This window comes from Typopeltis vanoorti, chromosome 9 (assembly GCF_054136105.1).
Source record: "Typopeltis vanoorti isolate ZY-2024b chromosome 9, IOZ_Tvanoo_1.0, whole genome shotgun sequence".
Lineage (NCBI taxonomy): Eukaryota > Metazoa > Arthropoda > Arachnida > Uropygi > Thelyphonidae > Typopeltis > Typopeltis vanoorti.
Genome location: NC_143557.1, coordinates 131,062,448 through 131,134,536, shown reverse-complemented (window position 1 = coordinate 131,134,536; position 72,089 = coordinate 131,062,448). Strand labels below are relative to the sequence as shown.

Below are 72,089 nucleotides of genomic sequence, written 5' to 3'. Positions count from 1 at the left end.
TCGGTAAAACGAAACACGCAATGAATGAATTCATGAAATGTGCACATAGAAAAGATGTGGATAATATCTACAGTTAGAAAAGATCTGTAAGGTCTTTTCTAACTGTAGATATTATCTATCAAACGTTATAAAATCTAAAGTACACATACATTAATAACGTATATGCTAAGAACGTATTGTATTTGTTTATTTCAAATAACCAGTTTTTATTTTCGTCGGTAGATGGCAGGGCAAACTGCCAACTTGAATACAATTCCAGCTTTAGACTTATCGCTGCATGAAATCAACCTTTATCACTTTTTAATATGTAATGCACTTAATTTATTATTAAATCTTTCAAAAGTAACAAAGATTTATATATAATTATTGTGAGAATTTTACCTTCATTATTATTAAAATAATATTAAAAGCATACACTGCTATATGCTGTTAAATAACTACTCAAGCAGTAGGTTTCTAAAACTTTTTTCATATACGTTAAATAGTAATATGATCATTATTCCTCAATTCTGATGTAAGTTGAATGCGTTTCAGTTAGTATTTTCAAAAGGCGAGTGGTGTGGAAATCTTAATTTGAACAGAAGGGCAATTGCCATACAATTGCCCTTCTTTCCTGTGAGAATGGAATTGTCAAGATCAGGGAAAAGGTTTTAGGTTTTGCAGATATATCAGATTCCACGGGACGTGGTTTATGTGCAACAATAATGGAAAAACTGGAAAAATGGAATATTCCCATTGAAGACATACGAATCAAGGGTATGGCAATGGGACAAATATGAAAGGGAAAATATATGGGCTCCAAAATTTGCTTTTGAACAAAAATCCTCGAGCTTTTTACGTGCCATGTGCTGCTTATACTCTAAATTTAATCATTAACGATGCAGCCAAAGTGAATGCAGATACAATTAGTTTCTCAGCAATTATTCAAGAAATATGCAATTTCTTTTCATTCTCTTACAAATTTTGGGCAATCCTTTTAAAGTTCCTAAAAAATTTAACATTGAAACAGCCATCAGAAACGCGATGGGAAAGTAAAGTTAATGCAATCCGCCCTCTACGATATCAGTTAGGAGAAATTTATGATGCACTTTTTGAAATTTTAATAAAGAAACTCAGCATGAAGCACAAACATTATTTGCTAAAATGAACGACTAAAAATTTATTTGTTCTGTTATAATTTGGCATGATTTATTTAACAGAATAAAGCCTGTGAGTAAAATGCTTCAAGAAAAAATATGAACATTACACTTGCATAATAATCTATCGAAAACTTAAAATTATTCTTACAAGAGTATCGATCAGATATAAATTTTAAAGAAGTTCTAAACACCGCAAAAGAACTGAGAGAAGAGGTGGATGGAGAACAAGAATTTAAAACTGATATTGCAGTGTGTTCGTTAATAGAACGTTTTGAACAACTAAAAACATTATGATAATTTCAATTTCTTGTATAGATTACTACAAATTAATAACGAAGATTTACGAAAAAATTGTGACGATTTAGCGATTCTCTTGATGGGCGGCGACGATAAAGACGTAAATGCAATAGAACTATATTACGAGTTATGTGTTTTCCGGGATATTTTTCGGAAATATAATTTAAATATTCAAAACCCTTTCGATATTCTTAATTTTATTTTGTCCAATAATTTATCTTTCCCTAACTTTTCAATTGCTTTAAGAATACTATTAACCTTATCTGTTAGTGTAGCAAGCGGTGAATGTTCCTGTTTCAAGTTGAAATTGATTAAATTCTACTTAAGTCACAAAAAACGCTTTTCAGTTTGGCGTTAATAGCTACTGAAAATGATGTATGTGCGGAATTAGACGTTAAGACCATTATTTCTAATTTGGTGAATATGAAATCAAGAACCCTAAAATTTTAATAAAAAAATTTCAAATATATTTATGTAATTTAATTTATTTTCTGCTATTCTGTAAAGATGTTACTTTTTTGAATACTTATATTAAATGTTGTAATTATTATTTCTGAATTCTTTTCTTATTTTCTCATCTAACTTAAGTTTCTTTTATTTTCCTAAAAGATAGTTCCACTTATAAAAATTATTAAAAAATATTTACAATTTACTAACAATTTAGTTAAAAGGCAAGAATTTTTTAAACTTTAGTTCAAATAAATGTTAACTTTAATTAAAATTCATTTTAAATTTGTTAGCGGTTCGGGTCGGTGAGCAGTCTATAATCCCTGTATCATTATACTCAATGATTAAAGTGAAGTGGCTTTATCAAAATTTGCTTTAACTTTTGAGAATAACTTTTGAGAAATTTTTGAATATTCGGATTTTTAATGATTATCCTGCCTAGTCAAAACCCCCGGTTCGTTACATTTAGCAAACCAATGTATGGCTGTTCCGTCAAAATTTATTTAAGAAATTTCAAATAATTAAAATTTTTATTATCGTAAAAGAACCACACGCCTGGATCGTTACCGGGGCGTTTAGATAGACATTGCATGCTGGCGGCGAAGACCCTTGCGCGCTCTGGTTGTAAATAAGTGATGTCATTGTTTTGAATGGAAAAGGTAGATATTAGTAGATAAGTATTCGAGTCGTGATTAGTCGGATACTATGAACCAAATAGGAGTAGGGTGAATGTGGGGAAGCAAGGTCAGTGTCTAAGATGTGTATTGTTATGAGCTGTCGCTGAGTAAATGGTTTGCATATGGCTTTATGGGTGATGGATAGTGATAAGATAAATTTTGGAATGTTGGGAATTTCGCAGGGGGCCACCCTTCTGTTAGGCACATCACATGGTGTGTTGGGGTCAGATATATTGCATTGTGGGTGATATTTAGAGATGATAATCGTGACGTTATGTGTTTGGAAATTTCTGGGGAACATATGTCTCTATGTGATATCACAGGGTGTTTTGGTTTGTCTATGGAATTGTGGGCGATATTTTGAGGAGAGATATCTTGAAATTTTACTAAGGTGACACACATCCGTCATTATCGTGAAGTTTTGTCTTTGGATGTCTATAGATGGCAGTTAAACCTCATACCGGCATTATATCCAACAGCATGTAGAAACATGTCTGCGAATCATCTGTGCGAAAGTTTCATTTGGAAGGAATGGTCAGCGTTAAGTCAGGTAAGCAGTACTATAAGGAAAAACAAACGATTCAAGTGTCTTTGCAGTTATGGCAATTCATTCATCCAATGCAGCTATCATATTGTGTTGTGGTGTTTTGTGTCCAGGAAAGTAAAGTGAAAATGGGTGAGCCACAAAAGTCATTGAAATTTTCTTTCTTCAGGAAAATAGCAGAAGACAAAACTCTTCACATAGCTCTAAAAGAATGGAAACCGATTATTATTTTAGAAGACATGTACATTGTGATGTATTTATCCAGGACCACTTGGGAAACGTTACACAGGAAGTGGTGTGGTATCCTCGGCTACTTACAAAGAAGAGTTCACTATGAAATGGACCTTGGTCGGTGTTATATTCTGAAATGCCAAGATGGGGAATTAATGCTCGATGATACAAGAGCTGGTGGATGTAAAGTTTTTTCTATCAGTTGTGAAGAAACTGAGAGATTTTCACCAAATATTTATGATATTGATAATCATTTACTATTTTTGGAAATTGAATTACCAGCTATTCGTATAACGGGGATTATTGTTGCTAATCATTTCAATTCATCAATGGTAAAATTCGACTTTCAAGATTTTATCCAATTTGATAAATATTCTATATTGTGGGACATTTAGAAACATTTTACAAAAACTGTGTGACCAGCTATTTTGATGTAATTTAACCAAGAAACAGTGAGTATCAAAAATTTTATTCATTGAACTCTTTGGAAAATGTTAAGAGTGTAAACTAAATATTGTGAAATATTTTTAGGTAATTACATGTTTTTCGAATTTTTCTCAGTGAACATACTTGTAAATAGTATTTCAGAAAAAAAAATATGCATTTGAAAAAAGATGTGTGTGCTTTTGTTGTGTTTTTCCACAGTGAATTTTTTACTCAGTCATTCTGATTAGAACTTGATATTTAAATCCACAAGTTATACCTTAATGCAATTCTGTTTAATTATTGTAAAAAATCACTTTCACAAGCATGGGAAATATATTAGAATAACAATGCAAATTTAACAATAAGAAGATTAAGGAACAAAAAAAATAGATTGTATTTTTTCACTTTATTTATTTTCTGTATGTTAGATTCAGTAAATCCAATTTGTAAATAATATTTCATTCAAATTAAATGTGTAAATTTAAATGAACAAATTGGGTGTCGTTGATGTGTTATACAAATTTAAGTAAGACCATAAATTCATTTCTTCCTTGTGAAATTTCATGCCAGAAACTAACCAGAGACTTCTTTTTGACTCAGTGAATTAAAAGTCTTATTTGTTCATGCAAGCCCTCAAATATTTCAAGAAACTGTCAACTCTTGCAATTCAAAAGGAATAATCGGGTATTAAATTAATATCCCGAATTTTAGTGGAGAATATTTCACCTGAAAAGTCACAATACTGTTAGAATTTGGTTATTTTACAGAGAGACATTAGATATTTTAAACCAACACATTACTAAATCTCTTAAAAAGATTGCTCTAGAAAAGAGGTATCATAGCATGCAGATAACAAGTGAATCAACATACATATATCAAATAATACTTGTCATCGGAAGAGAAAAAAAAAACATTAACGAACTTAGTAGCCAGAGCCATTCTTAATTTAAGTGATACCAAATGATGAAAACAATATTTTGATTTCAAAACTTTGAAAAAGGTGATGAATTTCTTGTGTGCTGGAATCATTAACATTAATTTGAGAGTAAACAATTTTTTCTTTCTTTCTTTTTTCTGAGCTAATTTTTATTTGAAATAAGAATAACTAATTATTGTTTGTATTTTAAAGAATATCTGATATAATAATTGTGTTAAAAAATATATATACAAATATTCTTACTGTGAAATAAATGTCTGGTTGAGAGGACAATGGTTAATTGGGATTAACGGAAATGAGTTTTACATAATTGAACTAGGTAAAATCCATAGTTCTCCACAGTTACATGGAGAAAAATCACGTGAATTATACGTACGGAGCAGTGGGAAATCATACACTATGAATAGCAGCGCAAATGGTAAATGAGAAGAATAAGAAAAAAATACTGTCTTTTTCACTTTAATTTCTGTATGTTAGATTCAGTAAATACAATTTGTTAATAATATTACAGTCAAATAAAATGTAACATAGAAATTAACAAAGTATATATATATTACAGAGCTAATATTCATTTCAAATAAATTCCTGTTTCCTAGCTACACAAAATGTAAACAAACAAACAAGCCATCTACTTGAAAACAATAAGTGTATAAAATCCTTAATCAGGAATGAATAATTTTAGGATACGTGTCATCACAATCATGTGAATGCTAATCACTTAGTCACATTATTTGAGAAACATCCAACCATTGGAAAATGATACCTTTGGAACAACAATGCAACTCATATATTACAGGATGTTATTAATACAAACAGTTCTATAGTGTGATAGAGGTTGAAAACTAAGACCTGAAATTAATGATTTATCTCCAAGAAAAAGAATGGAATCAAATGGGTGGAAAACTGAACGATGTAGTCAACTACAATTTCTGGTTATTTACAGAAATATTGTTCTGTGTGAGAATTTGCGTTGTGCTGTGGAAATAAAATTCAACTATTTTGGAATATCTTTTTTGGAATATTCGCATTTAGAAGAGCCATTCTGGAAACAATGTAAATAATTTAAATTATCATTAGAATTGCAAGAAAGAATTCCCATGATCTTTAGAATATGAATATAGAATAAAATATGTATCAGCTATGTCAAAAAAAGTGTGTGTTTCAGTCACACCAGCATATTATTAAATTATTCAGAAAAGTCTAAACGCTCCCACCACTATACACTACTATACCCTAAGAATTCTAATAGTCTTTAGAATATGAATATAGAATAAAATGTGTATCAGCTATGTATAAAAAAAACTGTGTTTGAGGGACACCAACATATAATTAAATTATTCAGAAAAGCCTAATCACTACTGCACATCACGACTATACTCTAAGAATTCCCACCCTTTAACAGGAAAGAAATATCCCGAAATGTATTGGGAAATTAGTACTATCATCAGTAGACATCCGTAGACAAAAGTTGATGATAATGACAGATGTGTGTCACCCTAGGAAAATTCCAAGATATCTTATCTCAAAAACATCGCCCACAATTCCTTAGCCAAACCAAAACACCATGTGATATCACAGAGAGACATATGTTCCCCAGAAATTTCCAAACACATAACATCACTATTGCTTATCTCTAAATAATACCCACAATGCAATACACAAAGCAACACATCACATGATGTCCCTGAAATTTCCAACATTCCAAAGTTTAACTTTTCACTATCCATCACCCATCAAGCCATACACAAACCATTTACTTATCTACAACTCATAACAATACACATCCAAGACACTGACATCGCTTCCCCCCATTCACCCTACTCCTATTTGGTTCATAGTATCCCACTAATCACGACACGAATGCTTATCCACTAATATCTTCCTTTTCCATTCAACACAATAACGTCACTTATTTACAAATAAAATTACATCCCTTATTTACAACTAACAAATGATGTCTATTATATTCATCTTATAATAACAAACATTCACGTCACGATTCGTTATCTTATCTTGATCTTGATCTGATCAGAAGTGTCCCCCTAACCACGACATGATTTCTTATCCACTAGTATATCTCCCTTTTCCATTCAAAACAATAACGTCACTAATTTACCACTAACAAATTATGTCACTTATTGACAACAACAAATGACATCACTTATCTACATCTGAAAACAACACATACCCAGGACATGATTCCATATCTTATCTTGATCTTGATCTGGTCAGAAGTGTACCACCAATCCCGACATGAATCCTTATCTCTACCATCACCCTAATTCCATAAAAGAACCAAAACACAAAAACTGAAGCAACTGACACATATGCCCACAGTGAAATTCCAAACATTCAAACTCATGAAGTCACACACAATGACGTCATCAAATGAACAACCTATGACTTCACGATTCCTTATCTTATCTTAATCTCGATTTCATCATTAGTGCCTACCCTACTACTGGTAACCTTCAAATCGTAGTAGGCCGATAACCTGAAGTCTGTTTCCGAACAGTGGGAACAGGAAATAAGATTAAGTAGGATTAACAGTAAAATATATGTTATGCAGATTATAGTAAAGTTAGGAATAAAGTAGCATAGAAATAGCCAAGACATAAGTTGCTGGGAACATAGTGCACTTGAAGTTAACAAAGACAAAGTTGATATTTAGACAATAAGAATTAGGAAGAATAATAGAATTTAACAATGCGACAATAGCAACAGATGACCACCATAAAAATTAAAAAGATCAATTACATAGAGGGGTGTGGCTACAGACCTGGTGGATGGGTTGCTAGTGATGAAGAAAGCATCACCAGATAGAGACGATGGGCGCAAAGAAGTAATCATAATGGGAGACTTTAATTATCCAAATATTGATTGGGTAGTAGTAGAATCTCATGAGAAGAATGAAAATGCATTTATTGAGCTGATGCAGGACAACTTCCTCAAGTAGCATGTGACAGAAGGAACTCGAGGTCAAAGAGTATTAGATTTGATTACAGTGTCAGAGGGCGTTTCAGTTAAAGACGTAACTATTCTAACTCCAGTTGGTGAGAGTGATCATGCGGTACCCACTTGGGAAGTGACTAAGTTTATGAAGGTTCCATTCAGAAAAGGTTACATGCTGAACTACAAAGCAGGAAATTATGACCATCCAATGAGCTTTGCCGGGTTCTGTGCAATGGTACGAGTTCTTGAATGCGATGGATATCGAGAGTGCTTGGGAAGTGTTTCAAAATACTTCAGTGATACGAAATCAGATTCTGCAAGAGAATCGTAAGAAACGGATGATGTTGAAGGAATACCGTTATCATAAATATAATATCAGTTATCATAATTATAAGCAGCAGACTAGAAGTCGTTAGTGTTGAAGGGAAAGCTAAGTCCGAATATGAAAAGAAACTGGCACTGCAAGCTAAAGATAACCCACACGAATTTTATATTTATACTGCAAGTAAACGATAGAATTAAAGGAAAATTCTTTTGAAGGAAGATGGTGTAAGAGTGACAGATGTAGAAGATGTTGTTCAAAAAATGAGTGCTCAATTTGTTAAAAGTTAACCTCGTGTATCCAAAACTATTTCTTCACTGAATGAAGAAACTCATGTTTATGAGGAGGAGGTAGAAGAGTTGCCAACAAACTAAATAGAATTCAGCAATAGGGACTAATGTCATATCAGGACGTTTTCCTAAAAGGGAGTTCAGCTGAACTGCTATTCCTTTGACCAGGCTATATACTATGAGTCTCAGAACAGGGAAGTCTCTGCAGGAGAGGAAAGAACGTAGAGCAATCCTATTGCACAAGGGTGGTTCAAAGACCAATATATCTAACTATGTACAAATCATAGTTGGATACATTAGCATTGGAAATCTGAAGTCAGACATTATCAGTAAATGTAAAGTTATGCACTTCGGCGTGATTAGATATCCAATATCGTATTATATTGGTGAGATTAAGCTAGGGGAAACTGATTTGATTAGGGATCTTGGAGTGCTCGTAAATAGCAAGTTGAAGTTCAGAGCCCATGTAGCAAAAGTTGCTAATTGAACTCAAAATATAATTTCAATTCTGTAAGGAAATTTCATAATTATATTTATCTTTGCAATGCCGAAAGTTTCCATATAAATATAACGATGTCATTTTGCCTGCCTCTTTACAAGACGTTGGTAAAGCCTCACTTGGACTATTGTGCGGAGGTCTGGTTTCCGTTGTGATTCTGATATATTGGAGAGAGCGAGAGAGAGAGAGAGAGAGAGAGAGAGAAAAGAAGAGTGGAAAATAATATCAGGATTGTGAAATACTGATTATGAAGACACGTTGAGAATTTGCAGGCTGCAGACAGTAGGAAACAGGAAAAAGAGGGGATGATGTGATTGATTCTTACAAACATCCGAAAAGGTAGTAGAGAATTTCAGCTGGTAAGATTGTTTAATTTTGTGGAGGGTGGGGAAAGGACAAGAGATATAGGCCTAACATCGCTATGAAAGTGGTGTAGTGGGGGCGTAGAATTTTCTCTCGGAGGATGGTGCGTGAAATGGAACGGATTGCCATTGGATGTTGTGAGTGCAAGCAGTGTGAATGAATTCAAGAACAAGTATATCTTGTGCGTATAGTATGTGTCCTCCCTCGATGAGTCTCTAATTCTTTGGAGGTCTATCTTAATAATAATAATAATAATAATAGAATAGAATATATCCCTGGTATATGAACTATTCTAACTTTACTAAACATCATGAATATATAATTTTTATTTGTGTAAACAGATGCCGTCAACTTATATCTGTCAAATGCCTGGACGATATCACACAATTCACGATATTTTCTGGGGGATGGGAAGGGTTTTGTACTCTATCTATAATCACCCGATATGATTATTGTGTAAATAAATTCGGGCTCAGACAGGAAAATGTCACCGAATCAGCATTCCTCAAAGGAATGCTGATTCGGTGACATTTTGATTCGGTGACATTCGGTGACAATTCTGATAAATTCAACTGTCTTCTGCCTGATGTCCTTTCGAGATTAGTTAGTCCACTCGGTTCAGGAAAGTTAAACGCAAATTATTATTAGTTTCTGTGGTGCACTGCCTAGGAGGATCCAGAAGAAATTTCTTATTCGCTTTCTAGGAGTATCCAATTTGTTTAAAGATAAGAGAGAGGTGATGTATTTCTTTTTGAAATTCATTTGGTTCATTCAAAAGAGAGCGTGCTCAGTGTCCTAAGCTAGATATAGTTTCAAGCTTCTGTGGTGGGATGTGATGTCTATTGGTATGAGTAGGTTTCCTGTATATAGAGATTTTTAATCTTTCAGAGCATCGTGTAATCATTACATCCAGGAAAGGTAAGGAGTTATTTTGTTCTAGATCAGCAGTAAATTTCATATTAGGATGTTGGTTGCTAAGATGATGAAGAAAATTTTGACGCACATCTCTCATAGATTTTCTTCTAAAAATTTAATTTCTTAATTAATTTTATGAAAAATAAAGATTTATGTTATTCTATGAATTCAAAATTCCTCTCTTCCTCCCTGTACGTTAGCCTTTTCGCCCTTTATATATTTAGTAAATACCTTTAGGCACATGCCGAGAGTTCCCTTACCAAAAATACATTTCTCTAATATTTCATGTTCCTTAGTAGTGAACGAGAGTATTTGCTCTCTTACGGTTTCTGTCTGGTGTATGAAGAGAAACATCTGTCAGGCTAGTGAAACCTTATCAAAATGGACTAATAAAAGGCGAATATATAGACGTCTATTAAGTAGTCTTTTAAGTAGTCCATACTAAGACAACTCGTGAATGCCGAGAAACGTATTCTCGCAAGCACTCTGGAGAACTCACGAAACTTTCATAGTTTCTACATTCGGCTTTGAAATAATGCGGTCTAATATCCGCTTTGCGTATGTAACTTTGTTCTAATTTAAAATGAGCTATAATGGATATGCCATGAGAATGGTGGAACCCAGAAGTGCCTTTGTTCTAAGGCACTTCTGGGTTCCACAGTGAAAAGCTGTTGTGTAAACTGGAGAATATGGGATTAGAATATAATCTCTTGAATTGGGTCAGGGTTGATCAAGTTGACAGACAGATATAAAAAAGAGGTATACAGTGGGTATGAATCTGCCAGATTTAAGGTAACTAGCGGTGTAGCTCAGGGTTCAGTCCTTCGTTAGGCCAATATTGTTCCACATATATATTAACGACATCAAGCAGGGTCTATCATCAGATGTGCAAATGTTTGCCGATAATGCAAAGATCAATCTTCGGGAATGCTACTGACATTCAGCAATTACAAAACGATTTTAATAGATTTGAAATCTGGGCAAACGAAAATGGCTGTCAGTTTACAGTTAGTAAGTGTAAAGTTATGCACTTTGTCATGATTAGAGAGCCAGCGACATACTATATTAGTGGGGTCATGGTACAAGAAACCGAAGAGTCAAAGGATGCTGGCGTATTGCTGGATAGGAATTTAAAGTTCAAAGGTCATATAGCAATAGTTGCAAATACAACTCAGAAGATAATTGCGATGCTGAAGCGAACCTTGACATGTAGGATAAAGAAGTAATTTTTCCTCTTTATAAAAATTTGATAAGACCACACCTGGATTACTGTGGCATATTTGGTCTCCCGGATTCCAATTTCATAAAGAAGCTGGGGAAAGGATGCAAAGAAGAGTTATAAAGATTATATCCGGATTATGGGATTTAGACTATGAGGACATATTGTGAGATGTGGATTGCAGACTCTCGTTAACAGGAGAAATAGGGGTGATATGATAGAGGGCTATAACTTTTTGATGGGTGTTTTATCATTTCAAATGATGAAACTTTTTGTTATATGGAAGGCGAGGAGAGAACACTGGGGCATCCATGGAAGTTAACGACCTTATCTTCCATGGATGTTGTTGTAAGGTTAAGTAAGAGCTAAGATTTTCTCTCAGAGAGCAGTGGGTGAGTGGAATAATTTGCCCTTCAGGGTAGTGAGTGTATCTAGTGTGAATGAATTCAAGAGGAGATAAGTTGGCTATTTTGGGTGATTCATAGCCTCCCTCGATGAGTCATTGACTTCCTGGAGGTCTCAGATAATAATAATAATAATAATAATAATAATAATAATAATAATAATAATAATAATAATAATAATAATATATACAGGGTGTTCGGGATAAATTTGACATATTTATAATTAATTATATTTTTCCGTAAGTTACATGTATTAACACACACTTCTCTTCATTTAAAAGTTTGGACCCTTCTTCATTCATATACAAGATGTCAGAAAGGATGGATAGCTGGAACCCACCTGAATCATGGAAGAGAATAACTTGTATCATGATGATTCGTGCCCGCCATCAAAATAAGGATATTACGACTGCTGCCCAATGCTCCCTGAATACAGTAAAAACAATCAGGCATGAACTAGAGACTTGCAATGGTGACTACGAGGATGTAGCAAGAAGAAAGATCCCTAGCAGACGATCTGATTGCGTTCGTACAGCAGAATTCCTCGCAAATCTGCAGGAACAGGTGTTGAAGAACCCTGGCATTGGAATTCGGGCTTTGTTCGTGGAGTTGCTAACTGTAGTCAAGCCCTGGATAACAAGGGTAGCCAATGGTAGGCCGTATGTATGGCAGCAGGATTCTGCCCCTTGCCACACCTCTGGGAAAAGTCAAAAATGCTTGTCTGAAAATTTCTACGACTTCACCAGTCCAAATGTTTGGCCTCCAAACTCCCCAGACCTTAACCCCATGGATTATTTTGTATGGGGCGCAGTTGAAAAAGACACCAATCGCACTTCCAGTAATACAAAAGCCCAGTTAATGGATAAAATTAAAACAGTTTTTGCGGCCCTTCCCAGGGAGACTGTAGCATCAGCTTGTTCGAGGTTCCGAAGCAGAATTGAAGCTGTGATCGATGCTAATGGTGGTTATTTTGAGTAAATCTTGTTGATAGTATTGTAATTAAATCTGCCTGTAATGTTTTTTTGTCAATTCATTAAATTTAATAGATACAAAGAAGATTTTCTTTTTCCTTACGAAACTGACAAATTTATCCCGAACACCCTGTATATTTTTTAAATTGTTCTTTCAGATATTTACATATGTACAATGATCATCTATTCAGTATATTATTTTACAAGGTTCAGCACTTTGTGCTACATATAATGAGATTTAAATAGTAATGATGATAACAGCTTTATTTTTTTTATATAACAATCATAATAATAATTTACAATTATATTGTTCAGAGTTACATAAGTTGTATAATATTACATGTTGTGGTTTACTATTTTTTTTTTCAAGTTTGAAATACTGTTGTGATTATACAACAGTATTTACAGATATGGAATCTGAATATTATGTGTCCTTATTTTCACAAACATACGGTGTAAACTCATGATTTACTTTTAAAATAATTTTTTTTTTTTACATTGCATACATTTGTTACAGTTATTATATACATTACATACATTTGTTTACATATTATACATACATTACATACATTGGTTTTCATGTGATACGTGCATTACATGCATTTGGTTACATATGATACATCTTGGATGAGAACTAATTTTTTTTTCCTTTCATCTTCGAAGCTTAAATGTAAGCTTATCTGAGGATGACACCAGTTGGTTATTATGTATTGTTTTTTTTTTGCTGTGTTAGGATGCTACGGAATCTATGATTGAGAAATTCGCACGTGCGCACTCACTCGCACACGCACGCACGCCCCCCCCCTCTCCCTCCCCCCCCCACACAATAAATTGGAATGTACTGATTCGACGCTGAACTGGAAGCCTGAGCGAATATATTGTGTTTCATTAGGTTTGTATGGTATTTGGGTGCGTGTTTCTTGTTCGTAGTATGTCCTTAGAACTATTTTCAGGCTATTGTAGTTTGTAAGGTTTCTATATTCAAAAGGTAATTTGTTTATCATGTCTGGGATGTAGAAGTTTCGCGTGGCCTTTCCGTAGTGATTATTGTATTTATATGTGATATAATTAGTAGTCTGAGGTCTTGTTATACGGTATGTATTTCTAACTGTCCTGTAGTTGGCATCGAAATAATGTTTTAGCAAGACTTCATAGTGACTTAATGTTTTGCTGTCAGTAATTTGTCTTCTGACATTGCAATGTTTATAAGGTCGTGATTTTCTCTTTGTTCCCAAAAGATCAGTTTGATCATTTTGTACTGTAGCGACATTAATCTATTTAGTTTGTAGGCTGCACAGAAAGCATACGTTTCTATAGCGTATCTTAGTATATTTTGGCATAGTGCTTTGTATATTAGTGTTTTTAGGCGTATGGGAACTTCGTCTTTTAACCTGTAGAGTTTGCCACTTATTGTTCGGAGTTTGTTGTGTAGATGGTTTATGTGGCTATTCCAGTTCATATCTGCATCGAGGTAAATTCCAAAATATCGTATTGTTTCAACCTGAGTGATTGTAGTGGTTTTGCTGTTCTGTGTGTTTTTGTGTTGGAAAGTGGATGTGGGATAGTTATATATTTGTTATCAACTGGTCGAGTCAGTGGATTTCTGAATATCATTAATTTTGTCTTTTCTGAGTTTAGGTGTATGGAGTTTTTCGTGAGCCAGTCTATGATCAGATTTATATCATGTTGCATAATTGTTTGGGCTATGCTTGCGTTATTAATGGATGGATATTATTGCTGTATCGTCTATGTAGTCGAATATCTTACCTTTGAGTGGTAACTGATTAATATCGTGAGTGTAAATGTTGAATAGAGTTGGGGAGAGTACAGCTCCCTGTGGCACTCCACAGGTTACTGGTAGCTCTCTGCTTCGGTTTGATCCGATACGTGTAATATGCTTTCTATTCTGGAGGTTTGTAAACCACCTGTGAAGAGGCCCGTCTATTCCAACATGATTCAGCTTTTCTAACAAGGTTTGTCGTGTAAGTGTATCGAATGCGTTGGTTAGATCGATAAAGACTACCATGGCTATTTTGTTTTGCCTAAGGCGGTATTAATTACGTCTGTAAAGTCTTCCAAGAGAGATGTTGTTCCCTTATTTTTCTGAAAACCATATTGTGTTTTGGGGATAATATGAAAGATCTCAGTGCATGGTGTGAGTTTCTTCAGTATGATCCGCTCCATAAATTGATTGATAATTGGTAATGTTGCTATGGGTCTGTAATTGCTGATTAAATTTCTTTTTCCTTGTTTGTATATGGGTGTCATTATGGCGGTCTTTAGCATATTTGGTATCTGTCCTGTTTTAAATATTTTATTTATTAGTTTTAGTAGGATTGGACTTAAACTAGTTGCATGTTGCTTTATATCTTTAGGTCTGATACCATCTATTCCTAGGCCTTTGTTTGGTTTTATTTGATGTATTCCTGAGAGAAGTTCTGCTTATTTTATGGTTGGGAACCATAATGTCTGTTTTGATCGCAGTCCAAGTGGAGGGTCTCGTTTTGTGATTGGGGGAATATTTCTGTGAAGTTCTTGGACGGAGTCTGCAAAGTATTGGTTAAAGTCATTTGCTAGTTGTTGGATAGGTTTTGCGTCTTTCATGAAGCTGCGTTTTATGGTTTCGGAGGCAGTGGTGTTGGGAACACAATCTAGTATCTCATTAATCAGCATCTCATTATTTGTATAGACTTTGAAGTCTGTGACTTTCTCAAGAATATTTTCCCGTCTTTGATCCATAAAAATTGATACTTTTGTTCTGTTTTTTCCTTTCTTGCTTGGTACAAAAGATTCTGATTGAAAGGTGTTAAATATTCAGATAGAAAGATTGGCGTATTGTCTTGCGATGCATTTAAATCCTTGACTACTTAGTTTTTTCAGTCAGCTGGCTTTTATGAGATTGTCTCTTGTAGCCTTGCTTGTCAGACGAAATAATAATAATAATAATAATAATAATAATAATAATAATAATAATAATAATAATAATAATAATAATAATAATAATAATAACTGGTGGCAGCATAAAATAGAGACCGCATTGGAAAACGAAACAGCTAAAATTCTCTGGTACTTTCGAATACAAACTGATCGGCATTTGGAACACAATAGACCTGACATCGCAATTATCTAACATCGACAGTTTGGATTATCAATATTGCAGTACCCACTGATAACAACAAAGAACTGGAAAAAATTACTAAATATTGAGATCTGGTCATCGATCTTGGCCGGCTGTGGCTTACACACACAAAAAAAAATCATCCCAATAGTTATTGGTCTACTTGGTGCAATTTCAAAGAGGCTATTCCACTATTTACATCAATTAAACATCAACGAAGTGACCCAATATGACCTACAAAAAACAGCATTACTGGGAACAGTTCATATTTTATGACGCTACCTGACGGACTATTCTTGGATTCTTGGGTAGAACCTGAATTGTTCTGTATCACCAGTTAAATTGTTTAAATGATATCTTGTTTTGACTTTTTATGAATTACGTGAATAAATAGAAAAATATATAATAATTAGGAACAGAAAACCACAACAAGTAAAACAGTTGAGCATTACTACAATGTCACAGTTCAAATTTAAATCTGTCTTCTCTAGTGTTACACTCTTCTGCTTCCCTCAGAATAATCTGCTGATCGGTTCTTCTCTTCACTCAGATTCAACACTCGTTGAATGTAAACAATAAATATACGTAAGTAGTAAGAAAACTCTTCAAAATCGAAACGAATTAAAATAATATTTCCTCTTCGTTCCTAAACAATTCGTTTCCATTTATTAAAAATGGCATTCAAATAATAATTTACTTATCATATCGTGAAATTAGGTCAAAGGAGGGTTCACTCAATATGAGAAAAGCATCAGCTGTTGACTCGAGAGAATGGATAAAAGTTGTTATTTCGTTGGATATAATCAGCGCGTGTCAATAACGAGAAATTCTTGAAGACATTTCCTTGGTACGTGAATCAAAAACCTTGGAAATGGTGAGCATAGCATTGAAGCTCCTCTAACGATTGAAATTCTTGTGGTTAATTATAGTGTAAAGTGAAATAACGATGATATAAATATAAATATGGGACCATGTGACATATTATTTTATTATTAAATAATAAGTGGTTTTTTTGGTCTTCATTCCTATTAGAATATTTTGATAAAATATTAATAAAGGTGGCTGATATATTTTAAGAATTTTCAAAAGAAATTAAATTTTTTAGAAATTTGCACATAAATTTAATAATACAATAAATATTCTATAATCTTTTATAGAAATAAAGTTTTATGATTTAATTAAACAGAGAAAAGCCTATGAGTTTCAAACCAACTGACATTTATTGAAAATAAATTTGCCGTTAGAAATATGCAATCAATAGGTCAATGCATCACCTGAAAATTGAAGAGTCTGGTCGTATAACTGCGTCGTTTAAGGTATTTAATATTCTAATTTTGATTAGCAACCAATGGAGGAATCTTGATTAACAGATTTACAAATAAAAAAAAGAAAAGAAAAAAGAATAATACAACACATTGATTTTGATCAATACCTTTGTAAACGGACGATAAATAAATAAAGGAAGTTTAAATTTCTATTATCCTCGTATATAATAAATATTTCTTTAAGACGTGGATTGCAGTTAATAAATCAATAAAAACAAAATAAGAAATGGAAATTAAAAATGTCTTAAAATCCTAATTTTGCAATCTCAGTTCTAAAATTTTAATTTAAGAACAATCCTATTCTAGTGTTTTACAACAAAATTTGGCCTTTTAATTATTCTACAAGTATTCATTTTATTTTTATTCGATTTCGATGGGGAAAGCACAAAGTGTTTACTAGTGTCTAGTTACAGTACTCATGGTCGCCACTCCTACGAAACATCAGGGAGACGTGGGGCTCGCATTCTGCGAAACCCTCGTTCCACGAGCAAAATTCTAAAGCAGTGTCGAACATCAATTTTTGTATTATTCTTGGAACCCACGGAATGGGAATGCACCACTCCAGGTTGAGTGTCTCCCTAACTTTACTCTTTTGTAAGTGAATGAAATAAAGTGTGACGTCATTGGTGCATTCGATGACGATTGCAATGCGACTCGAATGTTAAAATTCCTTCATCAGTTAATCCCTCATTATTACGTATTAATGGATACACCCACTTTAGCGACATCTAATACGGAACTAAAGTGGGTGGTATTTCTATCACTGCCTTGCAGGCGGCTGATTATGAGGGACTCTCATATAGTTTTGCTGGAACTGAAGTAGGTTTCTGACTTCTTTCTTTTTAAAACATCAATCATCTTTATTTCTGCCAATATCAAGCCCGTTTTAAGTTAAAAAGAATGGTTTCCTATTTTCAATGTTTTAATGAAAGGCGGGATTGTTATTTCGGGGGCCCCGTGATTACACTCCCGTTATTGTAAGACGGTTATGGTTCCAGGGGCAGTTCATCCCCCGATGACCAACCTGTCCTCGTTGTTGCAGTAGAAGTTACAGTGGTAGGACGGTTGTCAGTTGGTTTGCTGCAGTGAACAAGGGAGAATTAGGTTTTCCAGGTCTAATAAAGAGGCCTAGTTGGAGTCTCTGTAGTGCAGGGTGTATCTTCACCGAGGCCTTCTTCCAGTCTGTTTCAAACGAGTCGAACGCTTTCATGCAGGATGGTAATCTCGTAAGCCCGTAAAAGTAATAGTGTTTAATATTAATTACCGTTGCAAACAGTCCAACACCAGTTGTCTGTTCGGAGGTAGGTTGCAGCAGTGGACGCTCCTCAGTCTCTGGGTTCTGTATTTCTGCAAGAATTCAATTCAAAGTAGTGAAAGGAAATGCAGTCTATTTCCTTTGGGGTGGGCCAGTGGGTTTTAGAAAGAGAAAAGTAAACTGTGAGTATTTTTATACATCATATTGATGGATTAATCTAGGATTGTGGATTAATAAAAATATTTAAAGACATTAAATGTTTTTTTACTATTCACCTCAATTAATTTTTTAATTTAAAAAAAATATATATTGTTCCAACCTAGCAAATTTTTTTATAACCCTAAGAAGTAGAAAAAGAATTATTCTAATTTTGTCTCTTTCTATATTTATAATTTTTGATATGCCACATGTAGAAACCACTTTAGGCAACTAAAAGAGAAAAGAAATTGTCGAACCTCATTAATACGTGATCGGCTTTCTTTTCAGCGGTTTCATTAAACCTAATTCTGAAATCAAATTTTAATGTTCAAATTTGCGTAGAAAGCAAAAGCGAGATGAATATTTAAATAAAAACTTGCGTTTCTTTGAATGAAATGCGATCTATGAGCACGAGCAGAATGGATCGTTTTAAAACAGTGTTGTTTCACTGCTAGAGAATGGTATTTATGTGTCAACACACTATCGAAAATTTCTGCTTCAGGGGCAACTTTTTTTCTATGTGTGAGTCAAACCCACTTCTGGACTACTATGTAGATCAAATATAGAACAAATAGTCATAGAAAAATTGGTGATACGTAAGGAAAGCCAATCTCTAAAAATTTAGACGATCCCTAGACCACTCAATAGTGGCCGAAAAACCGTCCATCTCAGCGTTGGCTCCACTCAATGATGGCCTTCCACCCACTACCAGCACCGAGCAGAACCGCTCAAATTCCGAAGAAAAGCATTCACCGACAAAGCCCTTCACCGGGAGGTGCCGGAGAACACCTTCCCCGGAGACTCAAATTGCTCCCTTAACAGAGCAAACTCAAACTCTCGAATCTCAGCATCCAATTAGTAGCCTCTTACGACATGCTTGGATTTACATTGGGCTATTCTCATCCCTGCCACCACGAATTAATTGTCACAAATAACATAACATTGATAACATGTACCAATTCCACTGTTAAAATAAAAAACAACTGCAGTTATAAAATTTCATTTAATAAATACATACATTCAAAATTCTAAAGGGTGTATGAACAAATTATAATAGCATTGTAATTACATTTCACAAAGTAAATTATAAATATAATATTCAAACTTGCAAGAGTTAATTATCCATTTTTAAATATAACATAAAAACTAAATAATAATCAATGGAACATTATTCATAACATTAAAAATAACATAACATAACACTTATTTTTATTCACACTCGTGATATTTGAAGAGAAATAACGAACGAAATTTTGGTAATAATTTAAACGTATCCATTAGTGACACGATTGTACTAATTCGATACGAAACTCTTAATACGTACATTCTAGGTCGTATACCAAATTTGATTATGGTAACCATCATGAGAGGAGGGGAAGACTGAAGTGCTTTGGTACCATCTTAGCGAAACGTGCGTTGCTAGTCAAGCTTTACTACCAACAGCGCGCTAACGCGAATGCGGCGTTTCCAGAATTCCACAGACTGGTTACTCACATGCTTGTAGAATATTCGCGGTTTGCAACACTGCACAATACACGGATGGGAATCCCTTCATACTAGTTTATGGTTCTTATAAATACGTAAATACCTTCACTAAAATACACACACACAGAAAATAGTCGAACGTTCAATTTCAGTCAATTTTACGTTGGCCAATAAGATTCAAGGCGATGTTAAACTAATTATCGTAACGTCTATTATAAGATGATTTCATTACTGTCTTACACTGCTTGGAAAAGTCAACGGACATCTCCTGTGCCGTGTCACGAGTGACTTGTTTCTTGCCGGTATAAATTTGAAGACTATGATGCTCCACTGTCGGTGCAACTGTGTCCGGGTGCAATGACTGTGAGAAGGCAACTGACGGAGTTTGAAACATACGTTGTAATAAGAAGCCATGTTGCAGGCCTTTTGGTCAGCAAACTGTTTGCAAATTGGGCTATTCCAGGTCAATAATCAGTGATACCATACTGAGATAGAAGCGCAGGGAGTCAACGTGAAGTACAACCTGAATCGGACGACCCACCACACTCAACAAAAGTGATCGTTGGCTGTTAAGAATGATAACATGAAAAAAAAAACGCTATTTGTAAGCCAATATGTTGAATGTGGAGTTATAGACTGGATCGAATCTGCTGAAAGCATTCAGAACCGAGGCTAACAACATCAGTTCCATTGTTGGAAGCAATATGCAAGCCTCACAGTACTCAAAACAACTTGCGACATCGTCTTCAGTGGTGCAAAGAGCGTTTTGGAAAGCTGGGTTATGTAGCAACGAATCCCTCTTTACCATCTACCTAGCAGATGGACCTATGTGGCGGATGCCCGGCACATGTCTCTTACCAGCTACGAAATTCGGAGTTGGCGGTGTGATATATGATCCTGTATTTCCTGGTTTGTCCTTGGACCTTTGCTTGTGATGACAGGGACATTGAACTTCGAGAGGAACTGAACATTATGGACTATGCAATGCTTTTGCTTTGTGGGATTTCAACTGAAATGACCATTTTCCCTTTTAGCAAGACAATGCATCGTGTCATAAGGCTGCTACTGCTGCTGTAACTGTGCGGGTGTGGACATACTAGACTTGACTGCTTATACAGAGCTCTGATGTCAACCCAACTGAACATCTGTGTGATGAATCGGAGCGTTCGGTGTGATTAAGGGACGTCTGCCCCACAAATGTGGAAGAGCTCATTTCTTGCCTACAGGAACAATGGTGCAAGAGTTCCATTGATGGCTATCGTACGCTTGTGGAAAGTATTCCCGTAAGACTGCTGCAGTCATCGCAGAGAAATTAGTTCCATCATGTTGTTAAGGTGGTCGCCATGGCTGTTTGTTACTCACACTATGGTGTCGGTGTATATCATTCACCGCATTATACCCAAGCAATGTATATCATTCACCGCATTATGACACAAATGCACAAACATACAAAACAACCCACTGACAGAGTCAAAATAAAGGTCATTATAGGTCAGCATGCTCCGAATGTACAAGCGGAGAATTCAAGCAACGTAGAGTGATGTCTCGGCAAAACCAAACATGCAATGAATGAATCCATGAGATGTGCTCAAGGAAAATATGTGGATAATATCTACAGTTAGAAAAGATCTGCAAGGTCTTTTCTAACTGTAGATATTATCTATCAAAAGTTATAAAAACTAAAATACACATACTATACTAACTTACCATGCTAAGAACTTATTTTATTTGTTTTTTTCAAATAGCGAGTTTTTATTTCCGACGGTAGATGGCAGGGCAAACTGCTAGCTTGAATACAATTCCAGCTTTAGACTTATCGCAGCATGAAATCAACCTTAATCGCTTTATAATATGTAATCCACTTAATTTATTATTAAATCTTTGAAATGTAACAAAAATTTATATATCATTATTGTGCCAATTTTACCTTCATTTTTATTGAAATAATATTAAAAGCATACACTGCTATTTGCTGTTGAATAACTGTACTCAAGCAGTAGGTTTTCAAAACTTTTTTTATATACGTTATATAGTAATACCTCTTAATTGTTTCTCATCAGATATTTAATAATCATTACTGGTGATTACTACTGATGATTTTTCAATAAGATTCTTGTACATTTTCAGTCAGAACACATTTACATACAGTTAGAATTTTCAAAAGGAGTGTAGACATCGGAATTCAAACAGATGGGTAACTGCCATGTAAGCAAAGTTTTTCTTTTCGTGTTTGCATACATATACATATGTTTGCATACATATACATATACATATATAATGAAGCTGCGTGCAATTCCATAGATTATGCTAAATTCTCCGTCCACCTACAAAACAAATAACCAAGGAAGTAAATGCATTATTATTAAATATGCAGAGTAAAAACAAAGAAACAAATTACTAAAACGAGACAGCATTAAAACAAATAAAATAGAAGATATGTTAGAAGGAACATTTTGATTCAAAATTCAGGGAAATTTTTACCGTTTTTGCTAAATTGTGAATGGTCTGTTATTAGGGGAGTGTTCAGAACAGTGGCGGCTCGAGGATTGAAATCGTAGGGGTGCTGCAACTTTCGAAATATACATACACACTGTACACGTGTTTGGATAAAATATCAAAATTATGGTAGAAATTAAAATAAAAAAAAATTAAACATGAAAAAATATTGTTTAATTTCGATAAAATTATACAGTTCGGTAGAATTTAAATTTACTTAAAAATAAAATATATTCTTCATGTTTTGTTTCAAGAAAAAATATTGTTTATTTTCTGTAAAATGATAGAGTTTATTATAATTCAAAATTGCTTAAAAATAAAATCCCTTATCATAACTCCAATAATGTTCCAAAATAAAAACTATAACAAATGTTATGTCTTTAATTGTAATGTCCAAATATTTAAAGAGACGCAGTAAACATGATAAGCACTACGAACACTCGACTACTGGCGCAAACTGCATATAAACAACAGTGGATCTGCGTGACGGACAGTGCCGCATTACGCTAGTAGCTCGCATCTCACTATGACATGCATATTGCTTGCGCGCGTAGCATTGTGGTAAACACAGTGCTGCTAACGTCCTTCCCACTCCTAAGTGCTACAAATGGATTTTTATTATTTTTTATACAAAATAAGAGAATTGTATAGGACTGTTGACGATAAAATTAAATATTACAAGCAAATATACATAAATTAATAAACATATTTCTGTATCGATAAAAATTGGGGGTGCTGGAGTTCCACAGTGCCTATGCACGAGTAACCCTTGGTTCAGAACAGTTTTCTGGGAATCAACAAATTATTGAAATTTTGGGTATCTCATGAAGATGCTTTCCAAGAACTGTTCATACTCTGCCATGTTACTTTCATTTCGTTAACCTGCATTAGGGTATGAACTCGTGCTTTCTAAAACTGTGCAAGTACCAATGATTATTTTAAGACGGCTGCCCAACGATTTACAAAAATAGTTAGGGCTAAGAGAACTCTGGGTAATCCCTCAGGAAAACGGAAAGGCGAGAGAGAGAGAGAGAGAGAGAGAGTAGTCTGGTGTAGGCTTTCTGAGAACATTTCTTGTAGAATAATACTGGATCCCTAGAAGAAGGACTTTTATTAGTTCGGTTCTAAGCGAAGTCAAGTGGAACCTTTCTACATTTTAACGAGATTTATAATTGGAAAAAAAAAAAAAACCGTTTAAGTGGTATACGGGTCTCAGGTTTTTAGTTTGCTACGGTTAAGTCGTTCCTTATTATTATTATTATTATTATTATTATTATTATTATTATTATTATTATTATTATTATTATAGCTGGGAATCTGCAGATAGGCCGTATCAAAAAGTTATAGAAACGATGCTTTTATGTAGTTGTATAATTTTGATTTATTTAATTTATAATTATTTTAATTTATAATATAAAATGTTTCATTTGAATAAGTTAAATTTAGTTTTATTAAATTAGATTATTATTATTTTTTTTAATTTGGAAATATTAAACGATGTCGAGTTTGTTTCGTGTTTGTGTATACATATGTACAGAAAAAAAACTTTTAAAAAATAAACAGATAAAAAAATAGAATACATGAGAAGGCGATAAGCTGAGTTAATACATACAAGCCAATCTGTAATACTCATGTCTAGATAGTAAATGAATTTCTTCTTCCGGTCTTAGACCACCGCCCCAGTTTTGGGAATCCTGAATGAAGAAAAAAAAGCTCTATGTTTGTTCTCTAGAGCTTGGTTTCCAAATCAGATAAAAATGAAAAAATTATGCAAAATAATTTCAAGAAATCATCAGCTCCCCTACGCTGCTAAAGGTTTGTAACATTTCATGGATGAGAGTCATATAAAAGGATAATCATGGACTTTAAGCAGTTTCCACCCTAGATGGACTTATGGCTTCTGGTCGTGGACAGTTTTATCATTCAAGTTGAAGCCTACGAAATACTGACTCAGTGTCTTGTTGGCCTTGGGGCTAGAGAAACGTCTTCTAGGACATTCTCCAATCTCTAACCACCAATGCCACATTTTTAGTGGTCAGTGTTTTTATCCCCTCATATGAGATAACCATTCTGCTTGTTCGAGGTCTGGAATTATCGAAATGTAAAACATGGGTCTGTTATAAATTTAGTTTAATCGTTTATCCAAGTGTAAGCAAAGAAAGTTTGCTCCTGAAGTATCTTCAGGACTGAGGCAACTCGTAGTAAAGGTGGCGCAAACTCTCATTACTCCTTGTCTCAGTATCTCTCATAATGCAAAGCACATTTCCTTGCGGAAATGTGCTTTGCATTATGCTATGCATTAAGGGAAGAGCCACTATCCAGAGCGTTGGTTCGAAAGTTGAGGATATTAATTTATTTTATTATTTTTTTATTTTTTATATTGCCATTAGGGAAAGGATAGATAGTTTTTTTTTCTTTTTGTTTGTAGCCTATTGGGGGGTGATTCGGAGACGTATTTTGGTTTCATCTTCTTTTATTATCATTCCTGATGATTATCAGGACTTTCTATTATCAGTCCTGAACACTTCAGCACAAATTCTGTTTGCTTAGACTTGGATAAAGGATTAAACTAAATTTATTTTAGTCTAACAACGTGAAAAAAACTTCCAACATCTTTCTCTAAATCCAGAGTAATTTAATAATAAGGTGAGACTCCTTTTGGCAACTCGTATAGGTAAATATGACTTCTCTATTGCTTCCACCTTAGTGTCACCACCTATGGATTTGGCTCCCACTGATGAGTCCTCAATATAGGTCGAAACCGGTCTGGGTAGTGGTTCTTTCCTTAATGCATAGCATTATACATGTCCACAAGTGCTTTGCATTATGGGAGATACTAAGACAATTGATGAGCGTTTAGTCCACTTTTACCACCAGTTGGCTCACTTCAGGCGCAAAGTGAGTTTGCTTACACTTGGATAAAGGATTAAACTAAATTTATTATAGTCTAACCAAGTGGGAAAAAACTTCCAACAATGGGTCTGTTAGTTTGTGATTTCTAAATTAGCTAATTCTCCTCCCACCCATAGTGCTAATGCACTTAAATCTTTTTCTGGATGGACTGTAATTGTAATAAAAGTCAAGGAGTAAAATTTTTAGATTCCCATGTGACTGGGTCGATGTTAGATTATCAGTAACTGGTAGGTTTCACTGAGTTTCGAACATTGTACTTCTCTTCAGAGGGTGATAATAAATAATACCCAAGAATTTACTTCCAAACTGAAGTAGCATAATCTATGGAAAATACTGTCATTTACGTGTAAAGCTCTTCTTTTAAGTAGTGGAATATCCTGTCTATGTTTTACCAAGTAAAACTTGCTCCATAAGCTATTTTGGTAATATTGATAATATATATATATATATATATATATATATATATATATATATATATATATATATATATATATATCTTATTTTCTGTTTGTGATTTCTAAATTAGCTAATTCTCCTCCCACCCATAGTGCTAATGCACTTAAATCTTTTTCTGGATAGACTGTCATTGTAATAAAAGTCAAGGAGTAAAATATCGCTAATGTAGTCATTAAAATTCATATGACATTGTATAAAATGACAAAATTAACTTACCTTTTCTTCAGAAAAACTCATTTTGAAACTATAATCTTCTGAATGCATACAAAATTTACCAATACTAGAAACTCAAATGAAACGAGCGACCTTTAGTCTATTTATAAAAAAATTAGAACCAATGGAAAACCAATAATCACATCATGTGACAATGAATAACTTAGTTTTCAATGATCACTTTGCTACCTTTGCTACCCATCAGTAGTGTAATAATCAAATTCCTGTATCACCTCAAAAACAATTAGTCACATCAGAAAGCTTGACTAATACACATCCCTGAGAAAAATTTTACCTTTGAAGAAACCACTATACGGCTAGGAAAAGAACGATGACTGGCTGACCGGAAATGAGTCACTCAGTTATCTACAAACAAGGTTAATGAAAATTAATAAAGTGGGAAAATAATTCACACACAATTTATTTATTCATTTTACTCACTTATTCTGGTTATAATATGTAGTTAACTGAATTTTAAAGTAAAACCTATAATGAAAAAAGTCAACTGGATTTTCAGAGTTGTGTTTGTGTTCTGTACTGTGAATATATGTTAATAATCAACAATTTGGAATATTCAGAAAACCTAGATAGTACCAAGATGTTCTCATTCTGGAAAGAAATGTAATTTAATTTTTAACTTAAACATAACAATTGATAATTGTAATTTCAATAATCAATGCTCATTTGTTTTTGGTAAGCACAATTCAAATACTGAATGTTTTTTTTTCATGAGAATAATCATAAGGTACATATTAGAGTATCAATATGGATAAATTAGCAACTTTTCATGTCTAATATGTGTGTGTGTGTGTGTGTGTGTGTGTGGGTGGGTGGGTGGGTGGATGGGTGTGTGGGTGTTCAAGGGACACCATTATAATTAAATTATTCAGAAAACCTAATCACACCTGCCATCACGACATACTCTAAGAATTCCCACCCTTTAACAGTAAAGAATACTTTAAAATGTATTGGAAAATTAGTACAGCCATATATATAAAAAAAACTGCATGTTTGAGTGACATTAGTATATATAATTAAATTATTCAGAAAACCTAAACACGGACGCCATCACAACTCTACTCTACTCTAAGAATTCCCACCTTTAACAGGAAAGAAAGAGATACCCCATAATGTATTGGAAATTAGTACACCCATCCTTACACAACCAAACAAAACATGATGACAATGATGGACGTGTGTCAACCTGGGAAATTCCAAGATATCTTATCTCAAAAACATCACCCAGAATTCCATAGCCAAACCAAAACACCATGTGATATCACAGAGAGACATATGTTCCCCAGAAATTTCAAAAACGCATAACATTACGATTCTTATCACTAAATATCACCAAACACACCACGTGATGTCCCCGATAGACAAGGGCCCCAGTGAAATTCCAGACATTCCAAACTCAATAACAACAAACATTCACGTCACGATTCCTTATCTTATCTTGATGTTGATGTGGTCAGAAGTGTCCACCAATCACGACATGATTCCTTATCTCTACCATCACCCATAATTCCATACGTTAAAAAAAAACACCCACAATTCCATACGCGAACCAAAAACACAAGAACTGAAGCCATTGACACATATGCCCACAGGGAAATTACAAGCATTACATACCCATGAAGCCACGCCCACCGGAAGCATTTGGTTTAAAGTATCCCACCAATCACAAAATGAATCCTTATCTCTACCATCACCCATAATTCCATATGCGAACCAAAATAATCCCCTATAATTCCATACCCAAAACAACAAAAAAATAACCCACAATTCCATACGCGAACCAAAGCACAAGAACTGAAGCCATTGACACATATATCCTGAGGGAAATTGCAAACATTCCAAACCCATGAACCCACGCCCACCAGAAGCATTTGGTCACTAGAGGCTCCTCTACTACTGCTGTCTGTATTAAAAGAAGTTGAATAGATGGCATATACGGGCTGATGTGCCAGAGTGGAACGTGACTAAACACAATTGCTCATCGGCGTGCCTACGAGGTGTAACCAGTCTTTGAAATGGAAGCATCCTTGGAACAGCGTTATGCGATTAAATTTTGTGTGTGCGTTTGCAAAAATCGGCATCTGACACTTTTGTCATGATACGCGAAGCTTTCCACAATGAAGCATCTTCGAGGACAAGTGTTTTTCGCTGGCATAAAACTTTTAAGGAAGGAAGGCAAAATGTGGAAGATCTTGAACGTGAGGGAAGACGTTCAACGTTCATCACAGAGACAATGATGAACACAGCAGCGATTATCATCAAGCACGTCAAAAGGAAGCGTCTATTGCTGAAGAATGGCTTCTTATTGCACCACGATAATGCAAGGCCACATATTGCTGGTTGTGTAGTGGACATTTTGCAGAAGAACAACACAGATATTCTACCACACCCTCCATACAGTCCTGATCTCGCACCGTGCGATTTCTGGCTGTTTCCTCAGCTCAAGAAACCACTAAGTGGCCGCATTTCGAAAGCAACAAAGAATGTGTAAAAGCTGTGGAGGCGGTTTTGAAAGAATTCTCAAAAAACGGACTTCCACATGTGTTTAAGAAGTGGACGAAACATTGGGACAAATGCATTGCGTCTCACGGTAGTTACTTCGGAAAAGACCATGTAAATGATGACGATTAAAGATAATCTGTTTTCTGTATAAATATAGTCTTATTACTTATTGAACAGCCTACGTATATACATTCTGTGGTTGGGAAATGTTTCTAAGGTGGAGGTAAAAACATGTTGATAATTTTAATGAGACAAAAATAAGATTGGATTATTTGGAATTACTGACTATGCCTTCTTCAATTGAAAATCCAGTTTGAAGGTTATTCATATGCCATATGGGATTCGAACCAGAGTATTTCAAGTATTAATGCATCATTTAACGATTGTGTTAAGGAGATTTCACGAAATATGTGGGGAGTTGTTTTTATTCGTAAAATTTAGGTGTCCAGATTATTCGCTAAAATGTGCAACTAGATATTATTATTATTGTTGTTGTTGTTATTAGTATTATTATTATTGTTATTATGTGACACCTCCAGGGAGTCTAAAGACTTATCGAGGGAGAGTGTGCCAACAGCATCGAACGATGTGACATTTAACTTTTTTTTTTTTTACTTTTACAATGAGCGCAACAAACTGGCCATGTTATGATGGTGCGCAACAGTCCTGGTTATACCCAAAATATTGCGATAAACGGAAAGCATGAAGTTAGCGTAAGGCGTGTAATAGGAAACAGTGGTCTAATGCGAAAATCAGAACATAATCAGGATCCTAAAGTTGTAATATGTGTGATCCAATTAGTCAAATTGCCTTCATGGAGTGTATTAGAATAATTGCCTGAAAGGAGTTGTATACAGGAGATGACTTTTGTGGAACCCATACCTATCGAATAAAAGCAATCAATATGACTACGGTGGTCAAAGAAGCAGCAATACTAGATACAACGCTTGTAGCATGGAGGGATAAATTTCGGCAGTGTTATTTCCTGCGGACAGAATGGAAAAGGTTTAGCAATGGCTAGCTAAATTGTCCTGCCATACTTGGTTATAACCCTGCAAGACAGGGACAGTGGAATAATAGTTCGTTTATATACTGTCACGAAAGTTTGTAAACGTATAATATATGAGTTGATAGTACGGAATGCCTGTTGTTGAAAACCAAACATGAGCTTTTTGAAGCCATTTCAGATCTGAAGTAAGCAGACTGGTGGACTGAAATTTAACTAACATGGGATTTCAACCAACAGTCTGTTAGTTGCTGAGCGCAGAAGTTATGTCTTGGCTGACCAGATATGCAAATTATTTTATACTTAGTAGAATAAACTGCTTATTTATTATCAGATCTTGTCTTGGGAAGGTTTCGAACTTTTAGGGACAACACATTATTTAAAACCTCTTTAATATCATTGCTGTTTCGATACCAAATTGAAACGAATTGCAAAAGGATCAGATAATTGCAAATAAAATAAAATATCATGAAATGATAATAAAACCAAAGTTGATGAAGATGAGTATCAACCTACTTTCACAAGTAATTTCATAATATGCGTAAAAACATTTGTAATGAGTGAACAAAACATAAATTTTGTATTAAATTAGACCAAAATAGTTTCATAATAAGACCTTTCTAGCGAAGATCTTATATTCAAGGGATTTGGCTCCGTCTCACAAGAACCTCTCTATAGCACGTTAATGAAAATATTCTTATACATCTGAGAAACATAATGCAAATTCGTTGAGAAAAGATGTTCTTCAACAAATGGAATATTAATATTCTATATTTTCTGGTTTTCAATGGGAATCATGTAGTAAACCAAGGAGATCATTTTCCAATCTCTGTCCATATTACAAAATAAAATCCCCATATCACATCTGGAGATGATTCACCAAACGTGTCCAGATGTGATATTTCCTCTGAACGGCACGGAATTCGAATTGCATGGACCAATATCATTTCAGTCTCATCTTCAGAGACTGACAAAATGCCTTCGTTGCGATGATATCAGAATTTTCGCTATGAACTTCAATGAAACAGGAAATATTCACAAATCATACCACTACCTCATTAATACATTTTAAAAGTAAATTAAATAATTATCTTGAAAAAAATGGCGGACAATCCTCTCTCGTGATATAATTGGAACTGCGAATATACAATCAGTCAACCCTAAGAAGATGCCTGGCATTTTTCTTATGATGTTTCTAAGCTATATGTAATTCGAAGGCAATTTCCATGATCTTTAAAGTGGTCAATGGAAATTATATATATACATTATATATATACCCCAAGATCCTTCAATAACTCATGCGGTTTTGTAGTGAGATCACATCTCAGACCCACGCTACTCAGCAACCCGCCACATAATTTAAAGCACATACACAATTACATAACATTAAAACACGAACTGTGGAAGCTATACCATCAAAATTAATATAACATTCACACTATTTTTCACTTCACAAACCACCAGCATCCAATGAAACGCCTCCCTTCCACCCATAAAAATACCAAACATAAATGGTGTATGCCAATCCCAGTCTTTTCATAAAAGCTAACCCTAGCTTCCAAATAGGTGGGATTAGCAAGGATTAAACACAAAGAATCCTCATTAGCCAATCACTACAATTAACTAGAAAGTCACAAAACCTTAACCAATGATAATAAGGATGATAATTATTGTTATTATTTAACATTCTCTACTAAACTGAAAATATAATATTTGAATAGTCTAAATGGAAATAGCCATATGATAAACGTAACACCGTGTGATATGATAAACATAACACTATGTGAAATAAAAAAAGAGGAAATACAGTGTATGTATACACACACACACACACACACACACACACACACACACACACACACACACACACACACACACACACACACACACACACACACACACACACACACACACACACACACACACACTATGAGTTATATTAGTCACTTTTTCAATACAGCGTCTGAGCTTTAACCGATTACAAGACTAAATCACTGAACCTGTTGGTAAATTCGAATTTACTCGACATTTGGAATGCTATTTCCATTAAAGAGATATATTTATTCTTTGGTAGATACAAAACAATGTGCTAATGACTAATGAGGTATTGCATCATAAAACATATAGCAAATGCCACCGTTTGACAGAGAAATATGTATAATATCAGTTGAATTTACAAAAAGGTGTATTAGGCTATTTATATAGTTTTATAACAGTATTATAACAAATGTAAATATTTTTAAATATAATATAAGTAAATATACTTGTTATCTTTAAGTATACTAAAATATAAAAACATAAACATGTAAAATATGTTTTAAATTATTAATATAACAAGAAAAATGAAGATATATTTTGAAAAAGATGTAGAAATCACAACTACAAGAATGTTAAGAACCTAATGAAAGGGTTACTTACTTCGAAAACATTTTTTAATTTTTAAAATGTATTTGAAATTCGTCTGCGCGGTTAGCCTAGTGGCTATGCGCTTTGTAACATGGGGAAGAGGTGTCTTAGGTTCGATTCCCATCAGTGACGTGAGGAGCTTAAGGATCTTTCTTAGCCATAGCCAAATTATCTATGGCTAACTTTTCCCTCAGTTTATCCGGGGTTTTTCATCCCGCAAGCAGGCAACCGGCTCCCTGAATACACATATTACAGTCATGAATATCGCCTTTAGGGAATGCAGCAGAGGAGTTGCGAACCGGTTGCATTAATACGCCAGTAACCCCTCATTAAGAGGGAACTCAACCCGTCCTAGAAGGATAGGAGGAGGATTTAAAAGTCTAATTTAAATGTTTTTCTGGATATTTTAAATCTAAATTTTAAGAATAACTTAAATCGATTTTATTAATATTGCAAATGAAGACCTAGATAGCAGAATGGTTAACTGAAGTGGCTTGGAAATGTTTTATGTTTGGTTTTTACAGCAGTTTCCAGATTATATAAAAAGTACAAAAATATTTTTAAAATATTAGTTTTATATAAAATTTATAAAAATAGAAAAAATAATTAATCTATCCTTAACTAATACTAATACTAATAATATAATATAACATAATACAATATAAATAATATAATTTTCCTTGAGTAGGATTCACATAAAAATATCATAATCTTTAATAAATATAAGTCGTGGAGTCATGAAGCGGTATTCTTAAACATAAAATTAAAAATAAATAAAAAAGAAATAAAGCAAATATATAAAAACTAAATTTATAAGCAATAAGAACATATAACTACAGTTTTCAATATATTTCAAATTAATTTGCATTAGCACACCATACAGAAATCCGAATATCTTTCCACAAATGAAAGCTGTTCAGAAATTAATTAATATTTTCATGTATTTACATACGTACCACCAATCAGATTTTCAGTCATCCTTCACGATTAGTTGATATTAAATTAGCAGGGAATAAATGCAATATGGATGTCTGTTATCTGTCGACACTCAGTCATATTTAAAATGAAAACAGTTTGCACGCTGTTTCGATTTTTTATTCGTATGGAGTTTCCCCCCTTTTTCTCCCCACATCACTATAGGGACGAGTTGAGCCCCCTCATAGTGTTTTTTATCCGAGATAAATTGGGAGAAAAACACTACTGTCCGCGCCCAAAATCGACTAATTTAGCTATGGCTGAGGAAGATTCTCAAATTCTTCACGTCTTTGACGGGAATCGAACCTGGGACACTCCTTCCCCATGAATATGGTTGTGAAGCGAAAAGCCATTAGGCTAACCACGCTGACGCTGTTTCCATAGTCACTCAAGTATAATATAATGTTAAAAACAAATCGATGATAGGGTATTCACTATGAATAAATTACTGGAAATAAATTACAAATCAGAAAGTTTTAGTAACTATATCGTTTCCTTGTTTAAATTACAACCAGTGGAAAAGGATATCCAATACGTGTTTCCTATGAGTTAGTCCGTGTGAAATATTTGTTTAATAATAACATTCTACGATTCTTGAAATCAAAATGGGAAATTGGTGTAAACCTCACTTTATGATATTATGATGGACCAATTCTAGTTATTAGAAGTACAGCAAACATTTATTAATGATATAGCAGGAAATAATTGAGGTGTTGGAATGCTACAAATGAAAAAATTCCTTTTATTGGATTTACAAGTATTTCCCTCAACTGAGTGAAGTAATTTTTAATAATACCAGTTGGGATATAGCATAAATTTGCAACAATTTACGACTAAACTTGTCAGTGCATCCAGCAAGTATTTTGTTCATCTCCCTGGTATTTATTAGTTAAATATCGTAAAAAGATGTCGAGCCAATTCAACAAGTGGTCTTCTATTGGAATAACTTTCTTCGTGATTTCATTTAGTAGTAAGACATGTGGTAAGTAAAATTTATATCTTTCTGTGTGTGTGTGTGTGTATGTGTGTGTGTGTGTGTGTGTGTGTGTGTGTGTGTGTGTGCGCGTGCGTGCGCGTGCGTGCATGTGTGTGTGTGTCATCAGCCTAACTGAATTATGTGTTATAACATTAGCATCCATTTCTGTATGAACCTTTTTTCTCGTAAAATTATTTTAACCCTCTCTGATACCAGTTTCTCGTTGCAGGCGACAATTTTGCGCCGCTCTGCACCATTGGAAAAGGTACTTTCCCAATAGTTACTACGGAGACTGGTGTGAGAATCAGGTAGTAATTATCCGCTTTCTCTTTTACAGTCAGAACTAAATTGTCACTTTCAGCCTACATAGGCACTGCACTATGCCACCGTTTTTTCTGTACTGATATAACAATTATATATGATTTCAGATATTATTCGATAAACAGCATCGCTATTTGACTGCAAAAACAAATAAACATTTTGGGAAACATGCAATAAAAATATATTTTTGACATACATATTATAAACACACTCCCACACAAGCACAAAAATAAAATTTAATACATGCTTGTACGATATAATTATCGTAAATAGCGTAATTACGTTTTATCATTACCAAATTTAATTAATTAAATATTATGTAATCCATAAATAACAATAAATATATTTCTAGTAGATGTCTGGTAAGGACTGTCCTTGTTCCATGTGCGAGTGATAGTAGTTATATATATATATATGTGTGTGTGTGTGTTGTGTCTGTTTGTGCATGCGCACAATTATAGATTAAAATATATTTTTAAAATTCTTCACTGAACATTAAGGTGATTTGTATTACAGTCTTTCAGCTGCGATCTACCCTCATTATCGAATGCACTGCCTGTAGATTTGTTGATATTATCTACTCAATTGGCTTGTTGACAAATGTATCAATAATGAAAAAATGAGCTAACATTTTAGCTAATTTGTTCATCCGATTATCTTCAATATCACTTACAGAAATTCCTTTACTATAGAATAGATTGCACATGTTTTCACAATATAATATAAGGAAATATCTTATTGACGAATGGTTCTTTCTTTTCCCTGGATCAGCGAAGATGCTTCCATAAAAAAAGTCAATTCAGCTCTTTGGCTTGCTTGCTACGTTCACTGGGACCGCATTCTTTTGAATTCATTATCTCAGTAAGATGAAAAATGCACCTGCACCTTTGAACTAACACCGTCTTCCTTCTTATCGCCGATTGAAAATTGTTTCCTGCACAACAGAATGTTCTGTTGCCATAGAAATATAGAAACATGAAGTCAGTTCACTCTTATGTTCACGAGCATAATTCACGCTACCAGAGAAGGGGGAGGTAGTCATTATTTTAAAAGCTAAATATCTGAAACTTAATTTAAATAATTTAAATCGTTCTAGAGCTTATGAGAATACGTCTACAGCAGCATCAGAACTGGGTTGTTATTCTTCTTCTGCAGCTTCTCACACTTAAGTGGGGTCGCTGTTGATAATGAGTCTCCTCCACACCTTCCTGTCTTGGGATGTAGCCACATCCAAGTTCTTTATCCTCAAGTCCTCTTCTACCAGCTCCCTCCATCTCTTCTTTGGTCGCCCACGCTTCAGCCTTCCTTGCACATCCATCTGCATGACCCTTCTTCCCACATATTCGTCCTCCCTCCTCATCACATGACCAAACCATCTCAACCTTGCCTCCTGTATTTTCGCTCCTAAGTTCGTAACTTTCACTGTTCCCCTGACATAGTCATTTCGCAAACGATCCTTTCTGGTCACCCCGCACATCCACCTAAGCATTCTCATCTCTGCTACTTCCATCCTACTGATGTTATTTTTCCTCAAGGCCACAGTTTCTATAGCATATGTCATAGCTGGCCTCACCACTGCCCTATAGATTTTGCCTTTCAGATTGCTCGGCACCCTCTTATCGCATAACACTCCAGCCATCTCCCTCCAGTTCCTCCTTGTATCCTGCATCCCACCTCCTTCTCAGCTCCTGCATCTTCTTCCACTGTTGAACCTAAGTATCTAAGTCTCTCACCTTCCTGATGACATTTCCTTCCAGCTCTAGATCTGTCTCCTGTCCGCCGCCCACTGTGCAACACATATACTCTGTCTTACTTCTGCTCAGTCTCATACCTCTATCTCTTCCAGTACTTTTCTCCATCTTTCCAGTTTAGTTCCCGCTTCTTCTCTTGAATCTGCACACAGCAAGATGTCACCTGCATACAACATTGTCCAAGGCGCATCTTCTCTCACCTCCTCTGTTACCACCTCCATCACAATATTAAACAGAAACACACTTAATGCTGACCCTTGATGCAAGCCAACTGTTACTGGAAAACTTTCTTGTGCTACTTAAAAGACAAGAATCCTGCACTGCTGTCCATGAATTAGCTTTTTTGTTGGAATTCTCTGCTGAGAGCCAGCATTTTGAAACAACTTTCAGGTTACGATAATTAATCATAATCACTGACAAAAGACGAAAAAGTGAACAAGAGCAGAGTTCGCTTTTAAATAGTGTAACAACAAGCAACTCCGAAGATGACACAGGTTGTATTCTCATCAGTTCTCGGGTATATTTCGAAGCTTTTAATGCAGGTTCAAATATTCGGCTATGAAATAATGATGGATTCTTTATATGCTGTCATTTAACATCGCGAAATTAAGGCCTTCAAAGTTTTTCCTTCAACAATTAGATTCTAACATCCCAAAAGTTACAGGTCGTATTTTCTCATTCTATACATAAATAAGACAGTATTCCACCGAACCCCCCCCCCACACACACACACAAAAGAAAGAATTAGAAATAAATTGAGTGAATCACCAGTTCTGAGAATATTGGAAAGTGGAATTGGTAGGATGTAAATATTACAACATCGTAGTTTGAATGAGTCATAAATATTTTTGAATGTGATGATTCCACTTACAGGTGAATGGAGAGGGTGTGTTCAGCGGTATTGAAAATGCTCAGAAAATTAGAGCTGTGATTCTGGATCAAGATACTCAAGGAAACGTTGGAAAGCAAGCATTTTTTGGATGACAAAAAGAGCAATTGTGAAATCCTGCAGTCACATTTTATGGAGGAATAAAATGCAAGTTTACTTTAGATCGAACATCAGTTCGATAACAAAGGCAGAAGCGATCATCCTTTGAGAGTAGATATATGATGGTTTCAGTCACGTTTAAGACTACAAGAGGCTTTATGAAAGTGTGTGTTATAACTAAGATAGGGAAAAATCCGTTTGTGCTAAGAAACGGATTTTTTCCCTACCACAGACTTAGAAACCTGAATGTAAACCAATATAACTAATAGTAGCATCGGATCCACCTTCAAACCTTCGTTGAATTCGGCGAACTAACTAGAACTAACTAAGGAACCCTCTTTTCCTAGCCAAAAACAGCCATGTTATGTCCTATTCATGGTTTTTAATCGATACAAAAGTCCAGCCTACTTAATCTAACTTCTTTCACTTTTCGGAATGCAACAGACTCTGGAATTATTCACTGGAATACCGTAAAAATAAACCCTGCAAGCACCTAAATTCAGTGACGATTTGGCATTGTTTCGGGATGGATTAAAGCAAATATGGGTAAATAGGGACATCAGTATAATTGACTATAAATTTATATCGCCATTTTTGCACGTGGAATGAACAGTTATTATGATAATTTCGAGAAATAATATTGTTTTTGATTTTGTTTTAGCTGCCAGTGGCGATCTTGATGCTGTACAGGTTGTGGGTATTTTCTTTCTAGTGGGAATAGTTGTCGCCCTTGTAGTTCTTGCTGTTTGCTGTTGTCTACAAACTAGAAAAAAACATCGTTCGCGATGTCCTCCATGTACAGTGAGCTACAGACCCAACTATGCTTCAGAGAAACGTCATTCACCTTTGGTTCTAACGATGGCTACTAGTTCTAATTATGCTGCTAATAATACTCCATATCAGGATCAAAGGTCACGTGTAGAAACGCTACCTACTCCAATGATTTCAATTATGAGTCTTTCAGACTATCCTGCTCCTCCACCTTACAGTTCGATAGACAATACCGATAAAGCAGAATACTAAAATATGTAAACTAATTTAAGATTAAAAAAAATATTAAACTTAGGAGAAAAAAATGTCAACCATGTTTCTATTCAAGTTAATATAGTAAGCTAATTTCTTATTATTGTTGTAAGAAGCTGGAATGTATTTTCCTAGAGAAGAATAAAGTGTCATATACACAACTCTAGATCTAACAAGATTTTTTAAAAACATTTTTAAAAGATCGCTAACATGCATAACAGGACATTTATAGCTGTCCAATGATCAATAAATGTTTGTTTTTGGCAAAGATAGATATTTGTCGAGACGTCAGGTTTAAATTAACTATATGCTTCGCAATTTAAAACTAACAGAATGCTTGTCTTTGATTATGAACCAGTTTGCATTTCTCTTAGAAGCCCTTATTTTCACACTGGTTCTGATTTATTAATGTTCTAAAATGATTAGAAACAAAAAATGACCAATTCGTTAGCGAGAAGCAGATAATTCAAAATAGTGCAGTACCAAGGGCGATGAATAGAATGTGAGAGGATTGATCAAAACGTACGAAAACCAATCCCATAAACTACAATGAATAGATAAGTGCTCAGATGTGCTAAGTAATGTATCTAGGCAAGTCACAGGAGGTTAAATATACAGTACATTCCATTACAGTATACATTACATTACACATACAGTACATTAAATATACAGTACGTTGACAAAAGTATTTGAACACCCTGTTGTGGTCAACAAATGCATGCGTTTTAATTACATTTGAATACCGAATAACTCCACCTCTGGTCTAACTGACAGCAATTACCCTTCGGGGAATGCTTCTTCACCCATTTCTGATACGTCACAACTGGAATATTTCTCGTGCAAAGCTCTTTCCATTACTGATGCTGATGACGATCGCTGTGATCTGGAGCGAATTCGGCGTTCTAATTCGACCCAGAGATGTTCGATGGAGTTGAGGTCTGGACTTTAATCCTGCTCGTGCAACATCTGAACTTGTTTTGTGGAAAGCTGACTCAATCATGCAATACATTATGGCGTAGAACATTGCTGTGCTGAAACATGCAAGGATTACTGCTGAAGTACTTCCACAGCGTCGGAAGCATGAAGTTTTTTTACGATGTCCAGGTAGCCATTGGACGTCATGGGTTTGGGCACGTCCACCAATGGACCAAGCCCCATCTAAATGAAACACCACACACACTCCATGAGCGAGCCTCCACCAATTCTAACCGCTGGAATGATGAAACAGGGTTCTGTGGAGCGAGGAATCAACTTACAACTGTCTCATTCTGATGGTCATGTCTGGATCTGGAGATTACCCGGGCAGCGTTTCCGATAGGACTCCATCATTCCAACGGTTTGAAAGATAAAATTCAATCGTCGTTTGGCGTTGATTGGAGGTTGATGTGTAGCTTGTTCACAGAAGTTGTGCAGTGGTAACGTAAGACATGCAACTCTCTCCGGACAGTTCTAATGCTGACAGATGTCCTAAAGCATTTTCAGGTTGACCCAGATGTCCGCAGATGATGACGTAAGGGATGCTCGAACATTACGAGATACAAAGATACAACTCGTCAATCTCGGTCATTGAGTGCCGGTTGCCTCTCAGGCGTTTTCCTGCTGTGGTCGCACCATTACTCTCCATCTTCGAATGGCATAAGCAAGGTTCATTTCGGTTTACTGAGACGGGTAGCAATGTTACGAAAGAAAGACGACTGATGTGACAATCTCAACTACCATCCCACCTCTGAAATCTGTCAATTTACTGAACATGGTATGTTGACATCGAGTACAGTGCAAAAACATGCAATATCCTCACATTTATTACGAGACTTACGCAGACACTCGCTGAATATTTGCATGTGGTAGGATCCGATTTGCGTGACACTTAAGATGTTCAAATACTTTTGATAACATAGCGTAAATTGCTTATGTAAAATTAATTTTCTTTATTAATAAAATTTTAAGACATATATACTATATATTAAAATTCTATCAAAAAAATGTTCTTTCCTCCTGAAGATGATATTTTGTACCTAATAAGCTACTAACTCGATAAACATCCCAACTGCTCCAAGCCTTAGAACATTTCTCACATGTTTGGGACGATGCACCCAAAATCTCCATAAAGACCAAGACACGATGTCCAGAGGAGGAAAATTTGGCTCACAGATGATCCATTCCTTACAGACCCGCTTTCATTGTTTTAATCTCTATCTCACAGAAGTATGTTTTGGCATTGTGTCTGTTCTATAAGTATTCCAGTGGTCAATGCGCGGCTGAACTAATAACGGTTATCTTAAACTTTCAGTTGGACCTATTAAAACAAGAGCAGCAGCTGCCTACATCTCGTTTTCGGTGCAACTTTGTGTGCTCTAGACAGCTTTCCTCCTGAAGAATTCTCAAACTACAATCTGTAACTCTTCAAATAAAGTCAGCGAACTTCTAAGCCTTCATTTGCATCCTACACACTGCACTCATATGCTTATACGTTTTTCAATCTCTAGTGTAAAGATCAATATAAAGAAAATGGTTTAATATTTGTACTTTCGGGTATTGCATATATTCTCAAAATACTACTTATAAGAATATGAAGAGATAAAAATTAAATGCACAGAATTTGGAAAATGAAGTGGATATATTAATGTTAACAGAAATATGATTTGAAGAAGAAAAACGTGGTTTATATCGTTGACTGTAAAGGAGGTAAAAAGTCATCCTTCTGTCCGTTCTAGCACCGTATCACTTACCATGAATTACGGAGTATCTTGAAATATAATCAGACTCTCAAATTATATCGGACAAATACCTTCATGTTGGACAGGAATGAAAGATTAAACAAAACAAAACAATAACAACAACAACAACAAAAATAAAAGAGAATAACAAGTACTAAAGAACGAGAATATATTTTCAATCAAATGAGACCAAATATTCAGGAATGTATGTACCGATCAATTGTATTACAGATTAATTAATTATAAGTTAAGTGGCGATACACTGGATTTTGTTTGCGCTAATACATGGATTTATCTTCATTAGATAGAAAAGGGTGAGGCATAAGAGATGCTATACATTCATAAACTAAGTAAATGCTTTAGGAATCGAAAGCAAACTAAATTCTGACCACTGGTCCGAACTCCATACTACTTCAGTTGACAAAAGCAACTGATAATTTACTCCAACGTTTTAAGGGTTTGGAATCCCTGTCCAAAACATGATAAAGAACACTATTTCTGACATTTACAACCGCCAGTTCACGCGAATCAGCTTGTGTCGATTTGTATAATTGATGATTTTGGGTAGAAAGCAGGTACACATTCAAATTTTCGAATCTGAACAGGACACAAAGGGTCACTCAACAGCATACAACAAGGCAAAAGGCTGCACTAAGCAAATTGTATTTGAAGGAAGCTGTTTTCTGGAAGGAATAAAGTAATGTCTCAAAGATATCATGCAGATGATTTCACGCGAGGAAGAATTATTGGAAAGCTTGAAGAAGGCCGAAGAATTACTGATATCGACAGAGAGTTCGGAACTCACGTAGCGTTGTACCAAAGCTCTAAGCAGCGTTTCATACAATGGAATGTGTTCCAGATGTTTGCTAAGAGATCGTTCTCGATCTACTGCGGAGCATGGAGACTGACGTTTGTTTATAAGAGCAAAATGTAATCGACGTACAATGGCAGATCAGCATGCAAGTCGGCTCCATTCAAGCACAGGTAGGGGGATATCTTTAGAAACTGTGATAAGACGTCTGCGACAATAGGCTATCCTCCCGAAGGCCTGCAGTCTGCGTCTCTTTATTCACACCTCATCGTACAACATGTTTCCAGCGATGTCTATAAAAATTGGACAAGATACCGATGGGCTAATGTATTCTTTACAGATGAGAGTCCTTTTAGACTTTCCTACAATTCTAGAAGACATTTGTTCTGGCGTGAAAGTAGAATGTACTTGAAAGGGATAGATACAGCGTTGCTGGGGTCATAGTGAGGTGGGCATTATGCTTAATGGACATACTGAACTACAAGTGCTGGAAAAAAGGCAATATGACTGGTGAACAATATGGTGCTGTAGGCGAAGAATTCGTTTTTATGGATGACAAGCACACTACATCGTATACGAACAGAGGAGATATTTCTGATCAAGGATATTAATCTAATCAAGAGGTTAGCACGTTTGCCAGATATCATTCCCATAGAACATGTTGGGACGCAATAGTGAGACGCATTATTCTGAAGGAGGAGGAGCGGGCCAGTTTACCTAAAGAACACCTGAATCACTTGGTGCTAAGCATGGTACGACGTTGAGAGAGTTGCATTGCAGTTCGGGGTAGACATATTCAATACTGATATGTCTCTCCGGATAGTTTTCTGTAAGCACTGTATATTAATTCTTTAACTTCATTAATTACATAACTATTGCAATTTTATTTGTACGAAATTTATAGCACATTTTTGTGCAATAACATGCTAGCAGTCAATTAATGTCCACAGTTGGCTGTAGTCATGAGTTGTTATTTTTTTTTTTCATATATATGTAAAAATATAGTTCATCCTTAACTTTAGGTCACCAGTGTGAAAGTCTGTTATCAGCTATTTCTTTTTTCATATATAAAAATATAGTTCGACCTTTTGGACACGACTGTAAAAGACATTATCTGAACGAGAATGTATATCTTGTTGAGATTGTATAGCTGAAATGTTTTAAAACGTATTAATTCTAGACAAATGAAGCTTACTTTGGCTGGAACCCCTTCATTCTTTCAGAATATCTTTACTGTTAAAAGCAGTAAGGATAGAAAGAAAAAAAAACAGGGAAGAAAGACAGAAATTTAGGTATGGAATATGATGTTTTGAAGGAAAGGGGATAGAAGATTACGGAAAAGGAGTGGAAAATTATTCAAGTAGATTTACTCCGACAACCAGATTCAGAAACTCCAGACTGCTTTTTTGATTTTCTATTTCTCTGTAAAAAAAAAAAAAAAAAAAAGGGTGATCCACTATTGGTGCACCATTTTTTTCGCCTTTCTCTTTTTATTCCGAATGCATGTACCTTTATCATGCGCATGTGTTCAATTGGTTAATTAATTTTCGTAATAGTATATATTACAGTTGCGGCTTGGCTTGAAATCGTGGGGTGCTGCAACTTTCGCAATATACATACACACTGTAAGTACAGTGTATATGTGTTTGGATAAAATATCATAATTATGGTAAAATTAAAAAAAAAAATTAAGCAAGAAAAAATATTGTTTATTATCGATAAAATTATACTGTTTAGTATAATTCAAAATTATTTAAAAATAAAATATAGTCTTCTTGTTTTGTTTCATGAAAAAATGTTGTTTTATCGATAAAATTATACAGCTTAGTATAATTCAAAATTACTTAAAAATAAAATCCATTCCTTTATTTGTAATTAAAGGAAGGGAGTTACAATTTTTGGATATTACAATTAAATCCTTTAATTGCAATATCCAAATGTTTAAAGAGACGGAGTAAACACGATAAAAGAAAACTCCACTACTGGCACAAACTGCATATAAACAACAGTGGAACTGCGCGACGGACAGTGCCGCATTACGCTAATAACTCGCATCTCACTATGACGTGCACATGCTTGCGCGCGTAGCAATATGACACTGTGGTAAACACAGTGCTTCTAGCGTCCTTCGCCCTCCTAAGTGCTACAAGATAGATTTTTATTATTATTTTATACAAAATAAGAGAATTGTATAGAATTATTGACGATAAAATTAAATATTACAAGCAAATATACATAAATTAATAAATATATTTATATATCGAGAAAAATTGGAGGTGCTGAAGTTCTGCAGTGCTATGCACGAGCCGCCCCTGTAATATATATATATATATATATAAAATCAACTTCAGTTCCCTGTCACGCGTTTTATCACTACAGAAAGAAGGATCCTAGGCTTGCCTCTCTCATTCTCTCTCTCTACTCCAACACACACACACACACACACACACACACACACACACACACACACACACACACACACACACACACACACACACACACACACACACACACACACACACACACACACACACACACACACACACACACTGTGGTTTGTAAGAAAAAGAAATTCAACCTCGACTCCTTTTTGATAAGACATCGCGTTTCCAAGGCAACTATGTTGTCATGGACAAGAGCCAATATGGTTTAAAAACACGATAATAATGTAATCTGCTTTCCTACATCTCACCTGTAGAAACTACAGAGATTCTTTGTTACAGGATTGTTTTCTATAGTGATTATCTTGTAGAATACGGGTGCGTATTCTAATTTTGGGTGAAACCTTTTGACAGTTTGTTATAATGAAAGTTGACTGTGATTAATAAGTGAAATAAAACATGAAGATTGAGAAAAATGCTATTTTATTTTATTTTTAAACTTAAACAACTATCCATTTGTATTTCCAGATATTTTAGTTTAATAACATGGAATATTTGTAAGCAACAGTGTACATCATATAACTGAGTTACACGTGCAAAATCTATTATCATGAAACGACGTTAGACTCTCCCGAGAAAATGAATTTGAACAAACAGTCCGAACCACAGCATTCATTTTCCTGAACTACAAAGTAGGCATAAAAAGTTCATTACAAACAATATTCAGCTAAATAACGCTAACGTGTTGAAACTGTTATTAATTAACAACTTTCATAAACTTTACACGAAACAAAACTAATTTTGTTATATACAGACACATTATTTTCAACGTCTGTTAAAATTTATGTAATAATCACAAATTTCTATCCATTATAAATATGAATATATGAGAAGTATGACAAAGCCTTCGATAAACACTGGCAGCTTCCTGTTCCTTATAAGGACTGGCTTAAAGGGTCGAAGCAATAATGTTTTTCATCTTCCCCGTTATTTGTAGATGACAGTATAGGGATAACGTGTTATTGAGTGTTAGAACTTCATTGGCTAGATCATTATTATTACCATCCATTACCTTCCAGAGGTATTAATTAATCACATCATCATCTCATGATCGATCTTCCTAGTTCTCCTTCCATGCCCTGTTCTTCAGTCCTTATAGTCCTTATAAGGACTGGCTTAAAGGGGCGAAGCAAGAATGCTTTTCATCTTCCTCGTTATCTGTAGAGGACAGTGTAGGGATAAGGTGTAAATGAGCAATTAAAGCTCTGATCATGGCAGGAGGGTAACAGCAATAGCCGAGCCTCAGTTAGAACTTCATTGGCTACAGCATTGCCATCCATTACCCTCCAAGGGTATTGGATTGAATGAATCAATCACCGCATCTCACGGTCGATTGATTCAAGAATCCGAAAGAAAAAAAAAATCTCCTCCCCTGTTCTTCAGTTGTAATCGGAATTAGTCCTTATAAGGACTGGCTTAAAGGGGCGAAGCAAGAATGCTTTTTATATTCCCCGTTATCTGTAGCGGACAGTGTAGGGATAAAGTTATTGAGCTATTATTAAAGCTCTGATCATGGCAGGAGGGTAACAGCAATAGCTGAGCCTCAGTTAGAGCTTCATTAGCTACAGCATTGCTATCCATTACATTACCCTCCAAGGGTGTTGGATTGAATGAATCAATCACCGTAATGTGTAAGTAAAGGTGATATCTCAAAAATATCGGACGATCTCTAGGCCACTCATTCGTGTTCGTGGGCGAAAGACCGTCCTAATCTCAGCGTTGGTTCTACTCAGTGAACCTCGAGTACCGAGCAGAACCGCTCATTCCGAAGAAAGTAATTCACCGGCAAGTACCCCTCAGCGGGCCGTGCCGGAGAACACTTTCCCCGGTAACTCAAAGTGCTCCCTTAGGGCAAACCCTAAGAGAGCGAACTCATTTACCCAGGATAACAGCAACAGCCGAAACTCAGTTAAACTTCATTGGTTCAGCATTGCCATCCGTTACCCTATATGGGCATCTCATATGAAATCAAGGATCAAGGACCGCATCTCACGGTCGATTCTGTAATCGGAATTTGTAATCGGAATTTCTCTTATTTCATAACATTCAGTTGTATAAAAGGTGTATTCTGTTATAAAACAATATATTTTTCTTTTTCTGCTAAATAAGATTTATTTAGAAAAATAAATATTTCTTTTTATATTTACAATCTTCTTATATATGATAAATATAAATTGTTTACAAAAATATGTGTTTACGTAAGCAAAAGCAGCAGTTGTATAGGTTTAGTTTTTATTTTTGTTTTGTTTGCAATAAATACGTCATCATTTCTGATTCACTGTCCTTTGTATCTTTGATAAAAAGTAACTCTTATCATACACATACACTTCAAGTTCTACACTTGAAGAGTAGTATCCAGTACAGTGTTCTGTGTGTTCCACTGTTATTTTTCTGAGCGTTACTGATGTTAACTTAAAAAAGTCAATCGTCAGGTTAGTGAAACTTTCAGGAATATATTGGTTCAAAAAATAAACATATAAAATTGTTGTTGCCAATTTTACTTATTTAAAGTTAAAATACGATGATATTTAATATATATGTTTTCCTCTCATATAGTTTTTCTAAAGTAAATGCAGTATTAAAATTCTGTGATGTTAACGTTCTTTCAGACAGAATCCTTTCCCTTTCTCATCCCTCCCTTAGAACAAGTCGAGTCCACTGATGAGGGGTGTACGACGACGAATTAATGCAGCCGGCTCATCACTCCTCTGCTTCAACCCCTAAGGGAAAGTATTCATGACTGTGTGTGTGCGTGCGTGCGTGTGTGTGTGTGTGTGTGTGTGTGTTTTGCATTTTCCTTCCAACAGTAACTCTACCAGGAGGAAATTTATTCCTCCATGCTCCATTGCATACAATGCTTATATTACATGTAGCTAACAAGTATTGATTAACAATTTTTGTATCAATATTCATATTTACATTTATATTTTTATTTCAATATGCATATTTACATTTATATATTTATATATTCATATATTAACACCATATAATTCACACAATATCAGCAATTTATGTTAGATTACAAGCACTAGATTAAAAATTAAATTTGCCAATAAGATCAACTTATTGGCAAATTTAATTAGTTCTGACTAATACTTTTCGATAAGTCCCTGTTTTGATACCGGCCACTTATATCCGGATGGAGTCCAATAGCTGACAGTCGTAGAGTATGTGGTCAACAGTCTGTTGAAGGTGTGGACTACAAGTGCATGATGGCGATTCCGGGATATGGATTCTGTATAATTAGTATCTTAGTTTTCCATGTTCCGTTAGTAGCGTGGTTAAACCTGGAGAAATGGCGTGTCTTTTCAGCGGGAGTCTACTTCTGATGCTTGGCAAAAATTCTTTTGTTGTTGACCCGTTTTTTGATGTCTTCTATTCTTTGTCCCACAAGCCTAGGCCTTTCTCTTCTGCAAGTGTTTTTATAGCAGATTTTGAGTACTTTTGGTAAATTGTTTCTGGCTGTTCGTTTCCAGCTGCTTCTTTAGCCAGCTGATCCGCTCTCTCGTTTCCTGCTACCCCAGTATGCGCGTTCACTCAGCAGAACTTGATTTCCCATCCCTCTAGAGTGAGATTCGGAATCAGATTTCTTGTCTGTTCTATTAATGCTATATGGTTGTTTTGGTTTTTTATGTCGTCTGTAGTGCTTCTACTATTACTGTAAATTGTTGCTGTCTTTTGATGAGAGGCGTTGAGTTCTAATTCCGGGAGATATGTAAGTGCCTGAACTAGAGCAAGTTGTTCTGCTTGGTTGTTGGAACAGAGAGGATGCAGCGTTCTTGTATAATGGACTGTCTGTTGTATGCAACGAAAGAACAACCGACGTTCCGCTCGGTTTTGCTTCTGTCAGTCTATATTTGAAAATCGTCGCTTTCGGAGCTTTCCTTCTCCTTAATATATATTCTCTTTGCTGGATGAGGCCACCTACAGAAACGGGAGTTCGAAGTAATTTGAATCGATGTTGTAACTTTCATTATATTTTCCGGAAGTGACGTCATATACAAGATATAATTCTTATATTTTTAGGCAGATCGGTGTTAGAGCTGAAATAATGTAAGCTGCCTCGAGAAATATTGTCCTGTATCCTTTAATTATATGTATGGCTATAAGGCATTGAACTCTGTTTGATTTTTGTCGGTTTATCTTTGATTTTAGTGTATGTTTCCAGGCAGGTGCAGCATAAGATATCAGTGGTAGTATAGCACCGGTATATATTGTTTTCAGCGCTCGTTGGCCTAATCCCCACTTAATCTTGCCGACTTACCTAGGAAGTTTACTACTTGTAAGCTTTTTTCGGTAACATGTGAGATGTGCTTATTGAAGGTAAATGTTTCATCTATTATCACTCCTAGGTATTCTAACTCACTGGCTACCTCGAGAACTTCTCCGTTTAGGAAGACCGTTGCAGGTTATTTTGATTTTTTTGCGTGAGATTTGGAGCACTTTAGACTTGGTGCTATTGAAGGTAACGTTTTCCTAGCGTGCCTACTCTGCAGTTTTAAAGAGTTCTTCGTTGGCCGTTACTTCTAACTGTAAGCCGTCGCATCCGCGAATCATTATCATCGGCGAAGCTATGACTTTTGTTTCAGTAGAAGGAAGTCTTAAAAGCGAGTCGTACTGGATGTTCCAAAAACTTGACTCTCAGCAGGAACCTTGCGCGCGCGTCCGTGTGTGTGTGTGTGTGTTCTTGGGGTAGGTTTGCCTGTTCTGAAGGACGAAAAACCCCAATTTCCGGGTGAAAAAAACCCTCTACCTCCGTGTGAGATCGGCTAACTCACCTTTAGTCGAAATTAACCAGGTTCCTCATCATGGACGGGAATCGAACCAAGGTCTTTCGGAACAAAGCGCTTCTTTCAGACAGAACAGATATACTATATAATTAATATCTTCATCTTCACTGAGCTAATACACTCAGATCACTTTGAAAGTTTTAGAACGTCGCAAGCCTAAAATTCCAAAGCAATTTTTTATATATTACATATATTTATATTTATCTATTCTGCCCTCTATCATTGATTCAAATAAATTTTATAATATCATAGGTAATTGTATTGTATTATGGGTGAAACCTACTGCTACAAATTCCTTATCCTTATAAGGACTGGCTTAAAGGGGCGAAGCAAAAATGCTTTTCATCTTCCCCGTTATCTGTAGAGGACAGTGTAGGGATAAGGTATTATTCAGCTATTAAAGCTCTGATCATGGCAGGAGAGTAACAGCAATATCCGAGCCTCGGTTAGAACTTCATTGGCTACTGCTACAAATTCTTTCTTACAGTCCTTATAAGGACTGGCTTAAAGGGGCGAAGCAAGAATGCTTTTCATCTTCCCCGTTATCTGTAGTGGACAGTGTAGGGATAAGTAAGGTGTTATTGAGCTATTAAAGCTCTGATCATGGCAGGAGGGTAACAGCAATAGCCGAGCCTCAGTTAGAACTTCATTGGCTACAGCATTACCATCCATTACCCTCCAAGGGTATTGGATTGAATGAATCAATCACCGCATCTCACCGATTCCACCTAAATTGCTATTGTCTGTTATTTATAATAATATTTATATTTTGGGGGGGTTATCTATTCACTTTAGCTCTCTGTTTTAAATTACAAAAATATGCACCTTTTTTTTTAATTTAAAAAATAAATTATTCTTGACATATATTTATTTAATTTTTATTTATAATTTTTAGAATTTTAGCAATGAAAAGTTTATTTGTAAATGAAATACATTAGTAATTAAACTACTGGACTTCCAAATGGGAAACTTCTTTTTACTGTGAAAAATATGCTAAAGCCAGCTCATATTCAGAATAGTAATAAATAGAGTGATATACCATTTTATCACTTATATAGAAAAATATTTAATAAAAATGCAGAGGAATGCATTCTTAGGTCAGATGAGTGACTAGGCATGCGCATTACGACAGCAATGTGAGTTGATTAACATTATACAACAAGAAACCTCACGTGGATTTTTTTTTTTTAAATTGCATAAAAGGCTAACAACACCTTTTCCTGATTTTTTGTTTCTTTTTAAAATATTTTTATTTAAGCTTACTATATTTATTGCATTTTCTGTTGCCATTTTAAATATAACATAATATTTAATAGGTCTAATAATACCTAGATGTATATTTTTTGTTCACTCAAATATCTGTTTTAACGATCACTCAAACATTTACATATGTAGAATAATCACGATGAATCACATTGCAACGAAGTATATTACACATATCACATTTACTGTCAATACAAAATACCAAGAATGCTAATTTCTAATAAATATTCATGATTATTTTAATTAGAGCTGCAATCTACTTTTTGTTTGTTTCTTTTTTTTTTTCAGGTGATGGTGTTTCTTCTGTCTTCCTCGAAGTATTTCTTTCTCTTCCTCTGTATCCAGGGTGCGCAACCCGAAATAATTGTTTACATTAATGGGCATAGGCGCATATATATATATATACACTGTTTTGGAATAAGTCATCGAACAACCTCCATATCTTAATAAATACGGTTGCATTAAGCTTCCGAAGATTTGGGAAACACTCATCACCAGAGGTCCCACCTTACATTCCAGGCCACCTACTACCGCCCCTAGAGGGCGCTCCACCTAGATAGGACTTTAGTGTCACCCACGTGGTTGGGCTTAGTATTGTAAGTTTTTGTGTGCATGTTACATTAACTGTTTTTGTAATCCCCGTAGATGTCCTAGTGACTAGGACGAAATATAGGAAGTATTAAATTCTATTTTAATTCTTTTTGAGTGTTGTAAAAAATCCATTAAACCTCCAACATAATAGTTTCCTGGTTTAATTTAGGTCTGTGGTAACACAAAAATTGAATTTAGAGAGATATCGGAATATTTTGGACAATGCTCGACTTCCTACTTTGTGCCATTTCTGTGGGAAAATGACCTTTCAGCAAGACTGTACTCTGTGTCATAAGACTGCTGCATCTGCGTGGTTTGTGGACATGAAAGTCACCACACTTGGCCAGCATCCACAGAGCCCTGCTCTCTACCCTAATTAACATCTATGAGATGAACTGGAACACTGGATGAGGTCAAGGACTTCTGCGCCACAACAGTTCAGGACCTTATTATATGCCTGCAGGAAGAATGGTCCAAAATTCCTATTGATCACTATTGTACGCTAGTACAAAGTATGCCCCACAGGATTGTTCCAGTCATCGCAGCGAAAGGAGGTCCTACATGTTATTCAGGTGGTGTAATGGCTGCTTGTTTATCACACTATGGTGTCCGTTGATTTCTTTCCAAGCAGTGTATCTATTAATATGTTTTCTGTGATCCGTGGATTCTGTCTAGTTTGGCTGCGAATTTTTATTTTATTTTTATTGTTTTGTTATATATTTTATTAAAAGATTGGTATATAGCATCAGCAGTGTTAGCAAGTGCTATCTGCATTCAGTCTATTTTTCAGATTTCGTCATTTACGTTTCGTTTATGATGCTATTTTGCTTGTTAGTCGTTTAGTGAAGTTTAAGGATTCCGGTTGAGTATGAAGCTGCAGTGCAGTGACATAATGGTCTGCCAGTTTACACTTTATGACGGCAGCTGCATAGCTGTTTGGAGGGGGGCCTCTATATTAATGTGGTCAATACAGGATGAAATGATTGTGTCTTCAACTATCTTTTCTCTTGTATGCGATCGTATAGATGGGATTAAGTTATCGTATAGGAGGTCTAGGTATTGTGCTGTATTATGGACATGAAGTCACCTCAAATATTCTGGGGTGCCTTCTTCTGTGGTAGAATGCCATCTGTTTAGTTCATCAAGAAATTTTGTAGTGACTGAAATAGGGTGGTATTCAAATAGAGTTTAATGGCAACGAGTTCTCTTGTTGCGTGTTTTTGACTTCGATGTATATATTTTCTGAATATTATTATTTACAGTTTATATTGCTTACATCCAATTTATAATTTCTAAATATTATTATACCACCGTCTCCTTTAGTTTGTCTGCAGTGTTTGTGCTTGAAAGTTTCGCATTTGATAGATGGTTGCCTCTTCGTTTGTTATGGATACTTCTGTTAGTATTAAAATATCTGTGTTGTCTATATCTTCCTTGAGATAAATTTGAAAGGTAAGCCAGTCTGGTGAATGCGCTTGATTTTGATATGGAGAATAGATAGTCGGGTAGTCTCTTTTTATCATTCCGTTATCGAGTTTAGAATGTGGCAATTGTCATCTTCCGAGGTTTTTAGATCTACTTGGTTGTCCGCCTTCATGTAGGTTGGTACAGTATGTTGTTCCCTTCTTTAAGACAAATTAGTGTTCTTTTTAACATAGCAGCCTGTTCAGGTCTTAGGATTTTATTTGGATTGGCTTTACATCTTATGTCTTTTTAAGGGGCATTTCCCGTCTCTTACTCATAGAAACTGGTAGTTGTTTTTTTTCTGTGTTTACTTTTCTTGTATGGTAGAAAAGTTTCTTAATATGGCGTTACTTTTATGTACTCGGACAGGAAGATTGGGATATGGTTGTGGGTTCCATTAAGATCCTTCGTTGCTTTATTTTTTATCCTACTCGCTTTTATGATGTTAAAAAGCCAACCGGATAAAATTATTATTAATTTGTCGGTTTGTTTATGAGTCGCACTGCGACAGGCGGAGGTTAGAACAAACCTTTTCTTTTTCTTTTTTGGGGTAGTCGATGAACTGAGTGGATAACTTTTGGCTCAATTAGGAACGCCAATTTTCTGGCTTTGTTGAAGTACCGTGTCTGTGAAATGTTCCATAGATGCAGTTTCTGGACGTCCATCTATGAGGAGATCATTTCTATGCTGCTGTAAGTTCACGGGTTCGTAATGTAGTATTTCAGAATTTAATTCTTGTAGTTGTTCCGGTGTCTCTTTTATTAAGTTATACTGTCTTTCCGTTAGCTATTTTACACTGTTTTTAATTTCTCTAACAGCCAGCAATACTTATCCAATAGAATTAGTATGAAATTTAATAAAATACTCGTATTCGTTACCTTTGTTCACATTATTAAACTATTGTCGTCCATTTCCTTTGCTGTTGGCTGCTGAGTTGGCTGTTTGCCGCCTGCAATTGAAGGCTGCATCTCTTTGTTTTCCCTACATATGACTTTCATTCGTCACGCTTAGCATTCAATTTTCGTTGCCATGTAGCCTCGGACGATCCTAAACTGAGAAAGTCAAGTTTTTCTGGCAATTCCTGCAAGTTATGTAGTTTTCTTCCCGTGCTTTTGTAGCTATATAGATGAAGTGCTACAAACGCTTCCTGGCATTTGTAGCACTTCATCTTCTTCCTGGTTGTGGAGATCCTGGTGTGACTGCTGAGATGGCGACTTCATTTGTTCTTCTCTCGCGTGGTTGACCACAGTTTGCTTCAAGCTATGAAAACTATAACTTACCATTTAGTAGATACAATTTTTACATCAGTATTTTCTGCTTGAGGAACGAAATGCTTTGTTATACTTTGAACATTAATCCACAAGTAAAAAAAGTCTTTGGAATTTAAGAAATGGAAGAGTTTTGTTTACACCCTGCAAGAAACTTTGGCCATATGACCCAACGGTTTCTGAGATTGAGTGATGTAGACGAGTTGCTACTTTTTGATGATAAACTGAACAACTTATTTATCAGACATTGCTTTAAGAATTTTATTGTATATAACATTAAAATAATTTAAAAGTAATAAAATTTTTAAATTAAATTAATTAAAACATTTTAATTAAAATAATAATGTTTAATTTAAAAATAATTTAAAAGAATTTCATTTAAATAATTGATATTTAATTAAGTATATAATTAAAATTTATCTTAAATAAATAAACTAAATAATATTTTTAATGAAATTAATATTTAATATTAAATTAATGTTATTATTAATATTAAAATGAAACATGAAATCATGAATAAATAATCAATTTAGTTAATATTTAATTAAATATTAATCATATGAAGCATTTCATATTTAATTTAAAACAGACAGACCATTAAATTGACCATTAAAATAAATAAATACATAAATAATAATAATAATAATAATAATAATAGTAATAATAATAATAATAATAATAATAATAATAATAATAGTAATAATAGTAATAATAATAATAATAATTATTATTATTATTATTATTTATAGATAGCTATATATCTATAGAGACCATACATATGTTCGTAGTCTGAAAATTTAGGATTAAATATTTTAATAATTAAATAAATGGAAATTTTATTTTTTTCAGGCAGCTTTTCAAATTGCTGTGCCTAAAAATGTTAAACTACACTTATAAGCACACTATATTTGGGATTCTCCTTATTTCCTTTGTTGCTGAGGCTTTAGGTAAGTAAAATTCACTTCAGTGAAGTAGTAATCACATAATTATAAAGAGCTAAATTTGTGTGGTTTGGCTGTATGGTGCTGTGCTTGCCGCAATTGGAAAGTGGACCCTTGGGTCTGCACTATGGAATGAGGATGAGGATCATGACGTTAATGGACGTATTTTCGTATGAAAAAAAAAAGTAAAATATTTTAAAAAGTAGATATATATAAAACAAAGTAAAATATACAAAGAAATCTTTAGCTGGCGCACGTTATTAACACTGTAGGCTTATAACTTTTGGTGAATAGTCATATAAAAATGTAAACAATAATAGAGTGTTTTTGCCCTTTTTTTAATAATTTTTTTCCGTAAAGTTTTTTTCATAATATGCTATTGTGATTTCATATATGAGATACCTGTATCATGAATAGTTACTTAAACATTACAAGTTGTAGGGCGTACGTGCACATTTTCTCCTTTCTATTCAGTTCTACTCGTACATTCTTGTTCATTGAAGGTTTGCTCCTCAGTTGAGTCATTTGTTGATAAGCCAATCTTTGCTGATTACGATGACTGTTGGTGATGAATGTGGCCAATTATCCAAATACAAAAACTTTACTACTAGTCCAAACTGGTGAATAAAAGGCAGAAAGATAAGAGTGAATGAAAGCATAGAAATGCAGAAACGCAATCGCACTACACCTGAACTAAAAATGATTATTAATAATGGCAAAATCGATATAAATATTTCGCAAACCTCATTATGGATCTAGTCCGCACCTAGCATTAGGGTAGTACTAGATAAAATGGATAAGATTCTTCCCTTGTTCTAAAGGTGTATATACTGGGTATTAAAGTTAAGTGGTCGTTTTTTTTAATTGCACTAAAGGAGGTTTAATTACTAATTTTATTAAAGAAATCTTTAAATTAAGCATGTGTATGTAAATATGTATACGCATACTATTATGACAATCATATTCCTTCAATTTACACTGCAGGAAAAAGTGTTGCTCAGGTGTAGTTTGATTTGATTTAATTAGTATTACAGGAGAAGCAAATCGTGCTGTGATGCTACCAGAGTGCATTTGACACTGCTTGGAAAGAAGTCAATAGGCACCTCATAGTCAAGGTGAATGACGTCATGCAACGAGAAGAGAAATGACCAAGTTTGAAAGCGGATTAGGCAAATTGTTGACAGATTGGGACATTCTAGGACAACAATCAGTGACGCGCTGGGGGGGGGGCAACTGAAAGTGATACCCCACAATGGATGACCCACCGAACGTGAGGGTACAGTGATAAGAAAGATGGTATGAAAAAAAATAAAAAATAAAAAAAAAACGCTATTCATCAGCTGACACGTTGAATGTAAAAATCCACACATCGACTGGAACACGAATCTGCCCCAAAACTTTCAGAATCGAGGCTCCCAACATGGGTTTCCATGATTGGACCACAATATGTAAGCCCCACGTTACTCGAACCAACATGCAGCGTCGATTTCAGTGGTGCAGAGCGCGTGACAGAGGGACGTGGAATACAATATGCGTGTTTCATTTACACGTACAAGAATGAATTCAATAAAAACATGCAACAAAACCACACTTCATCTCATAAGACAGAAAAAAACCTTACACGAAAAAAAGAAACTGAAGAAAACTTGCTAATGTAAGACAATAACAATTCTTGTAAAGTCGCTTGTCTTATTCTAATAACTAATCCTTCACAACATACTTAAGACTTTTTTTTATTTAATAGAAGCAAAGTTTAACAGCTGCATACAAAAGAAAAAAAAACCTAATCCTTGTAATTGTAAACTTGGTTCTCTGTCTGGATCACTAATCAAATAATCCTACTTTTCAGATGAGTGTTTTCCGGAATGTAAGAATGGAGGATCATGTGTCAATCGCACCTGCTCCTGCCCAACTCCGTTCTACGGAACCAGGTGTCACTATTGTAAGTATATAAAAAGAAAGAATATGGAATGCAATTTTGAAGTCCCATCCTAAGAGAAATATTGTTTTGTTATGTTACATATGTACACCATTACTATGAGCATTCAAACACTATTCTGATGGAAATTGACTTGATTGGTTCAGAAAGAGTTTTTTTTTTATATGAACTAATTATCAACCTTCGTTCTCGTTGGGGTTTATTAACAATGGCTTATTTGCAGAGCCCTTTACAGATGACAAAATCCTTCACCTTATAGTCCTTAGAAGGACTGGCTTAAAGGGGAGAAGCAAGAATGCTTTTTATCTTTCCCTTTATCTGTAGAGGACAGTGTAAGGATAAGGTGTTATTGAGCTATTAAAGATCTGATCGGGGCAGGGTAACAGCAATAGCCAAGCCCTTTGGTTATTAAATAGGTGTTTAATTTCGATTTGTAAAAATTAAGTTTTAAGAATTAGTTTAAGCTTAAAGCTACTGTCAACCAAAATACTTATTTTTCTTAAAATGCTTTTCTTTACATTATGCTGCATTTATTTTGTCTGACTAGCTATTGATATTTATAATTTGTCATTAAAAAATATAAAATTTACAAATTTAAATATTGGACGTAATGTAAACTGATTAATCCTTTTGTCTCTTTTGGAAGAAATATGCAAACATATTAAATAATTTGTTAACAAAACATTTGTAAATATTATTTAAGTTGAAAATTTATTTAATACATTTTTTATTCTAAAATATTATTTTAAAAATAGCAATTTTGTTCAAACACCTAAAAGTTAATTTATTTAATGTTTTTGAAGTTTCAAAAAAAAAAAAAAATGCTATGCATCAGTTTTAGATAACACGAGAATTGCACACTGCACATTGCAAAAATCCTATTGATGGTTGTATGGTTAGTGGTTTTTATGTAATTCTCTTTTTTTATAAAATAAATAAATAATAAATAGTGGCAATGATCCATGTATTAGTTCTCACCCAGTAAACATTTAACATAATCGCAGCAGTGTTGCTAAAACTATGAACTTAGATGCGTTTGATATTTCGAGAAAATTTAGGTTATTAATATTAATATATATTTTTTCAGCTAAATGTATTCCATCTTGTCAAAATGGTGGCTCATGTAGTGAAGGATTCTGCTGGTGTACATCGTTTTACTACGGATCTTATTGTCAGTACAGTAAGTATATTTTGTTGTATTCGGATTTTGTTATATCTTTTTATTGCCTTCTTGAATAAATTAACTTACTTGATAACCTCGAAATATGTTGGTTAATCTTAAAGAAAAAGGTTCAAATTTGGAAATATGCCTCATCGTTCAACTTATTATTTATTTATTTATTCATTTAGGAACAGCAGTGGGCATGACTATAGGAGTTACCGTAGGTTCCGTTGTTCTACTGGGAGGAACTATTTTTGTGATTTATATATACTATCGTCGTAAACAAAGACGTCCAAGGATGATAATAACTACCATCTCTTCGTCTCGTTTTACCACAGCGCAGCCACCATCGTATCACATTGATCAGCTATATCCAAATCTGGATTCTACGGAATGTGGAATTTCAAATCCGCTATATACTGGTATTAATCCACCACCATATTCTTCTTCTACGGACATGAAAACGTGCAATCCCTAATCATACATGTAACCGACTGTATTAGATGCTATGTGTTATCTTTATAGATCTGCTTGTAGAAATTTCGCATCCATGAGCAGTAAAATGATTTGATTTTTTATAGCAGTAAATATGATTTGCATATAATTGAATTAAAAAATCATTGGATTAATATTATAAATATTTATTATAATACTATGTAAATAATATAATAAATAATCAAAATAGTTTAATAAAAATTAATAAAATAATATAATGTAAATACACCATATTTTTATAATTCTCGCTCCTTTACATTAAATATGTATTAAATAAGATTAATCGATTTTTTTCAGAATGGAAATAAATGGTATTTTATTTTTTAAATAAAATACTTGAGAAACCTTAAATTATTCTCAACAAAGTATTCCGCTATTATGGTTATTATGAAATTATTGCCAAATGATCAGTGGCGGCTCGTGGCTTGACATCGTGGGGGTGCTGCAACTTTCGAAACATGCGCACACACTGTAAGTACAGTGTATACGTGTTTGGATCAAAAATCAAAATTATGGTAAAAATTTAAAAAAAAAATTAAACATAAAAAAATATTGTTTATTATCGATAAAATTATACAGTTTAGTATAATTCAAAATTACTTAAAAATAAAATTTATTCATTTAATTGTAATTAAAGGAATGGATTTACAATTTCTGGACATTACAATTAAATCCTTTAATTGTAATGTCCAAATATTTAAAGAGACGGAGTAAACACGATAAGCACTACGAACACTCGACAACTGGCGCAAAGTGCATATAAACAACAGTGGAACTGCGCGATGGACAGTGCCGCGTTACGCTAATAGCTCGCATCTCACCATGACGTGCATATGCTTGCGTGCGTAGCAATATGACACTGTGGTAAACACAGTGCTGCTAGCGTCTTTCGCCCTCCTAAGTGCTACAAGATGGATTTTTATTATTTTTATACAAAACAAGAGAATAGTATAGGATTTTGATGGTAAAATTAAATATTACATGCAAATATAAATAAATTAATGAATATATTTATATATCGAGAAAAATTGGGAGTGCTGCAGTTCCTATGCAAGAGCCGCAAATGAAGTATAATAAGAATAGGTTACCGTCAGTTTATCTTAACTAATCAGGTAGTACTATAACATGTTGATCAACCAAAATATATCCACACTGCTTTTATTAAAATGATCGTAACAACAACCGCACACAACTCAGAAGCACATTTTTACTCATAATCCAGCCCTCATATCTTTCAATACACTTTAGCAAAGTAAACCTTTTTATCCTCAGAATATATTTTGCTTCCGGTGTAAATCATGTATACACTGTTTTCAGAATTTATTTCTTGGCTGGTAGTAAAAGTGATAATCTTTCAAAGCACCTTAGCATCACTTGTGAGTCGGATTATCACACATATATGATAATCGGATTGTAACCTTTTATTATGGATGGATGAATTTGAGTGCTGCCGCATTTTATATGAAAAATGCAACAGGACTCAAACCTTAACATGAGAAATATTTACACACTATTTGATTCATTCCACGGAGATCAGAAGTATTATTAAGAAGCGAACATCTTAAGAGACCGATATCTTGCAGGTTAACTCCAACATATTTTGTTGTCAGAAAACATAGTTATTATTGCTTTCCGATTTCACCGTCGTACCGATGAGGTCTTGAGATTCCCACAATACTGCCAGTTGAATACATTACAATACTGCATAATACATTCAATAGACAAAACACTAGCGAGACCTATCTAATAGCGTGAGTAACAGCCTATACTCTCCGATGCATTGACTCCACCAGTTGCCGAAGATAATTCCAGCGATGTCTGTTTAAACCAGTGGTCGATATCGACCCCCAGGGGTGGATTTAACATTGTTAGGGGTCGATAGAAAAGATAGGATATCATTGTACGGGTAATATTTAATTCGCTTAGCTTGAATTATCTCCATCCTGAATGACAACGCAATTAAGGGTGAATCGGGGGAACAGCGACATGAATAGGACCTATAAGATGGAGCAAGGTCATGAAAATAGTTACGGAGGCCAATCATGTAGGCCAGAATGACGTATTTACCAACAAGCGTCTTTTTTGTTTATCATATTATAATTACGTAATAGTAAAATAGAGGGGGTCGATAAAAAGTCACGAAACTCTTGAAGGGGTTGACGGTCAAAGAACTTTGGCGACCCCTGGTTTAAGCAATGTCAATTGATTGGTTTACAAGTAACTGCTTAAACTATAGCGGGTGTCATGACGTACCGAAAAGTTATATCACTGATGGAATTATGTGTGATAAAATCATTTTATGTAATCTGAAGTTATACATAGAATTGGGTGGGTATACGCACACAAAATAGGGTGCATGTAACGAATATATAAAAATGTTATGTAATCTGTTTTGTCCTCCTGTTCATGGATTTTTTTTTTTTTTTGTAATCATGTTTATCTCTTATCATTATGATTAATCAGCTTATATCTCTGTCTGCTATCGTAGATATTCAATCGGATCCGTTATTTAAAAAGAGCTTCTGTTCTTAAACGAGTCATTCGATATTTTCCTGTGCGGTGTAATTATTTGAGGTTTTTGTGCTGTTTTCTGTTGACGATAAAATCAGGTAGGTAACAGCTTTCAAAGTAAATATATTTGAATATCCGAAATTCGAATGTGTCCCGAAAGTGATGAATCCTTCGAACTGTCCTTAAGAATATGATTAAACCGCTTATTAATAAGATACAAAATCGTGATTTAAAAATTTCAGGGTATGCCAATTAACAGTAAAAAATGACTTTTAATGTTTGCCGTTCAATGGGAATGTATTCATTTCCGAGCAATCTCTTCAAAACACTCGTATTAAACTAGAATTCTAGGGATAGATTCAAATCTCGTGCTTTTGTAGCAATCAATTAGATTAGTCAAAGATTAATCGGGTTTGAGAAGAGAAAAAGGACTGGCAAGGAACCATGTTTGGAGAATGTATGACTATGAGATGCATTCGATACGTGCATAATTGTAGATACCGTAATTGGAGATTAGCTGCGGGAGAGAAGACGGAATGAATTAGAGTGGAGAGACCAGTGTCCGTCTTTATTTCACTATTCTTTTGTTTTTATCGACGTCTTGAAGATATTTCAAACTCATATTTAAATGCTACTGATTTAATTGTACTTTCATGAGAATTTTTTGATCACACCTTTTATCAACCTCCAGCTAATAGTAATTCGTTGAAGAATATACTTCGCAGATCATATTTCTATTCTTCAATCTCATGAATAATAAGCCTAGCATCAATGAGTTAGAGAACTCTGTATGATCAGAAGAATTATAAAATGAAGTTAGCTCTGATTACTTGACATTGCTGGAACACATCCAAATGAGCTTTTACTAGATCACCCGCTTGTCAAAAGAACAGCACTGTTTGAAATAAGTGATTTTTTTTTTCATGTTAGATGGAAAATAAACAAATTATTTGGACAAGTTGCGTAGCGATATAGGGCAAAGAGAATTTCAACGTTTACGATCAGGATTAAATCAGGTGTGGTTCTTGATCGGGAACTGAGATGAATCTATAACGGTTAGAATTTGTGAGTGGGATCCTGTGACAATTCTATCGGTTGCAAGTATTATGTGCTAGATGTCTCCTCTCCTGTGGATCGCATGAATTAAGCACAGTCCTATAATCTCGCGAGTTGTGACCGAAGCAACCTGAACTGGTCACGTTTTCTTCTTCTTCTTCTTCTTATTCTTCTTCTGCAGCTTTTCCCACTTAAGTAGGGTCGCTGTTTGTGGTGAGTCTCCTCCACGACTTCCTGTCTTGGGCTGTAGCCACATCCAAGTTCTTCATCCTCAAGTCCTCCTCCACCATCTCCCTCCATCTCTTCTTTGGCCATTCACGTTTCCTCCTCCACTGCACATCCATCTGCATGACCTTTCTTCCCACATCTCCTGCACCAACCTGACATATTTCTCTGGTACCTTCTTCTCCCTCAGACACCTGCAGACTTCTTGCCTTGGCACTCTATCAGACGCTTTCTCATCACATGAACAAACCATCTCAACCTTGCCTCCTGTATCTTTGCTCCTAAGTTCATAACTTTCACCGTTCCCTTTACATAGTCATTTCTCAGATGATCCTTTCTGGTTACACCGCACATCCACCTAAGCATTCTCATCTCCGATACCTCCATCCTGCTGATGTTATTTTTCCTCAGCGCCACAGTTTCCATAGCATAAGTCATAGCTGATCTCACTAATATCCTATAGATTTTGCCTTTTACATTGATCGGCACCCTCTTATCGCATAGCACTCCAGCCGTCTCTCTCTCTCTCTCTCCAGTTCCTTCATCCTGCTTGTATCCTGCAACCCACTTTCTTCTCAGCCTCACTATCTTTTTTCATGGTTGAACCCTAAGTATCTAAAGTCACTGACTTTCCTGATAACATTTCCTTCCAGCTCCAGATCTGTCTCCTGGCTGCCATCCACTTTGCAACACATATACTCTGTCTTACTTCTGCTCAGTCTCATACCTCTCTCTCCTCCCGTACTTTCCTCCAACTTTCCAGTTTAGCTGCCACTTCTTCTCTTGATTCTGCACACAGCACGATGTCATCTGCATACAACATAGTTCAAAGCACGTCTTCTGTCACCTTCTCCGTCACCACCTCCATCACAATATTAAACAGGAACGGATTTAATGCAGACCCTTGATGCAAGCCAACTGTCACTTGAAAACGTTCTGTCTCTCCCAGGCAAGTTCGAACTCTTGTCTTCACATTGCTGTACATCTCCTGCACAAACCTGACATATTTCTCCGGTACCTTCTTCTACCTCAGACACCTCCAGACTTCTTGCCTTGGCACTCTATCATACGCTTTCTCTAAATCAATAAAAACCAGATGTAGCTCTTGTTGCTTCTCTCGAAACTTTTCCATCATCTGTCGTAACCCAAAGATAGCATCTGTCGTCGATCGACCAGGCATGAAGCCAAATTGCCCCTTTACAATCTCCACCTTCTTCCTCAGTCTTCCATCAAGAACCCTCTCTAGGATTTTCATTGTGTGGGACATCAACTTTATTTCTCTGTAATTCTTACAGTCTTCTAAATCCCCTTTACTCTTATAGATGGGGACAAAAGTACTTTCCCTCCATTCTCGGGTATATTTTCCTGTTGACACAGCAGGTCAATTCCCTCTTCCCCCCCACTGGGATCCTATCAGGGTCCACCGATTTTCCACCCTTCATCCTCTTTATGGCTTCCTTTACTTCCACTTTACCGATGTTCTGCATCATCCCCCCATAGGGCTCCCCATCTTCTTTATGAGTCCTTGCATTTTCTTCATTCAAAGCCCTTCAAAGTATATTCTGCATCTGTTCCTTATATCCAAATGCCTCCTTAATACTCTTCCTCCAGAGTCTTTGATGAGTCACTAATGTCACGAAACATTCACCCATAAAGCTGTGGTTAAAAATAGATGTAAAGATAAAGAATTTAACAATTTTGCAGGTAAAATATCGGATGGTATTTGAGAAAGTAATCGACAGAAGTCCACAAGCCAACATTTTACATTCTATTTCAAATGAAGAATAGTTTTATAATTCTAAGTTTTAGAAAGATAAACAACTTCCAATATTTTTTGATTAATTTTCATTCTCGATAATGAGAATGCATTTTATAATAGTTGTAATGTAAACCTACTCTCACAGATTGATTATGGATATTTGTCTGCAGATAAGAATTCTTGATTTAAAAATTATGTCACTGCATTACAGATTACTGTTGATTGCCACTTTTAATCAGATGTTGCGTAACACTAGATAGTCAATGGAAATATAATTTGTTATTTCACCATGGCGGACAATTAGATATGAATCTTTAGACATCGTACCTAGGAGTCTTTTGCAAATTTGAAAATGATAATTGCTAATGCGTAGTGATAAATATTAAAACTAATGAAATACAGTTGACTAATTTTTTTTATCACATATCATCATACAAAATCAGCTATTGTTGCATCTGTGGCCATTTGGAACGAATGATCTCAGATGCACGCATCCATCCATTTCTGGTGCGCCTGAGAATTCTTGAGGGCCAGTAATTAAGAATTTTAGGTAATCTAAAAGGCTTGCCACTCGTCTGCTGTATCTTTTTAAGGATAAGTAGTTTTATGTCTGTAGAGATATCAGTTCATGAGGTTGGTTTGCCTATTTAGGGAATAGAAAAATTAGATTTTTTGGGAGGGAAAATACTGTTTCTATATGCCATTAATGTTTTTTATGCATGCATTTATAATTCATGCTGAAGGGCGAAGCATGAATTCATTTCTGTTCATGTTTCGAATAACCCAAGGAATTTCTGTAGGCATGCTTCGCAAGTAGCAAAGCAATGTACCATACTCTTGTAATGTCCATAGAAGGTCAAGACCACGAAATAAGACCACGAAATAGCACATCATGCATTCAGTGAACATTATCCTGAATTCTCCAGCTAGAGTTCCTAAAAAATCTGAATCTGCAATTTGTCAGAAGAGCGGTTAAATATTTATTTTATTAACTTCATTTATTTTTTACGCGAATATCAATCGACAAGGATTGCAAACGATAGCAAATTAGGGCTGTGGGAGAGTCAGATTAGATATCCACGAATCGTACTCTCTAAGAACCAAACATGTAACATGGGGTTCGAATGCATAACCAATTAGACCTAAACAAAATCTCTGTCCACTCAGCAGATTAATAAATTCTTTCAGATGCTTTCTAATCGATGTGACCAACAGGATTTCAACCAGATTGCATTTCACCAAGCGGGTGACATTATGCAATATCATTATCATTATTATTTTAATTCCAATTTATTTATAAATAAACATTGCTATCATTTTGTAAAATATGAATATAAAATATATTACAAAATAATATATTTTAACTCAAAAAAAAATTATATATATTTTAGGGCATTATGGGTGAGTCTTGAAGGCAATTATAGCAGAATAAAAGAGGAGGAAAAATGTTTTGTACATACCTTGTTTTGATACTAGGATGTCTTCAAATTCCATGTTCCTGCTGAAGGTTGTTTAAAACAAGGGGGAAGGGAGCGTGGGGGTGTATTGACGCAGGAAAAATAATTGTTGGACGATCCACAACTTACAAATCAGGCCGGGCCTCCGGCCATTTAGCGACAACAAATGCCCTTATTTGGCAGATTCAACTTGCAGTTATGACATAGCCCTACCCTCATTCAGTAAATGTTCCGATGATGGTCAGTCGACCGAAACGGTTCGCGCCCCGTTAATGTTCTCCCCTGTCCCAGTTTTCCCATAAGTAAACTCCTCTCAAAAGCGCCCTTAAACACAGTAACACGCGCACACACACACACACACACACATATATATATATATATTTTTTTTTTTGAGTAAAAATAGCCAATGTATTTAAAATAAGGGACACTCCTAAACAAAAACAGGCTATAATAGCCGTAATAATAATAATATATTTTAATATTTAAGTGCGATTTATAATTAAAGAAAATTTTATTTAAAATATTATTTGATACGCCTTAATTCTAATATATAAATGGAAATATAAATAAATTAGTCATATTGCATTACGTGGAACCCAAAGAATATAGACGTGTTGAACCAATTTGTTACAATCTATTACTTTATCCAGAATGAGATATCCAGAAGCTCCGACTCCACAGCCCTCCATTATTCACTATAGAGCTCATCTACCACAGTCTGAGACTTCCAAGAGTTTATCTTTTCATCAACAGTCAAGGACATATGCTGACTTGGCGCGCTCAAAGAAGACAACACAGAAGCAGAATGAACCAGCAGCACATTCAAATTTAACATCGATCGTCATTGCCTCTATGGCAAATTTGTTACATTTCAGCAAATCCAATCCTTCACTGACCTCAACAAAAAGATTCCTATACGAAACTCAATCCATCCTCACTGCACTCATCGATGAACAGAATTAAATTCACTCGAGAATCTCTGCAGATTATCGCCTGGAACGCGAAAGCTACAAAGTCCTTCCTAAAAACGTCTACACACCCTCATGAAGTGGTTCAGTAAGCTGTAAACTACAACAATATCGATCTATTCAAGTACAAAAGATCAAGCCATATTAATTTTCAGTAATGATGCATAATCTCCGTGCCCATTCAGGGCGAGCAAACAGCTCATAAATTTCTTCTCTCACTCTATCCCTATCAGATAGTGGGGAACACGAAAAGCATTAGCGTCACCTTTGGAATCAATAACGTTATGCGTTATGCATTACGTGGAACTACTGATATATTATGTAATGGAAATTGGCTAAACTTGATAATTACTTCTTGAAGTAAATGGACCTGAAAAAATTACTTTATTTAAAAATAGATAACTGCTTTATTCAAGTCTGGAGAATATAGCGAGAAAACCCGATGTTCTCTGAGAAAATTCAGGATCCAAGAATTACGGTTATACCTCTTTATTATACCAAGGCTAGAAATTGGAATCCCACATATTTCTCAAGAAGATTTCTATTGAACCATCTTTATAAGAATAGTAATGAGATCAACATAAAGATGATGGATCACTTGCCTTTTAGTGATTTAAAACATTATAAATTATTTTGAGAACCCTAAGTGAATATCGTTTGATAAATTATTTAGAGTAGAGTTTAATTACTTCTTAGTTTTTATGGTTATTTCTTGTACTTGTCTGCATTCTGAAAAATGTGATATTTTTATGTCTCTTACATTACAAGAAACATGAATCTTATTTCTGTTTATATTTTAGATAAATATTCTATTATTTCCAATTTCAGGTTTTTAGAGGATCAACATGCTGAACTATCTTACAAAGCATTTTACTTTTGGATTGCTATTTTGTGCATTTTTCTTAAGTGCCAATGCTTTAGGTAAGTGGAAGTTACCTAAAACGCCAATCGCCAATCAATTTTGCACCTAAATGGTTTTAGAATTCCTTTATTTATGTAAGCAGTTATATAAATTCAGTTAAAACGCATGTGTGTGTGTGTGTGTGTGTGTGTGTGTGTGTGTGTGTGTGTGTGTGTGTGTGTGTGTGTGTGTGTGTGTGTTTGTTATGATCCATCGAGTCGTTTCCGACTCCTGGCGACTCCATGAACATACATTCTCCATTCAGATCGGTCCCTGACCATGTCTTTCAGAACCTCCAAGAGCATTCCAGTTGCTTCTTTAACTCCATCCACCCATCTAATTCTTGGTCTCCCACTTCTCCTGCTTCCATCAACTTTAGCAAGTATCATCATCTTCTCCAGACTGTCATTTGCTCGTATAATATGTCCGAAGTATGACAATTTTTGCTTGATGATCATAGCTTCAAGGGAGCAATCTGGCGTTTTTCTGTCTATCACTGATTTATTGGTTTGCTTTGCAGTCCATGGTATTCTTAATAAGCGTCTCCAAACCCATAATTCAAATGCATCTATCTTCCTTCTTTCACTCTTTCTCAGGGTCCAACTTTCACATCCAAATAGTACCACATGGAATACCATTGCTTTCACGATTCTGATATTTGTTGCGAGGCTAATATCTTTATCTTTAAAGATCTTGCTTAAATTTGTCATTGCTTTTTTTCTTGAGTAATAATCTTCTTCTAACTTCTTCGGTACAGTAACCATCTTTATCAATTCAAGGTTTACTTGAAAAATATAAAATGAAAATCAACACAGATAAGACTAAAATGTTTGTTCCAGGCAAAATCCCTATCAATAGAGCATATAGACATCAGCGGGAATCAAATAAAACAAGTGAAAAGCTTTAAATATTTAGGCAGCCTAATAATGCAGAACAAGAGAAGACATAAAATCAACAATAAACAACGCAAAAGCCCAATTCTCTAGGATGAAAATTATTTTAACAGAAAAACTCAACCTACAATTGAAAAAAAAAATAGTAAAGACATTGATATGGAGCATTGCACTGTATGGATGTGAAACCTGGATTCTAGGAAGAGAAGATGTAAGAAGATTGGAGGCTTTTGAAATGTGGTGCTGGCGCCGCATGAACAAAATAAAATGGACAGAAAAAAATCAAACCAACAAGTCATGAGAGAGATAAACGAAACAAGACCTCTAATAAAATCGATCAAAATTAGAAGGGATAGGTGGTTTGGACATATACTTCGACATGATGGACTTCTGAAAAGAATAACTGAAGGCAAAATAGAAGGCAAAAGAAGAAGAGGCAGACCAAGGAAAAGCTTTCTTGATCAAGTCAAAGACAGCACGGGTTTGAGGAGTTACCAGGAGGTTAAAAAGAAATCCAATGACAGAGCAGAATGGAGGAAATTGCTGCTGAGCTACCAGTCCCAAGACTGATGCAACTGATGATGATCAATTCGGGATCCTAGGAACATGAAATTGTTAACTGCTTCCATTTTCTCCCCATCTACTTCAAAATCATTAAGTTCACATGTTGCCATAATTTTTTTCTTTTTGAGGTTACGTTTTTAAGACCATATTTAGCACTTTCTTGTTTAACTTTCATAATAAGTTCCTTCGAATCTTTTTTGCATTCTTCTAGCAGGGTGGTATCATCTGAATACCTCAAATTATCAACATTTTTTCCACCAATTTTAATTCCAACTGAAGACTCCGCCAGCCCTCCCATTCTTAAAATGTTTTCGCTGTATACAAGTTAAACAGGTACGGAGGTAAAATACCTCCTTGTCGCACCCCTTTACCTATAGTGAAATACTTAGTTTCTCCAAGATCTGTTCGGACAGTAAGTTCTTGTTCATAATAAAGATTCCTCAGAAGGATAATGAAATGCTCTGAGACTCCCATTGTTCTTAACACATTCCACAGTTTCACATGATCTACAGAATCAAAAGCCTTACCATAGTCAAGGAAACAAAGGTAGACATTCTTTTGCTATTCCTGTGCTCTTTCTATTATCCATCTCATATTGGCGATTTGATCTCTTATTCCTCCGCCCTTTCGAAATCCTGCCTGTTCGTTTGGCATTTCTCTCTTCATGAATGGTTACAGTCTTTTCTGAACGATCTTAAGTAAGACTTTACTTGCATATAAAACTCATATACAAACAATGAATTCGGGAAACTCTAGAACGGATTGATTGGTCAATGGATTTTATTAAAGTTGCGTTCGGCTTACCTGTTTATTATAGGAAATCAGTGACAATATATGTACGAGGGACGTCCAGAAAGTAAGTTCGTTTTTAGATATTTTCCCTGCATCGCTGAGATCACAATGGTGGGCATGTGTGCTGAGTTTGTTGATTCCATAGGAAGGCATTGTGCCATTTTCAAACATTCTCGCAGTGCGTACACTTCTTGGTGTGTGTTTATAATGTCTGAGAAAATCGAATCGCCTGCAGCATGTGAAATTAAGTCAGTTATCTGTTTCTTGAATGCGAGGAATGTTAAAGCAGCTGAAATTCATCGGAAAATTATTGAGGTTTATGGAGAACACGCAGTGAGTGATTCAATGGTACGAAGATGGGTAAGACTTTTTAATGAAGGAAGGATAGGTGTGCAATGATGAACGGAGCGGGCGACCATCTTTAGTTACTGACGATTTGGTGCGTTCAGTTGAAGAGAAGATTCGACAGATTAGGGGATTCACTATGAAGTTAATTTCGCTGCAATTTCCAGAAGTTTCACGTTCATGTCTTCATGAAATTGTGTCGGAGAAACTGAATTATCGGAAATTGTGTGCACGCTGGGTGCCGAAGTTGCTTACAGAACAACACAAAGTGAATCTGCTGGGCAGTACGTTGGAATTCTTGAGACGCTATCATGAGGATAGTGATGCTTTCCTGAGCAGACTTGTCACCGGAGACTCCGCTTTCGGCTGGGAACAATTCCATCATCCCCCATATAGTCCTGACCTCGCGCCAAGCGACTTTCACTTGTTCAAACATCTGAAATCTTTCATTTGTGGCCGGCGGTTTCAAGACGACGAGGTCAAAGAAACAGTCAATACTTGGTTTGCGTCATCACAGGCAGCAGGCAACCTTCTACGATGAAGGTACAACTCTTGATGCCCCGTTATGATAAGTGCATGAACAATAGTGGAAATTATGTAGAAAAAGGAGTGAAAGATGTCTACTTTAATTTCCAATAAAGTTTATTTAAAGTATATTTTTGTTTATCTGACATCGGAACTTACTTTCGGGACGTCCCTTGTAGAAGAAGCGATGGGATTCTGTTCGTTAGTTTATGAAAATATTCAGAATTATTGAACTGCTCAAACATGATGATGAACATAGAGTAGCGTACAAATATCTGATATCCAAAAGAAGGGGAATTAATATGAATACACAGCCTCTTCAAATTTATTTACGTATTATTTATTGCAATGTTAGTGATGTCATATAACATAAAATCGTTTATCGACATAGTTAATATGATAAAGTGTAGTAGTGTAGTCTGATGTACTTTGCTACTGTTACGTACTAATTTATCTTTTTATTTCGGTAAAATTTAATAAGTTTTATAAATAGCATAATGATTTGTTTTTCTGTTCCTTTTCCTCCACCTACTGCTACTGTCATCATGAACTAATGTTAGCAAGGGATATTCTCCCTATGTTATACTCACACAATATTCTTCCTTCAGATGATTGCTTTCCTGAATGCAAGAATGGAGGATCGTGTTCCGATGGCATCTGTTCCTGTCCTAAATTATACCACGGAGATTCATGTCAATACAGTAAGCATCCTTCCTTACTTTATTTTCGTGTTAAACATTCATTTTGGTCCATCGTGCAGGAGTTTATAAAATCTTCTTTTTCCCTTTCTAGGTGGTCATGGACTGGCAATCGGAGTGCTAGTTGGCATTGGAGGAGGATGTTTTGCACTGATTGCAACTATTATTCTCATTATTTATTTGTGTCACCTTCGTAATAAAAAGCAACAAGGTGTGATATTAAGTACTACCATCCCTGTAATGCAACACGAGACTGGATTACAACAGACGATCTACATGGAAGATGTTTCCGCTTTTCCTTCTGAGTCCAAGTTGTATCCAACTGTAGTTCCTTTAGAATAAGGAATCGTAAATTCAGTATACGCTGATGAAAAGAAGCAGGTAGAACATCCCTGTTTAAAAGTTTCATAGACGCTTTCCTTATTCATATAGACATTGATATAGGGCTGGATTAGATCTGTGTTGAGTTTGAACGAACTTATAAGTTGATTATAATGTAGAATACGTTAAGCATAAATATTGAGACAAAGACCTTCCAGAATCATAAAAGTGTCCGGAATAATCTTTGAACTGTATATTCAAAATTTATTCCATTACAATAAATGTTTTAGGAATAAAAGAGTGTTTTTAATTTTTAGTTTTAGATGGAATATTCAGAAAACATCAGATTGCGCAGTCATAGAGAATGGATCTTGCATTTATCACCCAGTGGATAGATGAATAAATAGGCATACACTGACAGACAGATACACTCCAGTATTTTTCTACAGAACTATTGTTAGAACGAAAACTTAAATACATTAAATATAATAAATATTATTATAGTATTTTTATGTCAATGCAAGTTACAAAATTGGTAGCTTAAGATATTTTAGAAACATAAGTGGGATACAGATAGATAATCTTAGGACTCTACTCTACAGACTAAAATTTTTTTCAAGCCGTTTTAGGCCTTCAGTAAGCATAGTGGTAGTCTCATCGGACAAATGAAATCACTTCGTACACGAAGGCATTGACAATAATCAGCACCGAAGTAGAATTTCAACCCATAGCGGTTCTCCATTTAAACGCTCATTTCTCTAATTATTATTATTCGTGACACCTCCAAGGAGTCCGAAGACTCATTGCGGGAGGACACCTACACTACAACTCTCCGTCTCCACCTCTACTACCAAGTATTTACATTAGCGCCATCTACTTTCCACCACCACCACTACAACTAGTATTTTTTGTCTGTAAATTGTGTGTGTTCTAAAGGGCCGATTTGTTTGTATGCGGGATGAAAAACCTGAGTGTCCGGGAGAAAAAACCCTGCTACCGCCGTATGATATCGGCTAACTCACCTTCGATTGAAAAAGTCCATATAAAGATTCCTCCCGTAATAAAAGAAGAATCATAATTATAGAAAAGGGAACTGTAGATATTATAGAAATAAAACAAATAAAAACTCATTAT

The 72,089-nt window shown here is 35.0% G+C and overlaps 2 protein-coding genes across 2 annotated transcripts; both read left to right on the top strand.

The window, feature by feature from the left end:
- The first annotated feature begins 46,366 nt into the window (after window positions 1-46,366).
- On the top strand, window positions 46,367-58,023 carry LOC150103560 (uncharacterized). Its single transcript, XM_090398266.1, has 5 exons — window positions 46,367-46,459; window positions 54,253-54,350; window positions 56,194-56,286; window positions 57,371-57,463; window positions 57,634-58,023. Exons 2-5 carry the CDS (start codon window positions 54,281-54,283, stop codon window positions 57,921-57,923), a joined length of 546 nt encoding a protein of 181 aa, XP_090254392.1. The 5' UTR covers window positions 46,367-46,459; window positions 54,253-54,280; the 3' UTR covers window positions 57,924-58,023.
- Window positions 58,024-60,473: 2,450 nt separating this feature from the next.
- LOC150103559 (uncharacterized) lies at window positions 60,474-71,158 on the top strand. Its single transcript, XM_090398419.1, has 4 exons — window positions 60,474-60,549; window positions 66,745-66,837; window positions 70,545-70,637; window positions 70,729-71,158. Exons 2-4 carry the CDS (start codon window positions 66,762-66,764, stop codon window positions 70,974-70,976), a joined length of 417 nt encoding a protein of 138 aa, XP_090254545.1. The 5' UTR covers window positions 60,474-60,549; window positions 66,745-66,761; the 3' UTR covers window positions 70,977-71,158.
- Window positions 71,159-72,089: the final 931 nt, after the last annotated feature.

Excerpts from the sequence above, each read along its gene's own strand:
- LOC150103560 (XM_090398266.1), top strand. The coding sequence starts at position 54,281 with ATGTTAAACTACACTTATAAGCACACTATATTTGGGATTCTCCTTATT. Across the intron at positions 54,351-56,193 it reads CTTTGTTGCTGAGGCTTTAG|ATGAGTGTTTTCCGGAATGT; the intron begins GTAAGTAAAATT and ends CCTACTTTTCAG. Across the intron at positions 56,287-57,370 it reads CGGAACCAGGTGTCACTATT|CTAAATGTATTCCATCTTGT; the intron begins GTAAGTATATAA and ends ATATTTTTTCAG.
- LOC150103559 (XM_090398419.1), top strand. The coding sequence starts at position 66,762 with ATGCTGAACTATCTTACAAAGCATTTTACTTTTGGATTGCTATTTTGT. Across the intron at positions 66,838-70,544 it reads CTTAAGTGCCAATGCTTTAG|ATGATTGCTTTCCTGAATGC; the intron begins GTAAGTGGAAGT and ends TTCTTCCTTCAG. Across the intron at positions 70,638-70,728 it reads CGGAGATTCATGTCAATACA|GTGGTCATGGACTGGCAATC; the intron begins GTAAGCATCCTT and ends TTCCCTTTCTAG.